The 72,089-nt window shown below is 39.1% G+C and overlaps 2 protein-coding genes across 2 annotated transcripts in view; both read right to left on the minus strand.

Moving 5' to 3' along the window:
• Positions 1–1,148: 1,148 nt before the first annotated feature.
• On the minus strand, positions 1,149–50,303 carry LIX1 (limb and CNS expressed 1). Its single transcript, XM_084880452.1, has 6 exons — positions 49,919–50,303; positions 32,357–32,520; positions 14,666–14,806; positions 12,452–12,547; positions 3,910–3,987; positions 1,149–2,041 (listed from the first exon to the last, which is right to left on the minus strand). Exons 1-6 carry the CDS (start codon positions 49,998–50,000, stop codon positions 1,754–1,756), a joined length of 849 nt encoding a protein of 282 aa, XP_084736578.1. The 5' UTR covers positions 50,001–50,303; the 3' UTR covers positions 1,149–1,753.
• A 9,591-nt stretch (positions 50,304–59,894) lies between these two features.
• The window catches only part of RIOK2 (RIO kinase 2), a 14,308-nt gene continuing 2,113 nt past the window's right edge, over positions 59,895–72,089 (minus strand). Inside the window, exons 3-10 of the mRNA XM_084881778.1 lie at positions 71,746–71,862; positions 69,597–69,772; positions 68,646–68,734; positions 66,206–66,397; positions 64,386–64,478; positions 63,118–63,636; positions 61,041–61,137; positions 59,895–60,230 (exon numbers count right to left, since the gene is read on the minus strand). Of these exons, the coding sequence (XP_084737904.1) occupies positions 60,066–60,230; positions 61,041–61,137; positions 63,118–63,636; positions 64,386–64,478; positions 66,206–66,397; positions 68,646–68,734; positions 69,597–69,772; positions 71,746–71,862 (1,448 nt within the window). The 3' untranslated portion in view covers positions 59,895–60,065. The remainder of the gene's footprint in view (positions 60,231–61,040; positions 61,138–63,117; positions 63,637–64,385; positions 64,479–66,205; positions 66,398–68,645; positions 68,735–69,596; positions 69,773–71,745; positions 71,863–72,089) is intronic.

Genomic DNA, 72,089 nt, shown 5'->3' on the forward strand with positions numbered 1-72,089 from the left:
AGGAATGCAATTTTTGTTAAAACAATAATTTTTAAATAAAATTTATATAATATTATATATTATCACCTTTTCAAAACATTAGTGTAGGGCGGATATGTCGGTAAATTTTCCCCTAGTGTGGGAAATATAATATGTGAAGTTAATTTTTATTAATATGGCTAATTTCAAAATATATTACCAGCATATAGTAATTTTCATGGGGATTTAAGGAGTGCTAAATACTTTTGTATGTATAGATATAAAGCTAAAGTATCATGTTTTTTGTAAGCTTAAAGTAATAACAATAGTTTTAGCTTTCAGGAAAGTTAGTTTGCATTTGTCTAAATAAGAAGAAAAAGAAATTTTATTTAAGATTGAGAAAATAGTTTTCTTTCATTTGAATTATTGGACTCAATGCAAGGTAATCCTTTTCATGTCAGATATGGAAATACCTACCTGTTTAAATTTTTAAATTTGAGTGGCCACCTAAAATTTAGTGTGTATTTGCTTTTGGTTTTCTAACTTGGTTGCCTGATCCAAGCCCTTTTCAAAGAGAAGTGGCAATGTCTCAACCTTCTTTAAAGAAGAGTCCAGCCATTTAAACTTTAAAATGACAATAAATTGAGTGATATTTATCCCCATATGAACGAGTGTGGATTTTTTAAAAATTATCACAAGAGCATTTTAAACCACATTAATTTTTTTTTTTAGTACTTTCACACTACCGTGTTTCCCCGAAAATAAGACATCCTCCGAAAATAAGACCTACTTACAGGTTTCCTTTTGAGTGAAATATAAGGCATCCCCCCGAAAATAAGGCCCCCCCTAAGCTAAACATGAGAGATTTGGTCCACTGATTCTAAAAGAAATGGAGTCACAAGAAATTCACCAGGAAATTCAGGAATTGGATTGTTATGATGATGTTCCAGAAGATGATGACATGATTGTCATTGAATAAATGAGTAAATTCTTGATACTGTAGGATTCACAGTTTATCTGGTTTGTATTGACAACTACCGTACTACCGTACAGTATACAGGTAATAAATTTCCTTTCTTTTCATTTTACGATAAATGTGTACCATATTCTTCTTCGTGGAAAAATAAGACATCCCCTGAAAATAAGACCTAGCACATCTTTGGGAGCAAAAATTAACATAAGACACTGTCTTATTTTCGGGGAAACAGGGTATTACCATTTCAAGATCTTCGATAGTGAGATGTCCAGATAAAAATCCCCCTTGTGGTTTTGGATTATAGCCAGTAGAGTGTACACTCTTTTAGCTTACCAAGTTTAGAAAGAAATCCTGAACTTAGAATATTTAAAAAAAAAAAAAATCCATATTTTTTATTTAATTCCAATCCATGTTTTTTATTTAATGAAAATTGCTATCATGCTTTCTCTCACCCCAGTCCTGGCTGATGTTCTTTGGGGGGATGCTACCCTGACCCATTCTTTGAAACAACATATATAATCTAGCAAGTCACATGTCAACCAGCCCTTAGGTTGGAGCAAGCCCTGGCAAATATTTTTTAAACCACCTGTCTCCATCCTTTTTCTTCTGAGGTAGAACTACTGTGAGTGTGATGAAAAACACTGTATCCTAAAAGGGCCTGACTGCTCTCAGATTCTGTGAAGGGAATGGGTGGAGAGGATTAGTACAGCCTTCAGGTATCAACTATGGGGACTAAAGCCTCTGATAACCTTCTTCAGTCAGCTTCCTGATGTTAGAGTCTGGCCTCAGCCAGCCTCTGGTACTTGGAAGCTGGCCTTGCTAGTGATAGCCACAGAGGGCCGTGAGGCTCAGCTGGTCATCACTGGGTGAGGAAGTGTCAGGGTCGCTGTAGATCTGAGTCAGGGCTAAACTCAGGATTTCTTTCTTCTCTTTGTAAAACCGTAGTTCTTGTCCCGCTTTCCTGGCTTCCTCCAACTCCCTCAGAGCCATTCGTAGCTCTTGAGACAGGATTCCTGGTGACTCCCGCTCCTTCATGATCCAGTCCAGGGCCATGTGGCTGCGCATCTTTTCATCCAGTGAATACTGGGAGTAGTAGGAGATGACTTCCTGGGGGCCAGAGACAAGGTCCTGAGTGTGAGTACAGAACACCAAAGGCACCTGTGTGCGTGGCCTCCCGACGCCTCTTTTCCTCTGCCTCCACCCCTCCTCCTGATCCACGAAGGTCTTACCAGCCACCAGGCCTCTTTGATGTTCACAAACTATAGCCAAGTCCCATGCCATACTTCTGACAGAAAACGAAGGACTAAGCTGGTGCAGAAAGCAAAGTTACTCCAGGTTAAGTCAAAACACTACCACTAGGAAGACTCAATACTATTCACAAAATAGAGGTCTGATCTCGGTAGAAAGTGTGCTGCTGGCATAAGGAAGATGATGGTCTAAATCGCTCACAGAAACGACGGTAATAACTTTTAAAACGTATTATGGAATGTAGGCATTATCATTATTGATATCCTAATGGCACCTTCATGGACATGGTCTCTTACGTCTGTAAACAACTAAAAGTTAGTCACTAACTGCCAGTTCGCGTGTGAAAAATTTGCCAGTGCATTGTAACATCGTGTGCAGGTTCGATGGAGACACTTTAAGAAGATCTCGTGGAGTGAATGCATTGCTTATTTTTATTTTCAGGAACATATGGTATTTATTTATGACCTTAACAAATTAAAAACAATCATGGAAAAGTGTTTATAACGAACCCTGGATATTTCAAAGGCCTTTTGTAAAATCAAAGGAAAAGGAAAAATAACCAAAGCCATTGTCAGCTACTCATTTCTTTTCCATCCTTGACATTTTGAAAGCCAGACTTTCTACGCAAAGAACAACTAAAAGCTCCTGGGGCCACAGTGCATGGTAATGCTTACATCCACCTCATCGTGCTGACTGGTGGAGGCTTTGTTCCTCCTGCAAGTTCCTGTTAGCAAACTCTTAAAAATAAACCCCCATCTTTCAAAGTCTAACGGTGGATAAAGGAAGGATAAATCTTGGAGGATAGGGAGTGAAAACCATTAAGTACACAGGAAGGAGTTTGCATTTGCCTTTAAAAGGGGGGGGGGTGCTTCTCATAGGTAGCAAAGAAATAGTGAGACCCTGTCTCTAAAGATAAAGAAGAAACTTCCAGACCAAAAACGTTGGGGTGATTGGATGCCAGCTTGCCCAGTTTTACAAGCATTTCTGTTGCCCGTTGGGGACTTTTGGTGGCTGTGAGAAAAGTCCTGCTATCGTCAACTTTAGCTCCCCTCACTGCGGAGGTCCCCACGGGGTGCACGCTCAGGTTTCCTTCCGCACTGCAGAGCGGAGGAGGGCGCACACTCTAACAGGAGGGCAGGTACATGGAGTGAATTCCACAATTTGCCTTAGAAGTCAAGTCTGTCTCAATGATCCCTTCCTTTGGCGTCATTCAGTACAAGTATCTAAATCAGTCCTATGCCTAGTCAATGTTCTCAGTATGCATATTTGGTCAGTGCCTGACTCAACTGAACTGTTATATATGTACACACTAGAGGTCTGGCACATAAAATTTATGTGCGGGTATAGTCTCTAGGCCTGGCCTGCGACCAGGGCCATCTTCCCCAGCTTCCCACAGCCGGCCCCACCCCCTGCTGCCACCCACCCCCGGTTTCACATTCACCATCGAGCGATCGGAGCGCCGGCTGAGGAAATAGACCAAAAGGTGATCAGTGAGCCTCACAGTGACTGGTTGAGTGGTCACTCTGCCATTAGGGTCCATTTGCATATTACCCTTTTATTATATAGGATAGTTATGTGTACCTATTCATGTGTCCTCTGCTCTTACTCAATAAACAAAGCACCAAGTTTAACAGGAAGAATTCCAAATAAAGGAAACCTCCTAGAGACATCATGACCATCTGATCTGTCTGTACAGCACGAGGCCATCCTGGGTGGTAAAACCTCACCTGTCGGGAACACTTCGTTTCACGAAGGGCTTTTAGGCTCCCGTTCCAGTGCAGTAGTTGGAAAATGGTCATCAGCTCCTGCAAAACCCAAACACCCTTCATTAGTCTCAAAGCAGAAACGTGAAAAAAGTGCCTCACTGAGAGCTGAGCAGGGCGTGACTCTGACCCCCAACTCTGCCAGGGAAACAGGACACAAAAGAGAGTCAGGACCCTCTGAGGCTTTCAAACACCAGAGTCCAGGCTCCTGGACATTCTTCCTTCCCTTTCCTGCTACATCCATATTTGCACAACAAAATGGCTTAAAAATGTATAAATATCGTTCAACACTAAAAATTATCTAAATTAGGCCAGCGCATCTGAGGATAATTTATAGGCATCGCGATTTTTGAAATTGCCTGAGACTGGAAATATCTCAAATGTTCATTTTTAAATGAATGGCTTAATCGAGTATTGAAGGGCAGCAGAATATGCCACCCGAAATATGAATTTAGGACATGACACCACAAAGTATGCCACTTTGGTACATGGATTATTTTGAGCTGAAGGCACTTAAAAAACAGCAAACGTAGAGAGAGGGTCTCTCTGAGCTCCTCTTACCTGTCTAAGACACATCCTCCAAAAGGTACCTGGTTGTCATAAATCCCCTCCCAGGGCGTTGCACTAACCTGGGAAGGAGGACTCATCACAGAAGAGGAAACTGGAAGTCCACACCACACCCACACAGGCTTTGTCACATTTATTCTTCTAAGTGCCTGTTTATCTTTCTTTAAAGGTACCCACTTTCCCTAAGAAGCCCACATCCCCTTCCTCTTTCCCTATTATGATGGTATTTAATCCTGAATCCTAAAAGGATGTATTCATTTTTCTCAGGTCTTTTTCATGTATACACGGGGCATACATGTCAATAAACATGTTTTTTCTTTTGTTAATCTGTCTTTTATTACAGGAGTCTTAGCTAAGAACTCAGAAGTGTTCAGGGAAAATTGCTTTTCCTCCCCTCCAACACATCCACACCACGGAATGTGGTGCAGTCATAAAGAAAGGATGGGGAGGTTCTTTAGGTCCTAATGTGAAGAATCTCTGTGATGTATTATGTTAAAATAAAATAAAAGCAAAGTGCACAACCAGTATACTGTGTGCTACTAGTTGATAAAAATAGAATAGGAGAGCTCCATAAATACTTGCTTGTAAATGCCTAGAAGAGTTCTGACAAAACACCGAAGAATCAGGTAACATTAGTTGCCCCCTAGGAGAGAACTGGGATGTCTAAGGACAGGAGTGAGAGGGAGAACTTCCTCTGACATCCTTTTGCACCTTTTGAGTTTTCAATCATGTGACAACATTACATATTAAAGAAAAAATTAAATTTAAAAAATCAGGACTAAAAAAATAAATAGAAAACATATAAAAGGCAAACTATAAATACTGTAAAAATACTCCCAAACTTATAAATTCAGTCAAGAAAATTCCTTAAAACATGAATACTACAGTGGAACTGACATTAAAATACACCCACCATGGTGAGGACCTGGGTTGGGAGGTGGGGGTGGCTGGATGGGATCGATGCTTTTAGCAATAAAGATTAAAAAATTATACCCACAGTTTCCAATGGCCAGTGCTGAGCACAGCATTGCACTTTCTATGAGCTTCATCCTTGCCCTGCACCGTTTCAAGGGCAAGCTAAAAGGAATGAACGTGCTGATGATGTTATTTCTCTAATGTGATTAGAGCTGGCAGTCGTCCACTGAAGCTATCTGCATTTCTTTTCTTTTTGGTCAGAGACACATTTATTGTGGATTAAAACCATCAGGAAATAACAACACAATCAAGGAACTTCCTGGTCATGAAAACCTTACATTTAGACAGATGTCCAACTGCCCATTCAAAAAAACTGACTTTCACTGTCTTTACCTCATAATAAAGAAGGTTTCATTATGAAAATCAGGAGGCACAAAGTCATTCTGGGATTTCACACATTATAGGATTATTGGGTAAATTTTAAAGCTATAAGGCAAGCAGAAGAGCAAATAGCACTATTATTATGTTGGAAATTGCCATTAGACTGTAATGTTTTTCAGTTTGGGATCCAGTTTGGGATTTTGTTCTTCTGCACAGTAAGCATCCCCCAGAGACCTCAGTAAAAGCAAACTATCTGTTTTCGTTCATTAAGATCCGACGTGGAAACTAGCAGAATCACTCCTGCCCCAAACACAGAGCCCACCGCCTGCCCAGGGCCCTGGGTCCCGTGCCAAAGAGGCTGCTCCTTTTGTGCCTGCCCGCCTCCGCTTCTCCCTGCCCCCCTCCAGATGTTCACTCTGTCACATCACCATGCTAATTTGGAAAAGTGAGAGTGGTCTGTTCTATAACCACAACCAAGTGTTGCCTAACCTCGTTCACCACTGTGCCTTTTATCAAAGAAACCCAAGCGACTGAGGAAGATGGATTTGTGCAGCTCTTCCCAACTTACCTTCAAATCTACTCACTGATAGTTCACAGCCATACAGACGAACAGGAACAGTCCGTGCACTGATATGAAACAGTCTCTGTGGTGTTACAGGAGGGCTAATATTTACTAATAAGACATTTTGTTTTATGTTTTAACCTAACTCTCCACTTAAATTTTATATTCTATTATTTATGTATATCTTTTATTGAGAGAGAGAGTGAGAAACATCTATTTGTTGTCACTTACTTATGCACTCAATGGTTGATTCTTGTATGTGTTCTGACCAGGGATCAAACCCACAACCTTGGTGTATTGGAACGATGCTTTAACCAAAGCTACTCGGCCAGGTATATGTTTATTTTTTTAAAAAAGAAAATAAATGCCACCTGCGCTCCTCACCCCCAGTCTTCATGTAAAGTTGATAATCCAGAAGATACGCCAACTTTATTCTGTGGCTTCCACTAGCCCTGCTGGCACTGTCCTTACTCTCTGTAGCACAGTTTGCGAAATAACCTATTGCTAACAGGGATCTTATTCCATGTTCTGACAACTGTTGCCTTGATAACACATTCTTCCTCCAAGGCCTACAAGGCTCTCATTTTTATCTATTCACAAACCCCCTTTTCCAATACATTCTTGCCATTCCACATGGCAATCCCCCTAAGACTTTCAAACCCACAAATTCTGCTGCAAACAGAACCAGAGACTTTCTCATGTACCTTGGCAACCCACATCTCTCAAAAACCCTCAGGCTTGAATTGTTTCTGCCTGCAGGACGAGGGTCATCCTCCTCACCTGCTCTGGTTTACCTAAATGTCTGATCCATCACCAAGCATTTTTTTTTTCTCTTCAAGTAACACAAGCTCCTCTTCCTCAAGTGTTGCTCTTGTTTCTAAAGCCCTTCAGGGGAGATGACCTTCTTTCTGCCTTCTTCCACTATGTTCCCATCTAAGTCTTGCCCTCCTCTTAGACATATGAATCTTGCTATCATTATGCACATAGTCCCAATTCTTTATTTCCCCTCATAAGACCCCCCATTATCTTCAGATCTTCCTGAAGCTGCATGAGCCCCAGGAAATCCTGTATGCCTCCGAATGATTCATTCCATCGGAAATCCTGGCATTACTGCACACTGGCTAAGAGAAGGTGGCTCCCTTTTATCACCAGGATTCCTTGCTGCCTGGTCTTCCAGACTTGTTTTCTACCTGTCGAAGGTCTGTCCCTTTAAGGGAAGCCTGTTCAATGAACTTTCTGTCCTGTTCCTCAAAGGATTTTTCCTGGGGCAGTTATCTGTTCTGTAGACTGATCTAGACACCTGGGGAGTCTGGGCATCCTGAGAGATAAACAAGCAGCTGGCCTAAAGGTTGGGTTGGGACTAGGGTTAGGTGAATGAAAGCAAGTTTAAGGTGAGTCATGCAAGTTCAGGGTCTTTTATTTAAAATTCTGTCATTACTAAAAATTTTGATATTTTGTTTGTCATGAATATTTGCACGTGTTGACTTTATGCAACGTTGTGTTATACTACTACCAGTCTTGATTACTGAGTTTTTTGACACTCCTTTAAATGCCTGAAATGAGGGCCTAACTCTTCTCTCACCTAGTCTCACCCTTCTCATGGGTCTGTCTCATGGTCACGGCCAGCTTTGTGAGCTTGTGATCTGTGCAGTCACCTAGGACCTTGAGCTTGGTGTAATGACCCACTGCCTTGAAATTCTTAGTAGTTTTTTTTAACAAAAGGTCCTGCATTTTCATTTTGCCATGGGTCCCATAAATTATGTAGTTAGTCCTGATCAGCAAAGTAAAATTAAAATAAAGTGGGGGGGGGGGGGGAATCAGGCCTTGTGTGTGTGTTTTTTCTCTTCAAGGAAAATTTACAGCTTTCTTGGTTCATTTTGTCATTCATTCCATTTTAACCAACTACAACTGGGCTCTGTCCTCACAGTGCTTCCTGATAGAAACACTGGCCCTTCAGCGGGGAGGGAGGGAGGGGGATGGGGGGAATGCACACTGTTTCTCTCTAGAACTACGTCTGGGAGACTGGCTTGGCTCTGCAATTCATCAGAAATAAGAAAAACAAACACTATAAATGGAGAACTTGAAAAACAGGTGGGCACCATCTCCCCACCCAAGAGAATGGATTTAAAAGGAAATTTGTTTATGAGATGAGGTTTTAAAAAGCAACCTGGAGAATTTAGCAAAGATGTAAATAAACAACTCGTCCTGGGATTGCATTAGGCTGCAGAATAAATATATTAACCGGCGTCAGTCAAAGTCTGCCTCGAACCTGACCTTGACAAGACCCAGTGGCTAGTGCTGTTACCATCCCTCCCCCCCCCACACCAGGCAGTTTTCTCTAAGGCAAGGCTACCTCAACACAGGCATCTAGGCTTCCCTTCCGAGTGAAGGTAAGCAGAAGCCTATCAGGTTTCTCCTGCGCCCTGCCTCCCTGACAGCGCCCCGGGAAAGCCTGCGGGCAGTCAGGAGACACCAGCCTTGTTTTTATTCGGGGCAGTCATCTGTGGGTAAGCACACATCTATTACCCACCAGGGGTACTGACTGCTGGGTCGGCTGTGGTCAGTTCCCATCATGTGCAGAAACAAGCCGATGCATTTAAGCCTGACCACCAAGGAGTGTGCAGGCCCTGCAGGCGATGGAGCTGGTGGGAAAGAAAGGGATGTCTGTGCTCCAGGCCCTCCTCCTGGGTTGCCAGCATCCCTACTGGGGAGAGGGATTTTGGATTTTCCCTGTCCTCACATCTTCCTCTTCCTCCCTCTGTACCCCATCCTGTCTCCAGCCTCCCCTCTGTGAATTTATGAAGCATTTCCAGCACGATTGTAATTATTTCACATAGTTAAATGTCTTACTACATAGACCACACAAGAAACACAGCCTATACCAAGGCAATTGAAGTATTACTGAAAGGTGGTTAGTGTAGCCTTTCATAGTACTTGGATGGAATTTTAATGATTGAAAAAGAAAATCTTGCCTCCCATCTTTGGCAGACTACCTCAATGGCACTCAAAAATCATTCTTGGCACTGAGGGCATGCCACCTGCCTCCTCACCATCCCCAGCCTCCTGCCCTCCCTGCCGCTCCCAGCCCACACCAGGATCAAGAAGCCCGCATCCTCTCTGCCTGCTTCTTCCCTCGATACTCCCACACATGGACATTGACTCAGACACAGACATTTCCAGTGACTCAAGATTACAGGCTGAACTAATACCAACTACTGACCCAGAGTCACCTCCGTCCCTAGACCTCACTGGTGGTGCAGAGTGGACCACTGAGGATTACTTAGAGAACACACAGGTTTGGGAATTGTCTATGACGTGGAATCAAACACCTCCAGCTCTGTGGAGAAGCCACTGAGGAGGCCACAGTGATGTCACTGGTGATTATTTGGAAGAGCCCATCACGCCAGAGAAACCAGCACCTCCACAGAAAGTGACAAGGTCACCTCAACGCTCGTTTAAAATGAGGCAGATTCTCCATTGGCTGTGGCCTTGGCTCTGCTAACCACAACTGTCTGAGAAGATTCTGAGCTTCTGCACAAGCCTGCTATTCCTTTACAGAAGGGTGAATAATTGTACAAGACTAGTGAGCTATAGGGTGTACCCAGCGGTACAGTGCAGGGAACTGTCCACAGGCAGAGGTGGTACCTTCCTTAAACGTGTCCCATTTAATATGGGGTCAATAAATGTTCGTTTAAAATAGAAAAAAATCATTCTTGATTTTCTGAAAATAGATACTAAATCATATACAAGCTACTTAGTACTGAGGCAGGCAACATTCATTCTATATATTTTTTGGTCTGGGTTAAGAAGGAAGAAACTTTTAAAAATAAGGTTCTTTGCTGAAACCTGTTTGGCTCAGTGGATAGAGTGTCGGCCTGCAGACTGCGGGGTCCCGGGTTCGATTCCAGTCCGGGGCATGTGCCTCAGTGGGGGGCGTTCAGGAGGCAGCTGACCGATAATTCTCTCTCATCGATGTTTCTGACTCTCTATCCCCCTCTCTTCCTCTCTGTAAAGAATCAATAAAATATATATTTTTAAAAATAAAAATGAGGTTCTTTGAGAAAGTCACACTTGATAAATGTCATATTATGTAAGTCCCACAAAAATCCCATACAATGGGCATTATAATTCTTATTTTACACATGGAAAGCTGAACCTCACAATAGTTCAGTTCACAGGTGGAAAGTGGTAGAGCCAGCTTCACATACGAGTCTTTAAAAGTTTGTGTTCTCTCTCCTGTGTTATGATCCTCCCTTTATTATTTTTTTCTGTTTGACTTTAGATTGTTACTGGGGGTAAGGGTAGTACCCTTCACAGTCCCACCTTTTTATTCTACAGCAAGGATCCTGAAATGTTCATGCAGGGAAGCTCCCTGACCTCATCTGAAACCTTTAGTTTATATAAAATTGTCAAGGGGATCTACCCAGGAGCCTCAGGCATAAAGAAGTCCTTCTTCAGAAAGTTATATAATAAGATTTGTTAATCTTCATTGAGCATTTACAACATGCCAGGAACTGTTCTGGACTCTTTCTACATGGTTCCATTTAATCTTCATAATGGTACTATGAGGAAATGCCACTGCTATTATGCTCCCTGATTTATATGCAAGTGAGGAAGCAGATTCAGAGGTGAGAAGACCAGCCAGGCTGAAAGGGACCAGCCCCCTCCAAAGCCTGGGCTCAGAACCAATGAGCTGATGTGTGCCTTGGTCTGCTCCACAGGGTAGTCTTTAAAGATACCTGGTCTCTTCCAAACCAAGGAAAGCAGCATCAAAGGTCCATGAGCCCATGGCCATTTAAGGAGAAAACTGGATGAATGAGATCTTCCTAGGACAACTTGAAGAAAGAGTATTTTTGCTTCATCAAACTAGGGACTGATGAGGAAATATTGTTTATTATTTTTTAAATGTGCAGGAAGGACACATCCACTTGGGCAGTGACTATATTATTGTAGTTTGGAAAAGAGCTGAAAGATACCAAAGAAGGTATTTGAAAGTTAGTGACTGCAGGCTGAGCTGTAACACTGCTTTAAATTATTTCATGATGAACATTTTTGTCCATAAAACTTTGAGTGCTTCTTAGGATCTAATCTAAAAGAAAAAAGAAAAAAGAAAAGGAAAGAAAGAAAGAAATACTGGGGGCAAAAACTCTTCATTATGACATTGCATATTGATTCCCACTAGCAATGCATGTATGTAGATATTTAACTGCATTCAAGTTTAGTTTTTTAGAGGGCAAACTCTTCATGTCTAACAAGTGAATTTTCACCTGTCCAGCCCAATATAGGATAATAGTTAAGGTGTGAGCTCAGAAATCAGATGGCTTGGGTCTGATTTTGGCTTTGCTATGTGCTAAGCTCTATGGTACACTTCCTTCAGTGATAATGTGGAGATAATACATACTTATATGCAGATTTTGAAGGTTAAATTATGGCGATATTTGTTAAATGTTTAGCACAGTGCCAGACACAATAAGTATCCAACAAGTGTTAGCTATAGTCCTTATTGTTGTTGTTATTGACATATTATTTAATTTGGAAATAATAGGTAATGTAGTTCCTCAACTCTATTATGGCTGTCTGCAGTGGATGAAAAGGATTATAGCTTGCTAATTTTTTTATTTAATGATAGGAGGTGTCAGATTCCTTTAATAAAAATACTAGAACTGAGGGCAACATTGTTTAATATACATTACAGGCATCTGCATCTTTGACTTCTGAAAATTAAGAACCAAATGGTCACAACCAACACTTCAAACTGCTTATTTTGGTTGAAGGGGGGACATTGTGTTGAAAAGTTGGTAAAATGATATAGTTGTAAATTGGTTGTATTCCCTATCTCTTAGATTTTTTAGTTCCCTTTAAGAAAGCAAAAATTGTGCCTTGTTTGCATGCTTATTTTAACCCACTGAGGCATGGCTAAGATGGAGCTACTATGCTAAGTTCTAAGAGGATTAAATGAAAATGACCAAAACAAATTTAAAAAGTAGACCTGAGAGACAGAGGGTGTTCATGATAAGAGTGGCATTCTCCCAGGCTTTTAGATTGTGTAACAAAATAAATAAGTGACAGGAAGTCAGGCACCTGAAATTCCAGCATGGTCTTCCCCATATTGGACTCCAGCATGTAGTGGTAGGCACCGATGCTGGTGCTGGGGTCGTCAGCGTCGTCCAAGGTGCCCTGGGGAAGGAAGCAGAAAAGGAAAGTATTATGGAAGCTCCCTCCCCTCATTTGGGTGATCACAAATTAATACCATGGCCCTACAGTGATCCTTCTACTGGCCTAACACTTCAGGTATGTATTCCACAACCAAGTCTCCCGTTGATTTGGCATAAAATCCTTAATCTCTCCACGATTCAGAAGGAAGAGGATTTTGTAATCAATTTAAATCTGGCATTCCATTAGATTGTTGATTGGTTATATCCTCACTAAAATAATAATGATTCCAAAACAGAAATTCCTGTGCCTTCGCACAGGATTTTGTTGATAGTGGCATTAATATGAGTGGTTGCCCACTTAGGCTGCCTTCGGGTATTATTGACATCTTAAAATGATGACCTTGTTCTGGTTCCAATGATAACCAGGCAAGATTATGTAACTGACAGGGAAAGAATTCTTCAGTTGTATGGACCATTCATATTTTACTGTCATGGTTCTTTAATGGGAGCTTTTCACAATATGCTGGTGTTCAGCCTGGAGACATGGATCTTGGTTTATATATTTTTTATTTCCGGATCACTTAATCTTCAGCAATCAAAGTGGGTGGGTGATGTGTAGAAATGAAATTCTCCTTCATTGTGGTTAGGGGGAGTAGCAATGAAAAAGCTAACATAAGGTCTGGGGCCTGTCCTTCAATGTCCCCTGGTCTTGGATTCCTGAGAAAGTGGGCAATGACTTTGTGAGGCTGAACATACGACTGCCAACATCAGATAGCAGCAAATTTATAACGTTTGAATGCAATAACATTAACACTGCTGCTGAAATATTTATGTTGGCTTTTTAAATATCCCAGAGGAAATCCATCCAGAAGCCTGCAAATCTTATATATTTTCTTTCCTTAGAAATTTCCATGAAAAAAATGATAAATTACATTTACACTTGAGGGCCCCTCCCTGCTCCTGAGTAAATTCCACACATAGAAATCAAGCATCGTTTTCCTAACTTCTCTTCCTCAGAGGCACTGGAAATGTGCAGAGCAGCAAAACAAAGGCTTCCTTTCATCCTCAGAGCAGATATGGAACAGAGCTCCTGAGGTCTCCAAAGCCAGGTCAGCCGCTCTCTGCCCCTCCTTCTCTCTCCGCTGTGTGATAAAAGTGTTTATGAGGGGAAAGAAGGGAGAAAAAAAGATAACTGCTAGTGTGATAATGTCTCCTTTATCATTAATAGCTTCTCCAGAATGACCGAACCTTTACAATCAGAGTGAGGGAATCGGAGAGTGCAAAGCTCAGGTCGGGTTTATCCATGCTAAAGACAAGCCAGGAGTTGACGAGCTCCTTTGGCAATGCCAACTTCCTGGCCTCGGAGGACATACAGGGCGACAAGTGCCACAGCGGGGACCCAAGGCTTCCTCCATGGCTGATGGTTTGGAGGCATCAAGGATCAGGAGCTCCACATGACTCATGGGGCAAACTGCCTACACCCGGATCGCTGAGAAAACGTCCTAGCTAAATTTCTAAGACAAAGTGTTTTGCTCATAAGCACTTCGTATTTAGTTATTACAAACATTTTCAAAGCCCTCTGAAAGAAGTAATTGATTAAGCATGACAATTCTAACAGTGAACAAATATTGGGCATACAACTCTCCCGATATCTAAGCAGTCAGCGTTTCCATAACACAGACTGCAGCATCCCATGGGGGTTGAAAGGATTGGCACTTTGAAGAACTTCACATCATTTGTAAGATTAGTTAAGTTTAGGGGGAAATGAGCTAGTTTATCTCTAGAGAAAAGCAGTATATAATTGTATGTGGCCTCAGGCCCTCAGACAAATCAATGCTCTTCAAACAGCAAACATTCAAATAAAGAAATCAAGGTGGGTCAAATGATCTACCTTGATTTAAGGCTTGGTTAATCGTGTTCCAAGAAGGTTAAAAAATATTACTGAGATGAAGAATAGGGAGCCAATTCCAATTTTGTGATTTCCAGTGCAAGGGTTCTTTTTGCTGAAAATTAATGATTTAATGGACAAAAATTAAATATGCCCAATTCTTTAAAAATATGCTCACTTTCGCATCTCCCACGATTCAAAGGCCTCGGTATTCTCAGAGTAGCCAGCTCCTCCCTTCCCTGGGGTACTCACGCTGGTGGAGGCCACTGCTTCCTGCACGCTCTCCATAATGAACTCCTTGGTGATCCTTCGAGAGGGCAGCTCGTTGAACAGGGAGTTGATCAGGGCCACTTTGGCTGCATCCCGCCTGGCCTCGGCTCTGCTTAAGCAGCACTAGAGAAAGGGAGGAGAAGAGGAGTCATGGAAGGATTCAGCATGTCACCATGTTGTCCCTGCCTTAGTGGGTCTCTAGACATTTCTATTCATCTATTTACTGTCTGTACTTCTTCCTTCACACCCATTGCTAATCCCCTGAAGATCACACAGATTTTCTCTCAGCCTTAGATTCCATGCAAATGTCTAGGTTGGTCTTCAAATGCTGCTTTTGGTCTTATTTCATAGTCACTGAATGGCTACTACGCACCAGAGGCTTTGTATTCTTTAATAAATAATCACAAAAGTCATAATGGCTACTTTTATGTGCCAGGTAATTATATTCATTATAAGGACCTTTCTCGAACCTTTATTTTGGAGGGGGAAAAATGTAAGGAAAGAAGGAAACTGGGAAATAATTAAGGACAGAGGTTCTGGGGTCAGGCAGTTTGGCTCCAGGCACTTGCTAGCTGAAAGAAAGACCTTGGGAAGTTAGTCCCTCGGTGACTCAAGTTCTGCCATCTGTCAATGGGAATAATAGCAGTCCCTCTGGAATAGGATAGCCTCAATTAGTTAATATAGGTAAAGCAGTGAGACGACCTTACACATGGTAACACTCTATGAGCACATTCCAGTCTTATACTTTTTACCTCCAGGTTAGGACAAAGGGGCTGCTGTCAAAATCTACTGTTTTTGCTTTTCCAGCACTTATCTTTCCACCTTCCCTCTGACAACCGTTCCTTGATTTTCTTGAGGGCCACGCTTTCCACATTGGTTTCCATCCACACAGTTTGGGTCAACATTTGGCCTTCCTGAAGTTAGGGGCCACAGGCAGCCCATGATCAGTAACTCATTTTTTAAAAAAAAAATCATTTCTCCCAAATGTAATATTGCTCTCCTTCCCAGCCTGGCTTTCCTGTGGCTCCACAAGTCTGCTCAATGTATCCTGATTCTTTCCTGTTCTGTCTCTTTCCTTTTCAGCTACAACTCTTATTCCAGTTCTGGCTCAGTGTGGACCTTGGGAGTCCCAAGAGAGATGGAAGTCCTAAGAGAACAGCACTGTCCCCAGAGCCCACCCCTGTTGGAGGACCCCAGAGTGTGGTGGCCTCTCTCCCACAGCTCCTGTGAACTGTCCAAGGTCCTAGACCCTACGCCAAGACTTAGAGGGAAATAAGCCAGAAAGAAAAGCTCAGGCCTAGGTCCTGGTCAACAGGGTGACTGGGCACCTCTGGCTCTGCCACTCAGTGACTGTGAGGCCTGGGATGCCAGAACTTTGGGGCTTATTTCCTAACTGAATAAATGGGGATGGTGGCCTCTTTGATTTTAAGGCTCCTGATACCTAAAATGCACGATTCTCAGCATCAGTAGTGCTCGGTGACTGATGTGAAAGAACAGAGAAAGTACCAAAGGTCCCAGGTCATGCTGCATTTTCACAGCCTCAGTGGCTTGGTAGCACCCCTATGACAAGGACAAGCCCCTGTGGTTGGCTTTCAGCACATTGACCATCCCTGCACTGACCCAGGGACACTCAGAACTCATAAGTGTGTGTCATCTAGAGGCCCAGACTCTCCTCCCCATCTCCCCAAATCCAGACTAGCCTCCTGAGGTCAGGCCCTGTCCCCTGATTTTCTCCTAATGTGTCAGGACCCTAACAAAACAGAATGATTAAAAACAACACAAAGAGGTTTCCAATATCACCTCTACATAAAGAATTAAGCTGAAAGTCTAAAATGTACCCGTATTTTCCGGCGTATAAGACGACTTTTGAACCCGAAAATCGGGGGCAAAAGACCAAAATTGCACAAAAATTACCTGCAGATCTTGACGGCAAAGTAAGTCTTTTCTTTGAAGTGGAGGGTAGTTTTATACAGCAAATATAGGCCTAAACCTATGTTTTAACTGTAAAAATTAGGGGGTCGTCTTATACGCCAGAAAATACGGTATGTGAAAAAACAGGGTTTTTCTCCAAAGAAGACTTTGGGGTAGCTGGAGGCAGTAAACAAAGCCATTCAAGGTTTAGACCTCTCCCAAGGTGAGGCCACCTGTATTAAACCGTGAGGCATGGCTTTGCAGTATGGACTTGACTGGGAATTTATGAGATGTTGAGTTCTAGGTCGGCAGTATCTCACTGAAGCCTGGGTGCCGCCTCTTTTAGGAAGTCTTCCCTGATCACTCCGAAGGTGGGCTGGGAGGACTGCTGTCCATGGGAGGCACTCACACACGGTTACATAATTGTCTGCTAGTACCTGCCCCCCAGACTCCAGGCTGTGAGCACCCTAAGGGCAGAGTCTGTGGCTTAGTCATCTGTAAGTCTCTGGACCTACAGCACAGTTTATTGAATGAATAACTAAATGCTGCCTAGGAAATTTAAACACAAATCACTAATGCACCTAATAAAATGCTCAAGAAATCCTCTTAAAGAGGAGAATTAAAGATACATATTTACTATTTTTAAAAAGTCCCTTTTAAATATACCCTGTGTACTATGCATAATTCAGTAATGTAAAAATATATTAATAGGTGAATTTCAGAGGGATAATTGGACATTAAGTTCAGACACTTTTTGAGATTACCATTTTTGTCTGAGTACAAGATATGTCTATTACTCTTCCGAAAGTCACTTCCTCATTAAAAAGCAGAGCAAGTTTCTGCAAACAGTACCTGACATCTATAGGAGCAGCTCATTTTAATAGGAATTTGCTTTCCAAAATCTATAATATTGCTGTTGGGGTTTCAGAACTTAAGATTCAGACCTGGGCACTCTTAAGAAACTTTATATAACTACCTAAATGATAGCAATTGAAACCATCCTTCCTAGAGAGAGACCCAGTAAACACTATTTAGATAAAAGAAGCTATCTATTTTAAATAAGCCCCACTAAGTACCAGATCAAAGGCACCACATACACTTACAACCAAATGGCACTGCTTCTGAGATCAAAGTGCTGCGGGGCTGAGTGAGGGAAGGAGCCTTTACCCAGAAAGCACGGGAAGGGACTAGGAGACCTCACCAACAGCAGGATTTTAAAGTGGACACATGTCTTTACTTATGTCATTGTTGCAATGTACAGAATCTTCGGCTGAAATGGGGGAGAAAGTGTACCGATTAATAATAAGCACATAAAGCAAGTTCTGAGCCATCAAAGGGCTTCTCCTACAATTGCTCTTTGCATTTCTGAAAGACAAGTACTTCAAAATGTTTATAATGTTAACCAGCCGCTTGCTTCTAAGTTTTGGAGCTACACATCCAAGTCAGTCGAGGCCGCATATTTTCTTTAGGGATCTTTCAACGGGGCCTCTCAAACCTGCAGGACCTGTGCGTGGGCAGGACATGGAGCCAAAAGCAATCTGCTTGGCAAATGGAAATCATGAGTGTGGATTCTGCTGTGAGAACAGGCACACTTAGCGTTACCATCAAACAGTGGGAAGCGCTGCAAGAAAATAAAATATAGTAAGTGACAGAACGTTTTATTGATGTGTCCAAACCGGTCATCAAAGACATCGGCTGGAGAGTGAGCGGAGCATGGGGTTCTTTCAAAGCAACTTCCTGCTGGAATCAGACTTCCCAGATCGTATGGTTGATTCTGCTTTTCAGCCAGACCCCAATCATAAATACAGATTTGTAAACCGTGCCTTCTCCGCTAACCATTCTTACTCGTTAAATAGAGAGAGACAACTTCTGTCCTCTGCACTTTGTGAGAAGTGCAGAGCCGGAATATTTAATAGCCGGGATTTTTACTGAAGTCAGCTGTGGATTTCTCAGGCATGTGGAACCACAGGCTTTTCAAGCGGCTGGCAGCCCCCACTCAGACATTTATCTCGATGCTCAGATGCCTTTCATTTGCTGGTAGATTATAAACCACTGAAATCATTTCAAAGCCTCCTGGCTCTAATCTAAAATTAAAGCAGAACAAGCGCGTCTGCGGCATTGCTGAGGAGAACTCTGTAAGGCGGTGGTAGCCAGCCTCTGAGAGCCCCTCCTCCTCCCCGGGATCTCTGCCTCCTCGCATTCACACCCTCGTGCAGCCCCGCTCACGCTGTGCTCCACCAGTCAGAATATGGCAGAAGATGCAGCATGTCGCTTTTGATATTAAGTTGTAAAAGCTGCAGTGGCTTCTGTCTCAATCACACATCTCTCTCTTGGAGCACTTGCTCTGGGAAAGTCCTACAGAAAGGCACCCGTGGTAAGGAGCCCATGCCTTCTAGAAAAGGATCCCCCAGGCTCCATCAAGCCTCGGATGACTCTAGCTCCCTGACCGCTTGAATGCAGCCTCCAGGGAGACCCAGAGCCAGAGCCACCCCGCTGAACTGCGTCCAGATTCCTGATCCTCAGAAACAGTGTGTGATAAGGTGAGTTTTGAGGCAATTTGTTACCCAGCCGTAGATGACTAATACAAAGGCTGTGCTCACGTCGGGTAATAAGGCATTCTCTAAGCCCGCTCTGATTGGAGAGCACAGTAATAGTAATCCTCATTGCTGAGCTTGGAGGCACTTCATGTTTATTGTCACATTTAGTTATTACCACAATCCTGTGAGGTTGGGTTTGTTGTTATCCTTGTTTTGGGTTTGCAGATGAGGAAACAGAGGTTATATATCCCAATGGCCCTGTCCTACAAGACTGTCCCCACTGCAGACACCAACTGCAAGTCCAGGTTGTCACATGCATTTCTGATCAACCAGCTTTAGCTGAGAGGTTCTTAGAACCCCCCTCCTTCATCATTTGCTAGAATGGCTCACAGACTCAGGAAGACAACTTATTCCACTGGATTGCTGGTTTATTATAAAAGGTATACCCAGAGGGAAACATACACAGGGCAAGGTATGCGGGAAGGGGCGCAATCCTTCCAGCTCTCCAGATGTACACCAACCTAGAAACTTGGTGAATCCCACATGTAGGATTTTTATGGAGGCTTCATAATGTAGGTGTGATTGATTAAATCTTTGGCAGTTGGTGATTAAGACAATTTTAAGCCCCTCCTAGGTCAGAGGGTGCAGCTGAAAGTTCTAACCCTTTAATCACAAGGTTGGTTGCCCTAGTTGCCAGTCCCCACCTTTAGGGGATTTCCAAAAGTCACCTTATTGGCACAAACTCAAGTGTAGTAGAAAGGGATTTTGTAATGAATAACAAAGGGTTTTAGGAGCTCTATGCCAGGAACCAGGATAAAGAACAAATATATATTTCTTATTATAAATCTCAATACCATAATGGTAAAACTACTTCCGCTAACACCAAAAATGCCAATATCTCACAAGGAAATATCTCAAGGAAAGCAGTGTTCAAGCTGGAAAAAAAAAATCCTTTATGACAGTTCTAAATTTAGGCCCTTAAAAAGTATATAAACACTGCCAACTTAACTGAGGTCTCAATTTTCTTTCTCTGCTCAGTAGTTTCTATTTCTTCAATGATAATTTTCCAAAGTGTCCACACTATGCAATGAAAAAGTAATCAACCAAGATTAATTGGGCCATATGCCATCCCAATTGTGGCTAGTCAATTTTTTTAGGATGCACAGATGTTCTTAAGTTGGTTGACATACAATTTTGGTAGTCATGAACATGTCATAAGAATAGAAATACATAATAAGAAATTGGTTTTAGAGTTAATTATTTCTTAAATACTTTAAAATTACTGATGTGTGTTACTATTCATAGAAAAACCTTACAGCTAGACCAACACAATTTATACTCTGAGCAATTAGTTTCCTGGTGGCCCTTATTAGATTAATAATTTCCCCCAGGCTTTGTATTAGAAAATAGATAGGATACATGTGTGGAGTGGCTGTTTCTGAACCCCAAGCACTTACTGTACATACATCCCAACTGTTGTGCTTTCTTTAGGAAAGCAGGTGAAAAGACATTGATATAAGTAACATCTCTCCATTTTAAACATACAACAGACCTTTTAGAATTATTTGTATTTTAAAGACTTTAAGAAAAAATAGGCCAAAGCCGGTTTTGTTCAGTGGATAGAGCATCGGTCTGCTGACTGAAAGGTCCCAGGTTCGATTCCGGTCAAGGGCATGTATATTGGTTGTGGGGGATGTGCCAGAGGCAGCTGATCAATGTTTCTAGCTCTCTGTCCCTCTCCCTTCCTCTCTATAAAAAATCAATAAAATGTATTTTTTTTTAAAAAGAAAAAATAGGTCTGCAAATCCAAAATATATAAAACCAAGGAATCACACTTTAGGAGTGCCTACTGAGGCTAGCCAAGCAGTTGAGAAATGGTCTATGAAGAGCGAAGCTCTTGAACAAGAACAGTCATGTAATTACAAGGGTGACAGATCGTACCTACATGGGAACTCAAAACTGAAGATGTCCTCCCCGGACTCCAGGGCAAATCGGTGTTATATGGGCGGCATTCACTCGGCTCAAGAGCACATGGTTCTGAGCTGGGGCTTTACAGGTGGCCAAACCAAATAAACGGACTCTGTGAGAGGTGAGAATTCTTGCCCCAATCCTTCAGGCTGCAGTGTCTGTCATTCAGGTGGTTGGGAATGGTTTGCTTTTGTGCCTCAGAGTCCAAGTCGCAACAAGTGACCTGACTTGCGGAGTTTGTGTGTATGGCCTGCCAGCTCTGGTCAGTGTCACCAACACCTCCGTTCCATCCTGACAGCAAGCCATCAGCACCAGGAATGCCACAAACCAGGCCCCGCTGCTAATTGTCCCCCTCTCGGTGCTTTAAGACCTGCGTGCCCTCGTCCAAGCACGAGCATTGCATGTGCTCCAATTTATCTAATTGTGGCTACATTAACATTTCCCCCCTTCCAGATGGTGATGTGGAAAAAGGGCAGCGGGTGAAATTAGGTCACTCAAGTCAATATCATGTCTCTTTCTGCATAGGTCATGTTGGGAACAATCCGGAGCTCTGTCAGCAGGGAATGGGGGCTCTTGGCTAGCTGTGGGGGAGGGGAATTGGTCTCAGAGTCCAATTTTCAGAGAAAACCCACCAGTTCCTGTCAACTGAAAGAAATGTTTCATGCACATGGCGGGTCAGAATGTTATTTCTATAATACAAACCACCTGGCCTCCTCCTCATTTACCTCTGCCACACATGCTATTCTACACACATACCTAGACCAAGGGCCCTGGTAACTATTACAAAACCACGTTGTATTTTGCTCCTTGAGGGGTTTTTTTTTTTTGTTTTTTTTTTCCTTTTCCCTTTTTTCTTTTCTTCCTTGTCTTTTTTCAAGTTAAGGTGAAGACAAGATGAATTGATCGGGGCTTAGAGTTTCGGTTTATTTTTATAGTTGCTTTGATGTAGAGGGGCTTGGCTCTGATTGCACGGAGAGGGGTGAAGGGGTGTTGGGAAATGATGGAGTCAGCCTTTCGTCCTCACTCTGCACGTCCTGACACAGTGAGCATCTTCCTAAAACTCACCTGAGGAGCTGGGCGGCTCCGGTGGACAGCCGCAAGCCTTTATTTACCAAGAAGCCCTTTCCCAAGTGTTCCTTTCACCACGCTCTGCCATTCTCTTTGGACACCAAGCACCTTTATTCGTTGTGCTTGTTAAGAAAAGACAGAATAAAGGGCTAAGGGGTAAATATAAGGTTTCCTCTTAAATAATATGCACTCACAGTTTCACGGGCAAGTCATTGCTGTTAGATCTTAGCTGACATATGATTTTCAAATGGGAAGGGGTTAGAGCTAGTATTCTATCTTTGGGTCTCATTCGTTACAAAACAGGATACTTTCCTAAGGAGATTTATACCAGAGACACCTCCTTTAGAAGCGAAGTTTACATTGTATAGCGTGTTGTGCATCTGAGTCAAGTCAACAACTCCAGAGACAGACACAAAAGAGGTCATGGCTGATTTCAAATAGGAACACAGCCTTAGTAAAGGGCAACAGTCTCCATTTTATGGCAGAAACTAACTCACTTCCTAGGGCATGGAATGCTGTAACTAGGCCTTTGTTAATAATTGGTAGAAAGAGAGCATTACAATCTCATTAAGCCTAGTCCATGATTTAATCAAAGTTTCTCTTAGTCCTTCTCCCCTGGGAAAAAATTAATTTTATAAACGTAGCTTACTGTGATTTAAATATTCTTTTACTTCCCTGGACTTTGAGAAGAATCTTTCAATACCTGAAAGTATAAAATATGTGTTTTGTATCTGATAACACAGGTGAAGTGTGCTTGCTGTGGTAGGTAAAAATTAAACACCCTAGTCTTCTTTGAGCCAGTATGAGCCTTTGAAAGGAGTTTTGCCAGGTATCTTCCTAGGCAAAGGCTTTGATTTGAAAAACTAAGTGGCATAAAAATGAAAGGAACTGCCGAAACCGGTTTGGCTCAGTGGATAGAGAGTCAGCCTGCGGACTCAAGGGTCCCAGGTTTGATTCTGGTCAGGGGCATGTGCCTTGGTTGTGGGCACATCCCCAGTAGGGGTTGTGCAAGAGGCCCATCCCCAGTGGGGGGTGTGCAGGAGGCAGCTGATCGATAATGTTTCTGGCTCTCTGCCCCTCTCTCTTCCTCTCTGTGGAAGATCAGTAAAATATATTTTTAAAAAAAAATTAAAGGAACTGGTCTGCTGTGAGGATTCCACGTCACGTCTCCCAGCTGTGCAGTCCTGCTATGCAAACACTGGGCAAAAGCAAACAAACAAGCAACACAATCAATCAACAAGTTGCCTCTGGCAATTTTACACATCTCCATTTCCTGTGGGCCTGGCATTGCACACATGGGCTGAGGACCTGACCCCAGTGTGCAGCACCTGTAATTATTGTTGTGAAGCAATTTTAACAACAAAAGCTTGTGAAAAGATATGGTACCCCAATGAATTAGTGTCCTTCAAATAAACTGGGCTCTCACATCAGTGTTTTAGCCAAGGGACACCTTTTTTATTCAACCATAACTCATGCACATAAATAATCGCATGGTCTACTACAATACCCAAAGGAATTTCTGCTTTTTAGTCCAAATAAGGATAAAATTCATTAATCCAAATCACTCTAGCAGACTGTATGGAAGACCATGTCACTGGCTTGAACATAAAACTTGAATCACAAGCCTTTTAATAAAATTTAAAATAAGATAAAACACTCAGTTAAGTTCCCCTTTTGGTTCTGGAAACAAAACAGCTACTGAAACCATGAGCAGCTTTCCTTCTGAGTGTATAAAGAGGGGAGCCAGAGGTTGATCTGATGGCCCTTATGTTGCTCCTATTGTAAAAAATGGACATTACTGCCAGTTTTCATGGTAATGACATGTGACTGGTAAGGGATTAACTGCCTAGAGAAAAAATGGCATTAAGAAAACGCATCCAAAATGCACAAATTCCTACTTACTGCCTGTAATATTAGAAGATGGCTTCCTTTAAAAAAAAAAAACCCACACAATTAGTATTAACGTGTTTCATTATAACTTTCTAAAAAAAATTATTTATTGTTTAGAAATTTAAAAAAATGAAGCACATATTCATTTTTCTTTTCCTCTACTACAGTAGTTTATGCAGGAATAGGTTAAAGACAGGATTATGGCTGTTTTCTTTCCCTCTCGCTCTCTGTTTTTGGGGGGCTGTGGTGTCAAGACTAACTGAAAATTCTTTAATTAGTCTTCCTGGACACAGCTTCCCTTTTACTTCAATAGGAGGTTTCTTTGAAAGCCAGTGGTCTGTGTCCATCAGAACCTTTGACTGCTTTCCTTTGTACTAGCCAGAAAACGAAAGCACAGTCTGAATACCACTCTTCTTAGAATGAATGAGCATAATCTCTTACAGCTTTCATGAAACTAGAGGGCTTAATCCTGCAATCCAGTCCCATTCTACACTTCAAGTATTTTCAATTACTTGGCACCATTGGAGGTGACGCCCACAGCTCAGTAAGAAGGCTACTGCTGGCATAACGGCTTCTCCATGTCTCAGCACATGGTCTTGGCATTAATAATCCATCGTGAAATGATTTGCAATGCACGAGGGTGACATTTGATTATGTGAAAGGCATTGCAGGAATGAGCATGTAGGCTCTCCCAGGCCAAATGCTGGCAAAAACAGGATGAAATGGTATATGGTGAAAATATCATTTAAGAAGGTTTCTGAACTGACAAAGAAAAGTGCAAAGACATTGCTTTAGGGGAAATATTTTTTCTTTTTTTTCCCTTCCTGGTTTTTTTCTTCTTTTTTCTCAAATCACATTTTGGATGGCCAAATGAGTGAAAGGGCCAGATTTGGCAGTCAATCACCCAAACACAATTTAAAAACATATTTGATTCAGGAAATTCTGGATCTTTTAAAGCAAGGATGTTCATAATTCTCCTGAGAACCTTAAAATATGATGATTTAAACATAAGGAACAGGAGACCTTGAAATAATCAGATCACCAAGACTCCTCCCTGCTCAAAAGTTCAGTTTTTTTTTTCTTTTCATTTTGTTTTCTATTTTTAAAAGACCACAAAGAGGATGTTGACTGTACTTCCTAAGGAAAGACCTATTATTTTGGATAGAAATTCATGAGACAACTTAAAACTTTATAGTTCTCAAAGTAGCAAAAACAAAAACAAGAGCATTAGAATGTCTTACTCTTATGCCTCTAGATCAATTCATTGATCTGTCAAGTGCGTTGCATTCTAGACTAGAGGGCTGGTGCATGAAATTCATGCTTGAGAGGGGGGGTTTCCTCAGCCTGTCCTGCACCCTCTCAAAATCTGGGACTGCTGGCTCCTAATTGCTAGCCTGCCTGCTTGCCTGATCATCTCTAACCACTCTTCCTGCCTGCCTGATTGCCCCTAACTGCTTGCCTGCCTGCCTGCCTGATCACCCCTAACAACTCTGCCTCAGCCCCCACCTCCATGGCTTCATCTAGAACACATGTGTCAAACACAAGGCCCGCGGGCCAAATCCAGCCCACCAGGCCTTGCAATGTGGCCCGCACCGCGCTGTCATCACTGCACTCCGCTGTCAGTTTATGACATTGTCAGTTTATGACTGTTCAGTAAACCATTCGGCCCGCGATTTAGGCTGGATTTTAGATTTTGGCCCCTTCTCTGATTGAGTTCGACACCCCTAATCTAGAAGGACATCCAGAATGATGTCAGGAAGGTCATTCAGCTTTACAGTCTAACTAGCATATTAAACTTTTATTATTATAGTTATAATAAGTGTACTTAATACATATGAACAAGTATAATGCATACCTGGGTGTGAGTAAGGCCAGGTCTTGGTTATTTGTAGTAATGGGTACAGAGTGGAGGGAAAGTTACTAACATATAAATTAAATGCAGAGAGAATTAGAAGGTTTTTTAAAAAAATATTTACCCAAGAATATGATTTTATTGATTTTTAGAGAGAGGAAGGAAGAGCATGCAGAAGAAACAACGATGTGAGAGAAAAACATACATCCATTACTCTCTATACATGTCCTGATCAGTGATCAAAGCCATAAACTGGGCATGTGCCCTGACTGGGAACTGAACCCTCAACCTTTTTAGTGTATAGGACAGTGCTCCAACCAACTGAGCCACCTGGCCAAGGCTAGAATGTTTATTAAGTCAGTACTTCCAAAGTAATACATTTGCAAAACTTCAACCACGGATATGAGCTGACTTTAACATTACTGACTTTTCCTTCTCAGCGCATTGTCTTAAAGAGTTAGGTAAAATATCTTAATTTATATGTTAAACTGTATATGATAGTATATGCTAATTTTGTATATCAATCAATATATAAAAATGGACAAATATAAACTTCATCGATTCTTGGGACTTGTCATTCATTCATTTAGCTATTCATTCAACAAAATTTATTAGGAACTTACTATATACAAAGTACAGTGCTTAGCATCATAGAGATATAAGAATACAGACCCTGTCCCCAAGGCACTTACATTTTGTTATAGAGATGGAATGCACACATAAGTAGCTGTAGCCTAAGGTAAAAACAAACCCATAAAATATTAGAAGAGAAACTGATATAACTGCTTTGGGAAATCAGAGGAAGTAGAGAAATCTAGCAGGGAGTTGAGGGAAAATTCATGAAGAATGTGGCATTTGAGTGGAGTCTGGGAAGTTGGACAGGGTTTGGACATGAAGAGAAGGTGGCAACAGCTCTCACGAGCAGATCACAGTGTGAGTGTGTAAGGGGTCAGAAGAGGTCAAGGCAAGAATGAGGAACTGTTAGAATGAATCACTGAGTGTCAGGAGAGGAATTCAGGGAGATAAGGCTGGAAAAGAATGTTAGGGACAATCATATTGTCTTTATTGACACATTACAAAATTTAGTCTATATTAAGAAGGTAATAGGGAACTATTGAAAAAGTCTTTTTAAAATAAAAACTTTTTAGTTTGAAATAAAATTTGACTTACAGAAGAGTTTCAAAGATAATACAGAGTTCCCAAGATATTTCAATATCATCTAAGTTTTCATGTTTAAAAATATAATTGTTTATGTAGTATTCTTATATTATGTTCCTATAATTGCATCCCTTTTCTCATGTTTAGTATAGTATATGTGTTGGGGTTTCTTCTTATTCAGAAATGCCAAAGATTTATCTTCTTTATTTATCTTTTCAAATAGATAGTTTTTGGTTTTGTTGGCCTGGTTTGTCAGTTTTTGCCCTACTTCATCAACTCTACCAAAGCTACCCTCCATATATATTCAGTTTATATTAAAACAAACACATGGTTATATCAATGCACAAATGTCATCTTACCTAATAATAGACAAACATGTAAATTGACTGTACCTCCACTACACCACCAGCTAATCAGGAGTGATATGCAAATTAACCCAACAAAGATTGAGGTTAACTTGCATACACAGGCGTCATGTGACAGGGGCGGGATGCTTGCATTGTCACCATGGCGACAACACAGTCATTGTGCCCCACTCCTGTCTCTCAGGATCTCTGGGCAGCATGGGAAGGCAGGGCCTGAGTGGAAAGAGTGGCTCCAGGGCCTGAGCGGAAAGGGGCTGGGCCAGAATGAAAAGGCGATGCTGGCAGCCAAGGAAAGGAAAGCCCAGTCTAGCACGAATCTTTGTGCATCGGGCTTCTAGTACCCATCTTTTTTTTTTTTTTTGTCATTTTTTTTTATATAAATATATTTTATTGATTTTTCACAGAAAGGAAGGGAGAGAGAGAGCTAGAAACATCGATGAGAGAGATACATCGACCAGCTGCCTCCTGCACCCCCCCCCCCACTGGGGAATGTGCCTGCAACCAAGGTACATGCCCTTGACCAGAATCGAACCTGGGACCTTTCGGTCCACAGGCCAACAACGCTCTATCCACTGAGCCAAACTGGTTTCGGCTAGTACCCATCTTTTAAGCAGAATGCTGGCCTTCAGTCTTACATAGTCACAGAGCTACCAGTAAGTGATTCTTTTGTCGTAGTTCTGCTTGGAATGTGATCGGCTATTTCAAAATAAAAATCTGTGCTTTTCTTGAACTCAAAGAAAATTGCTTCCATTATTTATTTCTAACTATCTATTTCCGTTTACTCTTTCTAGAACTATTATTAAATTACCTAGAGGCCTGATGCACAAAAATCACGCAAAGGGCTCAGCTCTTGCAGCCCCAGCTGCCTCTGCTAGACCAGCCCTCACAGCTCTGGCTTCAATAGGACAGTTGTTCTGATGGTCGAACTGCTGATTGGTCTAATTAGCCTTTTAGCTTTTTATTATGTAAGATGTTTACCTCCAGATTTATCCCCATATCTTCTGTACTATCTTTTTGAATCTCTTGTCTTGTGCTCTAAGTTCTAGAAACTTACTTTACTATTTACTTATTTTTTTATTTTTTACTAATTTGGCTGTGATCTATGTCCACTCATCTACTTACTCCTCTTTATTTATTATTCTAATTTGGCAGTCATATTTTAAATTTCCTCTTCCCTACTTCTTTTATCATAGACTAGAGGCCCAGTGCATGAAATTTGTACATGAGTAGGGTCCCTAGGCCTGGCCAGCAATGAGGGCTGATTGGGGCCTTCCGGCTGCTGGCCAGGGCCTTCCTTCCTTCCTTCCTTTGTTCCGCACTGCCCTCTGGTGGTCAACGCATGTAACAGTGAGTGGTTGAACTCCCGGAGGGACAATTTGCATATTAGCCTTTTATTATATAGGATATTTTAGGGATAAATATCCTCTCACAATTTTTTTGAGGATACTCATTGTGAAACTTTCTTATGTCCTTCACTACTTGAAATATTTCTGTTCTTTTGTTTGCTTGCCTTGAACTTTTCTCTTATGCTTTTAGCTTTCCTCAAATGTTTGGTGATCTTTAGTCCACTGACATTCATGGATAAAGAAATAGGTTTGTTTAAGTGGCTCTCAAAAGCCCGCTCTATGGTGAGTAGGTCTGTTTCCCAAGGTGGTCTCCCTTGAAACAGGAAGCCTGATGGGAGAGTATTACTTTACTGTTATTTACTTTACTGTGGGCAGGCTTCACCTTAGGACCTTTGATGATGGTACTGCAGGGTCACATGGATTAGGGAATCCCTCTGCAGTGGCTATCTTTCTTTCCCCTCCCCTGCCCTTCATTCTTCTCTAAGTGTCTGGGGTTACATCAGGCTCTATTCTGAGGCTTCTAGACCCACTTTCAAATCATTCTCATCAGGCAATTCACTTTCATTGGTCAGAGGTCAAAATCCATTGGTGGCCATTGCTCAAGGTAGAAGGCAGGACTTCCTGACTAGCTGGGTCAGCAGTTTTTAAATTAGCCTTAAAATTACCTCTTACTACTGCCAGAACACTTTCTGAAACACATTTCAATATACCATTCTCCTGCGCAGAATCCTTGAGTGGTGCTGATTTTACATAGAATAAAACCTGTTGTCCTTTACAAAGCATGAAGATCCCTTATGGTTTGATATGGGTATCTGACCATCATCTCCCACCACCTCCCTGCCACAGACATAGGGAAACTCCCCAAATTCTGCAAGTGCTTGTGGTTTTTGTTGCTCCATGTGTTTGCATTCACCATCCTCTGTGCCAAGGATGTCATCTCTCCTTTACCTACTGGCAAAGACACCCTCAACTGCAGATCTCGGCTTATGATTGCATACCACATAAACCCTTCTTTGGCTTCCCCGTACGTGTCAGGTTTGTGGGTCTATTTATTTAAACTATATTCTCCCACAAAATATGTAAAATAACATAAAACAGATACATGGTAATAGGATAAAATAAGTGAGACGTACTAAGTTCAAAGGAAGATTAGAGGTAGAAATATTAATACTATTAAGTATTACATGACATTAAGTTCTGTCGACTCACAAAACCAAGAGATACACTGAAAAATTGACTCTGGGCTTCCTGCTTGTCTAAGGTAATAGGGAAACTTAAATGTTTATGAGTTTCACATTTCCCACAAACTATATATAAGGCATTTTGCCAGTTACTGCAAATTGAGAGAGAGCTTACTGTACTAAAAAAGCATTTATAAAGGTGACTGGTCAACTGAGATGTTCCTTCCTTTATGCTTTTATTGACCCTCAAATACAATTCTATGTAGTTACTATAATATTCCCTCAAGGTGTGAACCACATATCCTCATTACTTGGCTCGATGCTGGATGCTTCCTAGTCACTCAGTGAGTATTTGCTACACACACTTGATAACCAGATGTTTATTAGGCCAATGTTTTTGTGTGAGTAGGTGTACAACTAGAAATTATCATTTATACCCCTCATAAACATCATAAAGATTTAACCACCTGGAATCTTTATAATAATTATCAAAACAATTGTTGGAATCCTATCTAATAAGGAGAAAATATGCTAATTGACCATCATGCCCTCACAAAGATGGTGGTACCCACAGCCAATAAGGAGGGAATATGCTAATTGACTGCCACACTCTCAAAAATGGTGGTGCCCACAATCACAAGATGGTGGCACCCAGTTCTCTCAGCCCCGCCTGGGCATCAGGTGCACAGCATGGCTGGGCCTGCCTCCAGGTGAGTCTGGCCGCTCTATGCATCTGTCTCCGGAGTCCCTCAGTCCCTTCAGCCCCCCAGTTGCCCAGGGCCAGCCCAAGGTGCAAGCAACATCAGATGGCAGCTATCCAGCCACCCAGAGTCTCCCAAGGCTCAAGTAACCAGGACTGGCTGAGGCTTGTGCTGCAGGCAGTGGCAGCAGCAAAGGTGTGATTGGGGATGTCACCTTCCCCTGATTGCCAGGTTGCCTCTCGCCCCTGAGGTCTCCCAGACTGTGAGAGGAGACAGGCCAGGCTGAGGGATTTCCCGTGCAGTGCATGAATTTTCATTCACCAGGCCTCTAGTACTAAATAAACAAATTGCATGTATATCTCATGACTCCTGACCAATGCTGTCGGTATTGTTCCTCATCTCAAAAGTTGAGGAGATCAAGGAGTTAAATCAACCTCCCAAGGGTTAACAGTTATTTAGAGGTAGAATTTGAACTTAGCACAAGTGCTTGCACCCACCCAGCCTTGTAAATCTTAATCTTTGCTGTTGGTTCATGCTTTGGCATGTAGTAGATTGATTAGTACTTGATTACAAAATTCAGGAAACTGGAAACTATCTACTGGTAGAAAGGTCATGATGGAAGGACTTTACCAAAGTTCCTTTGTTCTTTACGGTATATTCCAAAAATATTTTCTGGGAAAAGGGCAGCAACTATCAGGCAAATAAAATGATGTAAAATTCAATTTCCATAAAGAATTATTAGGGGACACCCTAATGTAAAATATTTCCAGTTTAAAAAATTGAAATATATGACCAATTTATTCATATATATATATATATATATATATATATATATATATATACATATATATATATATATATATATATATATATATATATATATATATAATGGAATATGACAACTTTTTTCATTGCAACCAAGAAAACTTATAATGTTACCATTTTATTAAAGGGCTTACTCTATTTAAACCAGTGATTCCCAAAGTGGTCTATATCGACCCCCAGGGGTCTATGACAACCTGCAAGGGGTCTACGTCAGCGAAAAAAAAATTTGGGGGTCCATGAAATGAAAATGGGGGTCCACGATAGTGGATCTCAACACACACTGATAGTACCTATTTACTTACATCATATTTTCTTATAATATAAAAACATATAAATTATTTATAAAAGTACCTATGAAGTAAAAAATTTATTATATATGTTTATAAAATTGTGTAAGTTGTAGGATAAAAACCTGCACATAATAATATACCAGTATCATCTTGTTACAAGCATACGCGCAGTAAACATTCTTGCCAATTTTTGTCTCAAAGCTTTGCGAACTTGCACCGACTTGTTCAATTCGTCACTCTATAAATATGAATGTGAGAAAAATACGTTCATTCGTTTCCTGAATCTTGAATAGGAAAGTGCTGAGAAAATATTTAAAAAAATATAAACTGGTAGTTTATCATACAAATTATAGTGAATCAGTGTTATTTTGTTTGAGAATGCCGGAGAAAAGTAGGTACATTATTTTTTATTAAATTTTAACACTAAACTTCACTACAGTTAGAAATTTACAAAAAAATCAATATCAGGTAAGTAGGGGGTCTACCCAAAACCGAAAAACATGGCAAGGGGTCTACGGCACAAACAAGTTTGGGAACCTCTGATTTAAACTTTCACTGACCAACACGTGGTTGCTTCTTACCTGAAAGTTGCCAAAACAGCTTCCCCCTGGAAGGGTCACGTAACTCACAAAGGGAGGCCCAGGAGAGGGCAGCGACTCGTACACCACCACACCTTCACTGGGGGATGCAGCCCTCTGCTGCTGCTTGCTTTCCCAAAATTCCTGCAACATTGACACCACGTTCACTGAAAAAGACAAGAGAAAAAAAACAGTTATTCAGAATGGTCATACTCTGGCAAAACATGATTTTATTTGTGGGGTGCTTTTAGTTGTGAAAAAAACAAATACTATTTAACACAAACATATTTATTTCTTCATGAGTATGGGTCAAGTGGCTTGGTGTTCTAATTTTAACAACATTGCAGTATCTTAAATTATCTTTACAACTGAATATTAAATTTAAAAATCTCAGTCTTTCTTCTTCGAAAATTTGCCTCAATAAACTTTTTCCAGACCTATAATTACCCAAGGCCCCTGCTCCCATTTCGTTTAGATTCTTAAACCTGCAAAGTGAAAGCCAAATTTGAAGGTAAAGATGTATGCAATGTAATTTTAACTGGGACTCGCCTATTATAAGGTTTAAGAGGGGAAAAAGGCAGAAAGAAGAAAAGTCTTTCATGCTTCTCCCCACCCAATCTTAAGAATGAAAGGCAATTGTGTAATAAGCAGGAGGCTGGAAAAAGCCATAAGTGAAACTAATAACATGGAGACCTTGTTAAGGACCGCGTCTGTTAGATGACTTCAGAAAACATAGTAATGGCTGGAGCCATGTGTTTTAGATTAAATGACCTGTGATAGCCTGCAGAATTTCCAGATCAAATTAGGTTGGTTTGTTTATCCTGTGCTGCAAATTGAATTGTGGAAATTAACAAGGATAATAGAATTGTAGAACTTACAGGTCATGCAGGCAAAGCTCTGCCTAATGCAGGAATTCCCTGCTCAACACCACTGACAGATGCCTGTGCCTGAACACGTGCAGCGTACCTGGTACTTGGCACACCTTGAGGCAGCCTATTTCAACTGCTAATGGTTCAGACTGTGAAAGGGTCCTTTTGGGACTGAGCTGAAATCTGCTTCTCTGTAAAGTTCATTTCTGGGGCCTCCTAGAAGCTTATCCCCTTATCCACATGAGAACCTACCACATAACTTGAAGGCGGGGTAGGGCGTCTGTTGTTTTTACCTGCCTGCCATTTGAGTCATTCCTCTCTTTGTGGAAATAGCAAAGGTTTTCCTTCAACCATGTCTTCTCCAGGGCTGAGGGTGGGAGTTTGACCAAAGCCACATCATCTACCACCAATAAGTCCAGGAATTTTGTTGGAAATGCTGGAAGACTAGATTCTTCTTTTTTCTCTAGGGTTGGTAGGGTTATAGATAGGAGGAGCTAAGTGTGGTGCTGCCCAAGCAAAGGGAAATCAAGTTGACAAGAAAACCAACAGAGAAGGGCAGAACCAATAGATGGAGAAAGACTAAGTCCTGACAGCAGACTTTGAGCTCCTACACCAACACGTCTGCTTTTCCCTTAAACCATTCTGACCTGGTGTCTCTTACTTGCATATGAAAATATACTAATACAAACAACTTTTGATTTCCTCAAGTTCTAGATTAAATAATTTTTTGTTTTGCTCTGGCCAGCTTTGCTCAATGGTTATATCATTGGCCTGAGAAGGGCTGAGGGTTCAATCCCCAGCAAGGGCACCTAAGTCCATTGCAGGTTCCTCAGCCTCCGTAGGAGTGCATGCAGGAGGCAACTAATCAATATGTCTCTCCCACATCAACGTCTCTCTCTCTCTCTCTCTCTCTCTCTCTCTCTCTCTCTCTCTCTCTCTCTCTCTCTCAGGAGGCAACTAATCAATGTGTCTCTCTCACATCAACGTCTCTCTCTATATATATTTTCTCTCTCTCTCTCTCTCTCTCTCTCTCTCTCTCTCTCTCTCTCTCCCTCTCCCTCTCCCTCTCCCTCTCCCTCTCCCTCTCCCTCTCCCTCTCCCTCTCCCTCTCCCTCTCCCTCTCCCTCTCCCTCTCCCTCTCCCTCTCCCTCTCCCTCTCCCTCTCCTTCTTCTCCCTCCCTTTCACTCTAGAAATCATTGGGGGAAAATATCCTTGGGTGAGAATTTAAAAAATAATACTTTTGCTCTTTAAAGCATTTTTTGTGTAACATAGGGTCTATATGCCCTTTGACATTCTCTGGAATTTCCTGATGTACTTCAAAATGCTGGGCGTGGTTATTTTTGAGCGAGTCAAGAGAGTCACATTGACCTGGAGGCAAAAACATTGCACAAACCCTTTTAAACTGTTTCTAGAGCACTTGACTCCTTTACCTCATCCCTAGATCTCAGATCAGTTTAACAGTATGTAGTCCAGGCAAATTATGGAGACATCTAACTAAGGAATTGAAATCCCCTGTATATTTAAAAACTGCAGTGTTTAGTTTTCTTTCCAGCTTTATTTTAGTATATGAAAATATACTAATACAAACAACTTTTGATTTCCTTAAGTTCTAGATTAAATAATTTTTTGTTTTGCTCTGTTGTTTGCTCTGTTTTGCTATATTGTGCAATATTCAGCTTTTAAGAAGTGGTTTGTATAGAAACTGGGAGAATGGAAGACTATTAAAGGGAATATTTGAATTTAATTATAAAATACAAGTTGAAGTGGTCAAAGTGAGATTGATCACTACAGAGCTTTTCCATTTGTCAAAAATATTTGAAATAATATTTTCTACCAGTTAATGTAATTCAAAATAGATTTAGAACTTTTATTTTCTAAATTGTATATCTTCTGCTCACTCTTTTCCTTCCCTCCCCCCCCCGCCCCCCCCGCCCCCCCAAAAAAAAAGCAATCCACCACACACACAGGATTTTGAACTGGTTGATTTGTGTTTCTACTTGCATTTGACCTCCAGAATTCAGCAGAAATGTCTTAAAGATTGAAGCCTAAAACCAAAGCCCGGGCCCTGTTGCTCTGATAGTCAACAAAGCATATTAACCACTATTTTAAGTAAGTTCATTGTTGAATGATGTTCAGCTGAGAACTAGAGTAGGAAGTTGAAGACTCATGATTATTTAGGTGAAATGAGCACAAGAATGTTGGCACATAGAGCTATGTGCATTAAAGAGTTTGAAGGTATGTATTCAGTAAAATTTCTGCATGAATAAAAGTAGCAGATTTCACATTTTTCATTCTGCAACCTTGGAAGATTTCTTTGATGCTTTTATGTATGTCATCACCTCTGAAGAGTGCAACATATGTCCATGCACACACACAATCCATCTTCCTATTTCTATCTCCTCTGGATGACTACAAAACCATATGAATGGAGTGCAGAGGGAAGAAGTCCAGCTTGCTATTTGGAATTCCAAAGATCCTAATATCAGAGGATATTCTATTTATGAAAAACATGCTCCTCTATTTTTTTGAAGAAGCAACAACAAGGTCCATTGACAATATCAAAGAAAATATGAGCAGAAGGTCAAGTACTGCTAAAGAAAACCATCCTAGTTTGAGAATAGGCCCCACACAGTGTAGAGAACTGCAGTTGCACCTTCAATGCTCCCCAATGATCCTGCCTTCACAGAACAAACTTGGGCTAGCAAGCATGTGATCTCCAAGCCTACATCTGGAGTGGCTCATCTACACAGGTGTCCACTTCCACCTTAATCCACTAAGTCTCAAATGAATTTGTGCTGCTTCTCCTGGGCATTGTTATAGTAGTCAATCTCTTGAACTATTTTTTAGATGTTTTTTTCTTTATGCACTCCTTCTCAGCTGCCATAGGTATGCTGAAGAAACACTCAATATTGGGGTGATTTCTGGCTACTAATTATGAAAATAGCTGAGTTTGGGAATATGTTGAATCTGTGCAACATACAATACAAATGGAAGTATTAACAAAACTGGAGTTACAAGAGAATGTTTGGGAACTGTCAGTGCATATTATGGTTGATAAAGTTATGGAGGTAGGTTCTGTCATTGGAATGAAACACTCAATATTGGGGTGATTTCTGGCTACTAATGAAACACTCAATATTGGGGTAATTTCTGGCTACTAATTATTAAAATTTTCCCATTATAGTCAAGCTGCTAGAAAAATACGTTATAATCTATGTTTTCTTATTTTACATTCATTTTTAACTAACTACAATCTGGCTTTCCTCTAGGTATTTTATTCCACTGAAACTACTCTGGCAAATAGCACCCGTTCCTAATTTTCAGTCCTTATTTACTTGACTTCTAACTGTATTTGACACAACTAATCTATTTCTTGTAGACAATCTCCTGTCTCTAGGCTTTTCTAATAGTAGCCCTCTTGATCTGCTTCTCTCTATCTAATCATTTCTTCTGTCTGTCTAGTGGGTTTCTTTCCTTCTGCCCACCCCTCATGTTGATTTGCATGACAATCTTATCCTTGTTTTGTTTTCTTACTTCTCTCTGCTGTTCTCCTCCAATGACAGGACCTACCTCCATAACTTTATCAACCATAATATGCACTGACAGTTCCCAAACATTCTCTTGTAACTCCAGCTTTGTTAATAAATACTTCCATTTGTATGTTGCACAGATTCAACATATTCCCAAACTCAGCTATTTTCTTTTCCATCAACTCTTCTCTTTCTCCCGAATTACTTACAGTGTGATGTCACCTAAATCAGAAACCTGGCAGAAACCGTCATTTCCTCTCTCTGTCTCTAGCTAATAAATGCCCAAGATTTGTCAATTCCATATCCTGACATCTTCCATCGTCTTCACTTCTCAGTTTATGCTGCCGTTGCTGCATTGGCTCCTAGCTCACCAAGTATATCACAATACCCTTCTGATTCCAATCATCCTCCCACCCAACCCATCCTGTAATTGTTTCCAGGAAAATCTTTCTGAATCTCATAGCTGATCAAATCACTCACAGCTTCTTAAATCCTTCCGTGAGTCCCTCATTACCTACAGGATAAATAACTCCTTGGCAAGACATGGAAAACCTTATGTCTTGATATTCTTTCTCATTCCAAACTTCTCTCTTCAAGTCACCTTCCAGGCTTCCACACTCCCGTGCTTCTTATGTTACTGGAAAGACCCGTATTTCCATTCTCTCCTTGGAATGCCCTCTTTCCAATGTCTGCTGTCTTTTTTACTGGCACTACTCATTTATTTTTTTATTTTTTTGTTTATTTATTTATTGTTTTAAGATTCACCCCCAGCATCAACTCCTAAGAAATAAAACCAAAACCAAAAAAAGTCTCTAATTCTTTGCTACAGAAACTGCAGTCCTCTGAGAAACAGCCTGGATAACACCTGGGAACTTGTTGGAAATGCAGGATCTCTGGTCACACACAGGCCCACTGCATCAGGATCTGCTTTCTTTTCTTTAAAAAAAAAAAAAAAAAAAAAAAAAAAAAAAAAAATATATATATATATATATATATATATATATATATATATATATATATATATATAATTGATTTTTTTACGGAGAGGAAGAGAGAGAGATAGAGAGTTAGAAACATCGATGAGAGAGAATCATCCATCAGCTGCCTCTTGCACACCCCCTACTGGGGATGTGCCCGCAACCAAAGTACATGCCCTTGACCGGAATCGAACCTGGGACTTTTCAGTCCATAGGCCGACGCCCTATCCACTGAGCCAAACCCGTTTCGGCAGGATCTGCTTTCTTAACAAGATTGTCAGGCAACCTGATGCACGATGAAGTTTGAGAAGTCCTGCTGTAGAAAGAAGCCATTATTCTTACCTTCCTTACCATGTACCCATTATATGCCAGGAACATTGCATTTTTTTCATTTAATCCTTACAATGTTCCTTGCAAGTAGGTTTTTATCATCCACAACTTATAGTTACGAAGTTCAAGATGTTCAGGGTACGATCACACAGCTAGCTATTCAATTTTAGACCTAGGATTTTAAACCTATTTCTTGCCTAAGTGTATAATATATACTCTTTGTTTATCCCGAGATACTCCCTAATTATGATGGAATTTAAGTTGTTTTCATGTATAAAGAGACAGTTCTCTTCAGAGGAAGAATCGGATCATTTTTCCCCACAATGTCTGGAACATAGTAGGAGCATTAAAAAATGTTAGCTGAGTATTGGAATGTTGTCAGAGGAATGGAAAATATGCTGCATTTGTGAGGCTGTTGGTAGGGGAAGCATCAGAGGCTCTTCATAAAAATTACTTCACTTTGCTTTTCCCAGGGGCTATTTTTCTGACATTTGTTCTTACAAAGTCAAAGGAAGCAAAAGTTAGTATTTTTTCATATAAGTGCTTTGACATGTTTCCAGCACGGCATTGTCACATTGGATGAGCAGTGGACAGGTATCCTGATGACCAATCTTCAGCCAGCACTTGGCTCTGGTTTAAAGCAATGGTTTAGATACACCCACTGATTATGTGCTCAGAGGGGCCTGTGACTAGGCAAACCATTAGAGCACCGTCTTTCAAGGAAAGATGGCTAAAAGAGAGGCCAGGAGAGAAACAAGAGGAAATGACGAAAGACCGAGGAGGCTGTTGACAGAGGGGCCTTAGCTAAAGTCAAGGTCAAATCTGCGTGATGGTGCCCTCTACCGCAGGGCCAGGAAGCTATAGTCTGGAACACATCATTTTTGGTCAGGCACTATTTCTCCCAAAGCTTAGTAAAGTTCTTTTTAAAAAGTTTCTACTTTGTCTCAATGGACACTAAAGGAAAATGTCATTATTCTAAGAATCTTATATAATTAAAAGCAAATATACGAATTAGACCAAACAGCAGAATGACCATCCAGGTGGACCTTGCGGCCCAGGCTGCAAGGGCCGAGCCCTTTGCACAAATTTTGTGCATCGGGCCTCTAGTAATAGTATAAAAATCCAGTTCCTTTTTGTGAGTAAAACACCAGAGCCTTCTCTCCCAGCCATCATATGCAAGCCAGTAAGAGGGATCTCACTAAGTACCAGAGCTTTCAGAAATTTGAAGTTCCTAGCCTTAAGAACTGTGAGAAATAAATTTCTTTTGCTTAAGCTGCCCAGACTATGGCATTTTGTTACATCAGCCAGAGCTGACTAAGATAAATCTCTTTGGCAGCTTTAAATATTTTGTGTACTGACGCCAAGACAATTTGCAGTTTATAGACTATTTTGTGTGGCTATTTTCTTTTTCACTGTGTTTTGAAATTTCTTCATGACAGATCTCTCAGAGTGGTAATTAGATCCCCAAGCAAGTCTCTCATGAATGATGTTTTCATTTTCCCCTTCCTCAAGCTTTCTTTTTGATGATAAAGTTCAGCACTGAGGGATTCACAGGAGACGTTTGACCAATGAAGATATCCAGCGATGTTAACCCCTTCACCACCTACCCTTTGACTCACTCTAGCAGGAATCTTCCATCAGCTTCAGCAAAGGCTAAATCTATCAAGTGAGACTTGACTGGACGTCCTTCTGGGCAGAAGAATGAAACACCTTGTGATAGTTCAGCCTGTAGAGCAGTTTTCTGGAAATTAACTCACAGCAGACTGTGAGAGTCTAGAGGCCAGGGACTCTGGTTCATTCTTCCCTGGAGCTTCCTTGGTATCCAGCACAGGGCTACTCATGGAGAAGCAGTTCTTAAATTCACTTGGAATCTAAGAAAATTCCACATACCCGAACAGTTTGAGTGCAACTGAATGAACGTATAGAAGTGAAGTCACTATCATTTGTGGAGAGATCAGCACTTCCTTTTGGAATCGCAGGTTTCATGTATAAACCACCATGGTGCCCACACAGCATGGCTGTGGTGGTAGCAGCCATTCCGCAGCTGAAGATGGTGGAATAAGTGCAGAAGGATGAAGCCTGGTCTGAGGAGACAAGTGGTAGCTAGTTGCTTGACAGGTGGTGCTTTACCTTCATAATAAGTAGGGCTTAGAAAAACCCTGAAAGGGGGGTGATGAGTACTCTTGTCTTACAGTGCCCAAATAATATATTCACAATCTAATTAGTGAACAAAATGTTACAATGCTACAATACAGAACAGAGATTGATTTTAAAGTGATATTTAAAACTTAAAAATCGATGATTCAATAATTAAATCAACAGAATGAAAAAAGTAGATGAATTCAGGCTGGAAAAGGTCAGGAAAAATCTGCATAAAAGCGTGGGCCTACTCTGAGCCACCTCAGAGACAGGAGATGGAGACCAGGATGGAGAAGAAGAGAAACTGTGCTCCCAAAGGAGAGAGAGTGGTATTTGACAAAAAAAGAGTAAGGGAACTACTAACGCCCCAGCTGAGGAATTGTATGAGGGAGTGATGAGAAAGGGGGCCATGAGAAGGGGAGTATGATTTAATAAGAGATGGGTAAGGAGACTTAGCTCTTTTTAATGATTGAAAACCAACCCCACTATACCCAAGAGAGAGAGAGAAACAGGAGCAGAGGATGCCTTTTTTTCCCCTTGCTAACATGGCACGCTGCCTGTGGTGGTTCCATCCATGAAGAGGAAGGGCCCAGACACTTAGAGAGAACGTGTGGTTGCTCTTTTGCATCTGGGTTATCCCAAGAAGCATGTTTCTCAGGGAGGAGCTTCATCAGAAAAGGAAATCAATAACTGGCACTCGGAGGGCTTTTATCCTAAAAATACAGCGCTTGCCATTTTCACAGACTGGACTCAATGGAGATGCCAGTAGGGACACATGATGGGTGTTTTCATATGGGAATTCTGCAAATGCAGTGGGTGCAAATGCCCCATGGATTATGGAGTATGTCACAGAAGAGTTCTCAAATAAAGGCACTGGTTCAAACACGATAAAATTCATACTATGTTTTGTCTCTCCACCTTTTATCAACGGGCAAGCAATTTGTTTAGTAGTTAAAATGATGGACCCAGGAGCCAGAATGCCTGAGTTTGATTCCTGTCTCTACCAGTGTCAGGTACCCTAACTGCTCCAGGTTTGTCTGTAAATGCAGTATTTACATCACAGGGTTGCTGTAAGGCTCAAGATGGAAAATGCTCAGAATAGAGTGCTTTAATATAGTAAGCTCCAGAGTGTTAGCTATTATTTGTGGTAAGAGACGGTGAAGGAAGAAATGAAAAGGCCTGCTTATATACTTGCATGGTTAGAAACCCTATCATTAAAACTTCCTAAAAATAGGTGGTAAGTCTGAGAATTCTCTAATTGTATACATTGTGCTATTTAACTTATTTCCAAAATATGTGAAGAGTTCAGAGATCGAAAAGAGGAAGCTCTTTGATATCACTCACCAGTAAAGTCAAAACTTTATTATAGCCAGAAAATGGATGAAATGGTACATGTCTCAAAATTGGAAATATGGATGTTTATCCTAATTTTTTATTTTCTAATGAATGTTAAAGGCAATAGACCTGATCTTAGCAAAAACTGCAGAAAGTATCTAACTTTTATTTTAATTTAATGTTTAATGACTGCTTATGCGTCAAGAAAGTAGAAATATTATATAGTTCGTTGCCCAGTTCAATTACCTAATACAAGTCCTGCATGGAAGACAGTCATTTGTCTGCAAAAAGGAATCATAAAAGTGTGTTATAAATCTATCAGAAATGAAGAACCAATTTTCCTTATGCCTTGTAAGAGAAAAAATCCTAGCTGGGTAAAAATGTACCCTGCCAAAAACAATTAAAGACAAATTGAAAAGGCTACCATTAGGGATACATCATTAAGAGGCTTTCTCGATGACTAACATATTTTCAAATTGATTTTTTGCCTCTAAACAGATGGATTTATGTTCTGTAATATAACCTTCAATTAAATTAGCCTTAGCAGATGATATTTTAAAGTTAATTAGTACTTTCTATGCTTGCAATTTAATCATGTAAAACTTGTTCTTGCCAATGTGATAGTCTAGTTTTGTTGAAAAAAAAAAATAAGGACCCCCAAATCTTCTGGGTAAAGCTCAAGGTACGATGCAATTTGCCATTCGTGCAAAATGGGTTGCAAAATGGGGTACCTTTGCGTTGTGTGCTGGGTGGTGAACCACCAGCCAGCTGTCTAATCATTTATAACCTCCTCAGGCTATGCCAAGTTTTGGCCACACTAACAGAATCTTGCTGACACGGTTCGCATGTTGGGTACGATGTGTCGGAAACTTGGGCCCCTTTTTCTTTTGTGTAGACACTTTCTAAAGGTGGTCACAGCCACACAGCAGTGCTGAGGCAGCGTGGAGTCCTTGTTCCCAGCAGAGAATCTGTCTTTTGGACATGCTCCCCTCAGTGCCCAGCTCCTTCCTTCAGCTGCCAGCTGTCTCTTCTTTTGTTGGCTTTTCTTTTCTTCTCTCCTGGTCCCCATCCTCTACCCGAACACTTTTTCAAGGGAATCATGATCCTTTAGTGTTTTACAAAGTTAAGCAAATTCTCCAAAATATGCAAGAAGTATATCATTCGTTTGGCTTAATTTTCATTTTTAGAATTTAAAGCTGCTGAACTTTGGTGGGAAGAAAATTAAATTAACATTTATTTTTCTGTATCTTTGGAAGTACATGGTGATTAAAAAAAAAAAAAAGGCAGAGGGGAGAGAATATGAAGGGGCAAGAGAGAATTGCAAAGATAAATGAGAATAAACGTCATTAAGTATACCAGAATGAAACTTCAGCAGCAAGCTTGAGTTCCCACATGTGGGGTATATATGCACCATAGGTGAGATGATGTCTTCTATATCACAAAAACTATGTAAAATAGTAGCTTGATGTAATCTATTTAACCAATCAGGAAGACTGTATCTTCTTGTGTTCCACTGGGCACTGATAATGCTCTGTGTTTTAAGAGACTTTGTAGGACTGTTGATTTTAGATTACCAACCAAGGACCAAACAAACAGCAAAAAAACAAAACAAAACAAAACACAACCACATTACTTTGTTGCCCAGTTCTGTAGTTAAAATAGTCAAATCTTTGCAAACGTGGCCTTACACATATAACGTACATCCCTGGGAACAATCATTATAAAATTTAAAAAAAGCTCTTCAATACCCTGCCACAGCTATCTAATGAGGGTTTATGTTCAAGGCGCAGAGTTTGCGCCAAAAGAGGATGGTGAGGGGCCTTTGGTCACTCCCAGTTGAGGGAAGGCAGACCCTGAGGGTATGAGGATTGGCAGCCTACGTCACTGCACCAATGTGGTTGGTACATGGGATGACTCAGGCTGTTCTACCAAGGCCAACCGGAGGCAGTGCTCCGGGGAAGTCGTTGGAGGGCTGTGTTTATTTCAGAACCCCCTCTTACTCCATGCTCCCTCAGTCTCATCTGTCACATTAACCTTGCATGCAATTAGGCCGTGATTAAGGTGTCAGTGGATGAAGAGTTAGAAGGTCTCAGTACAGTTAACTTGCTCATAAAGAACAGCACCTGACAATAGGAAAAATCTAACCCCATCTGTGAGAGAGGAAATCGACCAACCAACCATCAGAACAGGCAGTTGGGCACCTGTTAGGTACTGGTCCCATGGGAGGTACCTTGGGGGTTCCATGCAAGTGCAAGCTATGACTTTGCCCTCCTGAGATTTCCAACTTAGGCGTGGACAAAACATGCCAGTGAGGCTATAGCTCACAGCGCAGAGCCACATGCGAAAAATATCAACTACACAGTACAGGCTGTGAGCGCCAAAGGAGTGGTGACTAAATGATGGGTTCCCACAGCTGCCTAACAGGATGAGATCAAAATAGGGATCAACTGATTATCATCGCACCAGGGAAAAACCCCCAAACCATAACTCAAACAGCATTCCATGGGCACCAGAGAGAGAATGGAGGGAACTACAGAGAGTGTATTACTGCCTATTTTGTCAGTATTAAACTTTCAATAGGATTCTCTTTATTTCTTTGTCTTTTAAAATAAGACGGTTTTAACTACCTTAGACTACTAAACTTACATGAGCATTTCTACATGGAGGAAAAGAAATGAGTCTTTGGGGTTAAATTTTCACTGTGAAGGGTATTAAATAAAGAAGATTCTTTTATGAAAGGCTTCTAAAGTTGTCTTACATTTCTTAAATCAATCTGTAGCACATAATCAGTAAAACCGTATCATTTAAACAGAAAATTCATAACTTAGAAACTCACCCTTGGGCAGCTGTATCCTATTATGGGCTGTAACTTAACACATGAGTTTCAGAAGTTGTTAAAGTTTGAGTTCAGGCTAACAAATCTTAACTGCTAAAAAAAAAAAAAGCCTATGTTAGGAGACAGCAGACCATGAAGAGGCACCTGATTTGATCACCAGATGAATGTCAATCACATTTCATTTTGATTTGTTAAATCTTATTTATCCATTGAGAAATAAATGTACTAGGACAGATATGGCCATTAAGTGCTCAAGAAGCCACTTGGTGTTTTTTTTTTTTTTTTCCATTTAAAAAAATTTTCCTTTGGGGCTGAGACTTTAGGTATTTAAACTCTGCCAAATGTGTATTCACTGAAAAAAAGGGAAGGGTGCTTCTCCCAGGGATATCTGACCTGAAATCTGCATTTTCAAATAAAAATAGTTATTATCTCAGCATGAATTTTTATTTTATTTTATTTTTAAATATATTTTATTGATTTTTCAAAGAGAGGAAGAGAGAGGATAGAGAGTCAGAAACATCAATGAGAGAGTCATCGAACAGCTGCCTCTTGCACACCCCCTACCGGGGATGTGCCCGCAACCGAGGCACATGCCCTTGACCGGAATCGAACCTGGGACCTTTCAGTCCGCAGGCCGATGCTCTATCCACTGAGCCAAACTGGTCTCGGCTCAGCATGAATTTTTAAAGTAACATTGGCATCAGTACTCCAGATGTCCACAGTTCAAATTATTGTCATTAAGTTGTAATTATTTTTCCAAAATGAGCTAGGGAGCAGTGAAGGTTCTTTTAACCATCTTCTTCCAGACACACTTCACAGGGTGAATTCAGTGCACAAGCACCTTCATCCCTTACTTCCTACTCCATTCTATTCTGTGAAATGCAAAAACAAACAAACAAACAAAAAAACAAAACAAAACAAACCCACAAACATGTGCCATTAAATTTATAGATTTTAGATAACTACACTCAAAAGCATAAAATGGAGAAAATACTTGACTCTTGATCTTGCTCTTTCACATTGCACACAGCCAGACTCATGATTACTAAGAGGTTTTTAATAGCTCTATAGTCTGGTCTAAATTTTCCAAAGGGGGGGGAATACTTTTTGAAGTATTCACCTATCTGATATAAATAAGACCATTTATGCCGAAAAATGTTCCCCCAAATGGAAGAGTTAATGCACCTCAAATATGTGAGATATTTCCTTCTAATTGTGCAATGTTCATTAAAGGGCCCATCTTATTTTTTTCCATTAGACACTTTGGGGAAACATGCTGGTGAAATCTTACATGTCACTTTATAAATCAATACTGGAAACAACACATTCTCATGGCTTCAGTGACAACTCAGATAGCTTTTTAACAATCTGCCAGAGAAAGTTTGTCTGATTTTGGCCTTCAGTGAATGCGGTTTCTCTCTACAGGCATGTTTAACATTTACAAATCTTGTATCTTGCCTGAATGGGTAAAATAATAATTCTTGCTGTGAAAAAGCTGTAACTGTCTCCCAACTTAGTATCAGGAAGTGTACCTCCTACAGACGTCAATATAATCTTTCCCCCACTGCAACAGAAAGCCATAAACTTCCAGAACTAATCTAGGATCACTATTAACTCCAGTGGCTCCCGACTGCCTGCACGCCAGGGTGACTCCACCTGCCTCAGCCTCGCCTCCCCCTCCCCCAGTGCATGGTTTTCGTATTGCCTGATCTGCCTTTGGACAAGCTGTTCTTGCTCCTCAAAAATGCCCTTCCCCTTTCACTCTCTGTCATACTGCTCAGATGTGCCTACTAAGTGGGTACACTCTGCACTTCCAGAAGAGTTCATTTCAATCCCTCCTGTTTTCCTAGAAGATATTACCATGACATGGTCATTTAACACCTCTGAGAGGCAATGTCTGGCAGTGACTAAAAGTGAGGAGTTGGAAGAGAGAATTTGAATTCTGGCTCTATCACTTACTAGCTGTGTGACCTTGGGCAAGTCACCTTAACCTTCATGAGCCTCAGTTCCCCCACCCATAAACAACAGTAGTATGCACTACTGTGAAGGATTCATCTTCCTGGTATAGTGTCTGTCATGAGTTCTTGGCATCCTAGCATTATCACAAATGAAGAACGGTCCCAAAGATGGCAGATAGGCATGTTGTGTTCTGGTAATTTGAAGAGTTAACACTCAGTAGGATCTGACAGTGCAGCCACTTTGAAAATCATGTGGTGATTTCCTTTGAGAAAGCATGTGAGGAACTGTCAGTGACAAATAGAACGCTCACACACACTCTGTGAAAAGACCTGGCAGGGGCTGTGTTTAGGATAGCTCACCTTTGGTTGTGACATATGACACGAAAGGAAATGAGATGTTGCAGAAAGCCACAGGTGGAAGACAACAGTGGGATATGCCCTGGTATTTCTGCAAAGATTCTGTCTGGAGGTGTGACCATTCCCAGTGCCTCTTGTCACACAACAGGGACACTCAGGTAGTGGGGAACAGTCAGAGACAGCTTAAATGGGCAATCTTCAAATTGAGAGCCCACCTTTGAAAAAGGTCTTTCCATTATTTTTCATTTGAGATGTAAAATAGGGAAAAGAGAAAAAAATGTTGTTCTATGTTAATGAATAAACTACATAAAGGGAAGAAAATGAAAAACAAGTTTCAGCAGCAGCCAGATGAACACCTTGCCTCAAACAAATGAGGGACTTAATGAATTGCAAAATGCCACTTGGAAGGCCTCCTTGGCTGAGCCATGCATTCAAATTCTATTTATTTAAATGACTGTAACTATCCCCATGGGCTCTGGTCTCAGACCAGAAACTCTGGGTGCTTTTCCTCACCAATGTGCAGAGAAAATTCAATTTACTATTGCTTGTTTTTGTTTTTTTTTTTAAATGAAATCACAAGCCAACTGAGGACAAGAAATTAATAAAGTGATCATTTATATCCCCTCTATGCTGTCTTTCTAAAGGACTAAAGAGAAAAAACTGCCTTGGCATTTATAGAAAAGAAATTTAGAAAAACACTTTTATAGTGTGTGTGTGGTTTTTATTATGCTCCTTTGTTTGACTGTGCTGGGCTTTTAAAATTCTTAGATTGGCTTTTCATGTTGCAGGAAAGTAAGGTAACGATTTTTCTTAAGCAATTGGCGGTGATGTGCTTAAGTGCTTAGCCTTTTTTTTTCTGCAAGGAAGAGCCTGGGCCAGCGTGGGGGGAGAGGAGGCAGGAGGGACCAGGAGAGGAGGCTGCTCAGAACCTGCCATTCAAGGCCGGTGCCCGCTTCCTATAGGCTGCGGGACAAACAGGAGGGTGGTGGCAGCGACTTACAGGTGTGCCAAGGAAAGTGAGTCCGTGTGCTAAACTCTGGCACGCACACGGGAGGCTGCCGAGGCATGGCAAAGGCCCAGGCGGACTTTTGATGTCCTGCCTCAGGAAGTAGTGAGCCTGTTCTTATTTATGCCAGGAGCATGGTGAGTGGCTAGATGTTTTGATGTTATAAAAACCCCTGGTGCAGAAATCTGCCACTTGGCTCCCTTTCCTTTGGTCATTTTTCAGATTAGAAACACCTGAGGGAGAGGGTGGGCAGTGATATCCACACCTTTTAAGCAATGCAGGCAGTTGCAGAGGAGCAGCCCATTCTAGGGTCAGCAGGCAATGCTATCTGATCAAATTTCCATCCTATGTTAATGAATGAAATACATACAATAGGACATTCCTTTGTCTTTCCATATAAAAGAGTTCCTGCAAAGGCCTAGATGACAGAAAGAACATAGTGTACACTTTATTTTAACCCTTCTTCTGTTTTATTCTCTATGCTAAGCTGTAAACAATTTTGGAGGTTAATTCATCTTAAGAAGTGAGCCATGATTTCAGATTAAACTTCTTAAAGTCACAACGAGCTCAATGAAAAATTTCCCCTGTATTTCTTTTTTAAAAAAATATATTTTATTGATTTTTTAAAGAGAGGAAGGGAGAGAGATAGAAAGCTAGAAATGTCGATGAGAGAGAAACATCGACCAGCTGCCTCTTGCACCCCCCCCCCCCCCCCCCCCCCCCACTGGGGATGTGCCCTCAACCAAGGTACATGCCCTTGACCGGAATTGAACCTGGGACCTTTCAGTCCACAGACCGACGCTCTACCACTGGGCCAAACCAGTTTTGGCTCCCCTGTATTTCTTTTTACTGCTTCCACTCTCCAAACCCTCAGCATAAGACCCCCTGGTCTTACACAATTTATCCCAAACTCTGGGCTGGTCAAGAACCCTTTATCCTTCACTCGTTAATTCAGTGCTATTGTATGAGACACACATTCTTTCCTTCTCTTGTCACTTAAAGAAACATACTAAATCTGAATAGACTCCAGGCTAGACTGGGGTAGGGAGTGATTTTATTAGTCCTAACATAGCTATTGACACATGTTTGAATACAATATAAGGAGAAAGAGAGAAAGAAAGAAAGATCTCTTATGTCTTAAAGGGAAAATTAGTTATAATTTAATTTCTGAGAAGAAAAATGTATAGAATAAAATGGCCTAACATTTCTTTTTCTCCATCACATATGAGAAATATAAACTAAAAGGACATCTGGAAACTAACATTATTCAGCAATCAGAAAGTTAAAATCCAAACCATTGAAGTTTTGATGGAGACAAACATAGCAAGATTTACAAAGAAAGCTGTAACCTATTGAAGAAAAAAAAAATCCATATGCATTTTACCTTTTGGGCAGTTCCATAGCAAAGTTCTATTTCAGAAGCTCTTTGTAATATGAAACCCACTGTAGATAAGATACAGGGGGAAGATAGTCTGTTTTGCAGCAGCAGGAAATCAAATTGGTTCCAGAAACAAAGTTACATGACAAATGGGTTAGTAGTACTGCCAGATTTGGAAAGCTTGATTGAATTATTTTTCATAATCATTAAAAGAAGATTTTTATTTAACTTTGCCATAGCTGTTTAGATTTTTTTTTTTTTTTTGGAAGGGAAGGGTGTTGCAGAGGTGGGAAGACATCTAATTTCATTGGCCTTGTAACTAATGTGTTATAATTTGTTATCAAAATTTAAGAGCTCAGTGGTGATTTATTAACTTTTGTTTGCAACAACAACAACAAAAATTCCAGACAAGCACAATACTTGGTTTAACATAACTAATGTATGTTATTAAAGATTAAACAGATTAGCAAGTATATGTTTTTTTTATCATATGTAAATTATTTTTAATTTTAACCTTAGTAGCAGTCTGCTTTATTTTACAAAAGCATCTGGAAAAGTTCATTAAGTCTTAGGCGAGCCTTAGATTTTAGGAGAGACTTCTAAGCCGTTAGCAAGATGTATCACTGACAAAACAGCCCGGCAACTAATACCCCGTAGGTGAAATGAAATGAAATCATTCTTCTGACTGAAGTCAGAAACAAGTTAAACATCACTAGACCACAGCGCACGACTACAGAGATTTAGAAGAAATCACATTTAAATAGGATGTGACTAGATGTTTAGGACTGTTTTCTAAAAAAGAAAAAAAAAAAAAAAAGTAAAAAAAACTTTTTCCCCTTCAGTACTTACAGTCTTTGAAGACTAGAGCTGGGTCTCTGTGAGGCAGGACTTGGGCAATGATGTGTCTCAGGGATTCCAAGGTTCTGTCCATCTTGGGTCTGCCTGTGTGAGCCTGCTGCACTGTGTCCTCATGCCTGGATTCTTGCAGCCCTGGACTGAATTTGTGCAGCTCATTGATGCACAGGATTACCAAAGAATCCCTTTTAACATCTGCCAATCAGACATTTCCCAGACTCTAAAGACCCCTCAGGGGGCCGTCCTCCCAGGCTCACTTATCTTTGTTGTGTGCTGAGCTAATTAGCTCTAAAGGCTGGCTGACAGGCAGGTTTCCATTGCTTCCTTCTGTTAAACACACCCACCTACAGGCTGGCTGGGGAAGCTCCCTGATCGTGGGAACAGCTTTCCTCTCCAACCAGATTTTGCCTGAATGGCTTGCAGCTTTCTGACTTGGGTATTTCTTTTGGTTCCCCCATCTTCAAACGTGCTGTTCTCAGGCATGTAGAGTCAAGAAGGTTATTTCTCAAGGAAGTTTCCTTAGTGACAAAGGAGATTCCAGCTCAAGGCTTCCAGCTCAGAATCAGTATCATCTAAATTCTTACTTGGTAAAGAAATACTATAAAGGTTATGAATGTAGCCAGGCAACAGATTATGCCTCTATCTGAATTCAGGAGCATCTCTTTGGAAACCTAGTTTTTAGTCCCTCTCCTCCACTCTTCCCATCCCCCAGCCCAAATGATAGTCGCTCTAGTCTGTTGGACAGTGGCAAACAAAAACTCACGGACTGACCTTCGGCTTGCCTGGGAACTTTGTTTCCCTATTTGTCCTGCAAGGCAAATCATTCCCAAGATTGACTTTAATGAATTCCGATACCATTCACTTCCTTTCACATTTCATCATAATTCCTTCTATTAGAAATTGCAGGAGAAGCAAAAAAATAAAATATCGTTCAAGAGAATATAGGTAGTTATTAAAAGATCTTAAGAAAACAGATTCTTTTTCTGTTTATACCACTCACAGCATTCATCTTTCCACAGGAGACATAAATATAAGTCATGAGCTGCCAGTGCGATAATAAGGACTTGGACCAGATGTAAAAGAAAGGATTTTAATGGCTATGACCTACCTTAGTTGTTGAAAACTTGTTGAAGACTTCTTTACTTTTATTTAAAATATTTTTCCAGAGTAGACACGAGAGGTTGCTATCCAGTGTTCTTTCCAATTTTCAGATTCCACAATTATGTTGTATTACATGATTAACTGAAACCAGTCTTTTAAAGTCTATAAAAATAAAATGTTTTCCATGTGACCAGCTTCTTCAGCTAGTTGGTAGAAGGGTGGTGGGCTTAATAAAAGAAAACCAAAGGAATGGGCTGTAATAATAATTCTTATTATAATGATTGTCAGTTAGCAAATGCTCACAGTGAGTATATGCCACACCCAGCAGACATGAGGCAGCCCCAGAGTGCACACCTATTATTATAAAAAACTTGAAAGAAGTAGCATTTCGTGTTAAGAAACGTATTAAGAGTGCCAAAGTAAACTTTTCATGGGCTGTACCAAATAGAAAATCAATAGTTTTGCCACCAGTTTATCATTTAAAGGGAAATTGGTTGGTTTGTAGACACACAGCCCCTCCTCCAAACTATTAAACACTGATTGGACACAAAGTACGAATGAATGTAAGTACTTTCAGTGTGATATTCAATTGGAAACAAAAATATTTAAGTTTCCCATTAGGGAAACATGAAAAATATGGAAATCTCAAAGGACTGAGGCTGATAATATAAAAACAAAAGTTAGAAATGATTGATGCTGGGATTTCAATCAGTAAATGGACTTTTTATGGGCTTAAATTTAATCCCAATGTTACATAAAAATATTTGGTTGTGTAGTGTAGTTTTAGAAATAGTAAGATCTAGAATTTTGCTTTTGTTATCTGAATTACTTAGAAGTCATTCAACTTCTCTGGGCTCAGAGTCCATATCTAGAAAATTAGGGGGTTGAGCTGGATGCTCTTTCTCAGATCTAACATTGGTGATTCCATGGTCATATTGCAAATGAGCACAAATATTCTCAAATGTTTTCTAGCTTTCTGGAAAGTCATATATTTATTTCCTAAAAGCTGGACTCGTCTTCAAACAAATCATTCCTATTCCCCCAGTCAACCTCATATCCATGCATCAATATGACAGACACAAATGAATAGTGTGATTTCGGAGATACCGCTAATGCTTATTAAAATGTAAGGCAAGAATTCATTAAATAAACTAATCTTTAACCTCTACAAGATTTTTCTAAAGAAGACAAATTAGAGAACCATAAACCAGTTTGCAAAGATAATCTCACAAAAATATCATGTTCTTTAATGTTATATTTTAAGAAATGAAAAAAAGAATTCTAGGAAGGAAGGTTATACAACATTACAGTCTATTATTATAGTTTCTTTTATCTAATTAGGTCCTTTCATTCAACAATTTTCTGAAACCTTTTTTCTTCCTTGTCTGCCCATAAAGATGTTTCATCTTAAAGGGCCATTGTGAGACAGTCTAGAAAAATTGAGCACTTTCTCACCATTCTCTTTGATGGAAGATCCTGAGAAATCCCTGGGCAATGTGTCTATAGAGTGTACCCCCAAAATTTACACACACATTTTGAATAATTATATTGATTTTATTTTTTAAAATACATTTTTATTGATTTCAAAGAGGAAAGGAGAAGGAGAGAGAGATAGAAACATCAACAATGAGAGAGAATCATTGATTGGCTGCCTCCTGCACACCCCCACTGGGGATCAAGCCTGCAACCCAGGCATGTGCCCTTGACTGGAATTGAACCTGGGACCCTTCAGTCCACAGGCCAATGCTCTATCCACTGAGCCAAACCAGCTAGGGCAAGGCAGTGTTTATTAAAATACATTTCATTGTCAAAATTGAGCTATCAGCTGTTAAAGTGTATTACATTTTTTTTGGGGGGGGGGACATCTGTATTTTGGTACAGATTCTACATATAATTCACATGTTAGATGTCAATGTCAGCCTCAATCTTCTGTAGGAATGTGCCAAAAGCAAAATCAAAGGTACATGGCTACAGTGAGAACCAAATGATGTTTTTACAAATCATGTTAGAGTACTATTCAGAAGTATGAGAAACGGCACCCAACTGACATATTCGGTGATCAAGCTGTCATCCAATGGTGAAAGGGGACGGCTCAGTCCAGCAGCACACTCACCACGCTTCCAGGAAGCACATACCTCTTTGAGAAAGATGAGAAATCAAGGCGGTATGTTTTGTACCATTCCGTGCACAATGTGACAAAAAGTCTATTGAAACATTAATTTTGCTGGTAAAGAAAATGCATTCTTATCATTGCAATGATATTTTTATTGTTAAATAGTTCATTATAAGTACAAAAATTATAAGAAGGCAGGGAGCACTAATTGAAACAACACCCAGAATGTTAGAAAACAATGAATGCACCAAAGAAACATCTTTAGTTAAAAACAGATAGGAACTCCCCCCATCCTCCTTGCCTCCCTACTTGCTAATCCACTCTGCCCTGGAAGAAGAGATCAGGGTAAGTGAAGCAGGAGTGGGGGCCGGTGGGTGAGGCTGGAGTGAGGTTTGTGAGACTCCCGACCCTGAAAGATTTCATCCTAAGGCATGCAGACTCCAAAGAATATTCCTGCAGTAACTGAGCCTGAGCCCATTTATCACTGCTCTCAGGCATCAGGTGACTCAGGGAAGGAGAGGCTGATGATTGAGATTTAGGAAGATTATCTTCCCTGAAATGATTTCTTCACTTACTTGCTAATGCCTTGATTCTTAAAAACTAACAATTTAAGATAAAGTAAGCAAAATGAAAAAAAAAAAAAGATGAATTCATGCAGTTAAATAAATTAATACAGAGACAAGTAGTTTACAAAAGCAATGGGAAATGACTGACAGCAGCTCCTTGCAGATGCCAATGGAAGAATGGGTGGCGGGAACTGGAAGGGCCTAGATGCTGGATTGGCAAAGAAGGTCCAAGTGGGTTGTGAGAATGAAGAAGGGCCATGGAGAAACTGACTTTGCAGAGCTAATGATTAATGGCTGTTCAGTGTCAGTGAGAAAAGACAGCAGAAGAAATGAATGAATGGCTGCTTAGCATCAACTTTGTTTACTCTCAACTGGGAAGGGATCAATGCTAAGTTTGAATCAAGGTATTCTCATAGAGGGTCAGTTAGAAAGGCAACTTCAGATTAGGCAACAAAACAAATTAAAAAACACAGGCAACATAAAAGAACAATCTCACATTTGTTCATTGATATCTCACTATATTTAAGAACACAAATAATTAGAAATTAATATCATCCTGTCTAGAGATTAAAGAATGTACATTTCCTCATTTTTAATAGAAAACTAATAATTAATTAATTTCATCAAATGCTTTCATGAAATAATTTCCCTTCCCCACCAGATAAAACCGTGAGTGAACTGCCCTTTGCCCTCACCAGGGCAGTCAGAGTCAACACCCTTAACCAGAAAGCATCATGAAAACAAGCCCCTCCTTTATCTGAGCCTTCTGTGTAGAAGGGGATCCTAAATAAGTTTCTGTTACCTTGACCTTGTTATGTAAACAATTTCCCAGGTCTGCCACGGTATTTGCTTTCCAAAGAGAAGTAAAATTGATTCTTTAAGGAATACTTTATAGACCAAAGGTATCATTAAGGAAGGCTTAGGTAATTTACAGGTTGACACTTTCAGGATAAACTCAGTTAAAGGTGGAACAATTAGGATGCTTAAATTTACAAGATTGGAGATAATGATACCAAGTCTTTGGGTCATTAGATATATGTTTGGTGAAAATTGATTACCTTAACTATAGCTGGCTGACCTCAGTATAATATGTATTTTTAAAAAGAAAGTTTAAATTTTTGTTTATTTTTGGAGTGGTTTTTGCCAGTGGCCTTTATAATATTTTCTCTTTCATAAAAATTTATCTAATTATTCATTCATCTCCCTCTTCCTGCATTTTCTCACAAACCACCCCCACCCACCCGCCAGATCCTGCTGTCCAGAACAGTAATTTATTTTGATGGGTATTCAGAAAAAAAATATTATACAAGTTGTGGCTATAATGTGATCAGACTGATCATAAAAGAGGTATCTGAACTCTAGCTGAGTCCTTGAGCCACTCCTCAAATAAAAAGAGATGAGATCTGTCTTCAGTAGGGGGCATGCTGAGAAATGACACACACTCAGTTTTACACGAGCTAATCAGAGCTACCTTTTTCCTTCTTTAAAGTCATGTTTCTGAGGGCATGAGTTGTATGAAATGTTTAAATATTTGCAATAATAATGAGCATATTAAAATGAAAATCTAGACTCTGAAAAAAATAATGATATTAGATTAAAACAAACCTAAGGAGAATGTTTATTGGTTTTAAACAAATGACTTAAATAAATCTGAGAGTAGTTGATGGAGATGTTAAGCCCAAGTAAGCCAGTAATTTCACAGCCCCATTTATTTTAGATGAAGCTTCCTGTAAAGACTGCATCAGTGGTATACTCTTAATTCAATTCAGGCTACACTTATGGATATGCTTACATTAAGATAAAAGCCTTGTGCCATCCATTTCACACTGTAAACTATAATTTCCACTCTACTTCCTATGTAGTCACCACCAGAGCACTGCACTTAGCAAGCATCCTGCTGACACAGAAGAAATATGACTTTTCAAAATTTGTTTAAAGGAGGAATAGGAAACTTCAGAGAAAGACCTATTTTTCCACATATTGAAAACTGGAGAAAGACCAAGTTAGAGAATAATATTTTCTTCTGATCTTTTCAAGGTACCTCAATAGCCTAGAGCTCAAAGAAAGAAAACTGCTCCCAGCACTTCTCCTCTCCCACCTCCCCATGAGAAACCAGAAATGTTCCACTCAGGGCTTCCGTTTATTGGGATGGGTTTTCTTGGGCCTGTGGGAAGATAAAAAGGCTTATTATGAGTGAAAACCAGTTTCGCTCAGTGGATAGAAGTTCGATTCTGGTCAAGAGGTCCTGGATTGGATTCTGGTGAAGGGCACGTACCTTGGTTGCAGGCACATCCCCAGTAGGGGGCATGCAAGAGACAGCTGTTCGATGTTTCTCTCTCATTGATGTTTCTAGCTCTCTAGCTCTCTCCCTTCCTCTCTGTAAAAAACTAATGGGCCCCAAAGACCCAAAGCACCTGACTGTGCTGGTTTTCCCACCATTCACTTCCCTGGAACAAATCGATTCCATATTTTCCTCCCACTCATTCCCAACCTTATTTCACTCTATTGACTCTGGGCAAGTAATTTTATATTCAAAGGTATTCTCTCATCTCTAAAATAAAATGGTAGTCAAGAATCTCTATAACTCTAGAAAGACATGATAGGATTATATTCCAGATTGTTTTAACCTAATCCTTAGGCTGACTGGGTGGGAAGCTTTTTAAGACTCTTTCTAGACCCTCCTCCCATCAATCCATTGTCTGACACAGACAGTTTCCTTAGTTCTGCTCCATCTTCCTTTAAAATCAAATCACTGCACTGCTCAAAATTGATGGTAGCTTTTCCCCTGATATATCAAGTTAAAGATAAAAAATGTTTTCATAAATCATCTTTAATTTGGTGCCTTGTAGCACAACACCCATTTCCCAACTACAGCATAACAAGCATACGACATTCACTTCTGTCCTTGCATTTTCTGCATTTCTTTGTCAGTATTCCTATTTAACAAATCCCTCTTGTCCAAAACAACTCACCAAATCACTCTGGCCTTTCACTTACCCTTATAATTTCCTGGGCACTAGATCAATGATAGCAGGCTCTGTGGTGTACCTTGTAATTGCTCTCTTCAGAAGCAGTGGGGTTTTTAGCCAACAGAAATTTTTCGTTAAAAAAATCTGTGTGCTCCCTCTCGATATCACTTTATACAACATCAAACACTTGGAGACCTGATGTATGAATATATATTTTCTTTCTTTAAAAAAAAATATATATTTTATTGATTTTTTTACAAAGAGGAAGGGAGAGGGAAAGAGAGCCAGAAACATCATTGAGAGAGAAGCATCAATAAGCTGTCTCCTGCACACCCCCTACTGGGAATGTGCTCGCAACCAAGGTACATGTCCTTGACCAGAATTGAACCTGGGACCCTTGAGTGTGCAGGCCAATGCTCTATCCAGTGAGCTAAACAGGCTAGGGCCATATATATATTTTTTTAAATGAAGGCCAAACCTTTTTCCAACAGTAAGCAGGTTTGTTTTTTTTTTTTTTTTTTTTTTAATTATTTCAAGTGGTTCCTTTTAAAAAATGGAAGCAAATAATATTGTGACATCCAAGTAACATATTTGTATTGTGAGGCATGTTCCTACTTACAGAATTAAGCTACAATAATGATTCTAAATCCTATATAAAATTTTAATGTAATTATTATTTGCAATATTAAGGTTCAAAAAAGTTGTAATTTTTTAAATATACCATATTAGTCTTTTGCGAGTGCTGTAGGTTTTGGAGTTATTCTCATACTCCTGGTTATTATACTGTTAGCTCATGGCTATTCTGAACTTGACCTCATCCCCAGCCTTATACAGCACTGATGGTTCTAGTACTTCATTAAGCAAATCAAGGTCAAACTAAAATATGATCGGATGTTCTCTAGAGATGTTCTGAGGAGAGGTGAACAATGATGAGCCTTAGCCCACCCTGAGTATTGAATATGACAGAAAATAAATCTATACCTCAGGAAGTGCTCTCCTGACAACCTAAGAACGCATCCCTCTATCCTGTGGGAGTGGTTGATAAGCCTGTAGGGCAGCAAGTTTATCTGCTGAGTTCTTCAATTAGGCAATTGTTTTGCCAAAAATTTACTGAATACTTAACTAAAAGAATGATTATCTCAGCTGTACTACCCTTCTGGTTTGTACCTTTCAAAGATCTTTATGGTTCTGGGGAAAGCCAGCTGCGCGGTAAAGAACAGAGCAATGGCTACCAACACCACAGATCAGCCAAGTATAGACTACATGTCTTGTAGCAAAAGCTTATCTAATAGAAATGGGAAGTAGATGATGCAAAGCTACAAGCAAAGCATATGTGCCTCTTGATAAAAACAAAAAGCAAAACACCAAAAGGATCATAGCTGAAGTATTAGTGACCTTGAAAATAGGAAAGATGCCCTTGGAATCTTCCTTTTGGTAAGTCAGGTGATACATAATGTACATTTAGCAACTAATAAGCAAATGTACATTATGTATCAGGCCCTGTGCTAAGCTTCTTACTGGTGTTTTCACTTAATCTTCATAACCCTAAGAAAGGCATTTTAAATGTCACTTTACAAATCAAAAAGTGAGGTAGGAGGCTACAGACAGTACCTGAGGTTTGAGAAGTGGTAGAACTAGGATTTAAATTCGGAACTCTCAAAAAAAATTTTTTGTTTTGTTAAGAATCACGATACAGCCCTGACCAGTGTGACTCAGTTGGTTGGTTATTGTCCTATGCACCAAAAGGTCACCGGTTTAAACCCTGATTAATTTTAGATTTGTGCATTTGACTAATTTGTACTGTGATCCACAGAAAAATTTTAAGCTATTAAGGGAAAGATCTATGTTTGCCTTCTAAGTCCCTCAAATAGTAGTTTTTTATGTAGTAGGTATCCCAAATTTGACTGAGTCAACTCAGTAAAGCTGATAGGATAGTCATGTGTTTTATTCCCAATTCACTCTGACACTCTGAATGAGAAAATGTATTCCAAAATATATATTGTATGATTCTATTAAGTTGTCAATATAATTTTGTTAAGATGCTTTCAAGTAGACAGATTATAAAAAATACAAATTTAAATTCAAACCTACATACTTTCAAAATTAACTTTCCAAGGAAATGAAATTCGACATTTTCTTGCATTTATATGAAAGTGAACTTATCATTTCTAGCTCTGCAAATAGCCAGTAAAATTAATTTTGAAAAGGTGAAAGTAAATTTGCTGTCCTTATCAATCATGAAAAAAAAAAAAAGTGCTCATATTGCCTCTGGTAGATTATAATCAGATGCACATAATTTAAGGACATCCAGTCTGGTAACTGTGCAGTGACATTGCCATCTAGTGGTCCTTTTGTGCTGCAGGCCCCGTGGGCAGTGCTGAAGGGACTTGAATACAATCAGATACGTATACTTAAGTACCCATCTTCAAGTCTCACTGTATTATAAAGTCTTTGAGGGAGGAACCATGTCTCATGTATTTTCTTTCTTGACTAAAATCAATCAGTATCTGTTAATGTTGAAGTGAAACATGTTTTGGACCCACCCAGCTAAAAATATTAGAAAGAACTGTTTTATTCTTCCTCTTACCTTCCCTGTGCTCTCCATACCCCCAACTCTTCTACTTCTACTCAGGCCTGCAAAAAACTGGCAACTGTAAAAGCTGTAGTGGGATTATTTGAAGTTTCTGTTCCCATGACCACATTACCAATTTAATAGCAGAAAATAAAATTATGCACTATTGACTTATCCTTAATAGTAGAGAATTAAAAAAAAAAGAGGGCAGTGAATTCTTTCAGTGGTTTAAATATAATGCAATCAAGTTAAGCAGAATTTCAGAAAGCTAGCATCATTAAAATTAAGATTCTAATATCCACACTTTAATGAAAGCATATAAAGTGCTTTCTGTGCATTGCTTCATGTGGTCTTCAAAACAACCCTATAATTGTAAATCCAATTTTAATAGTAAGAAAAACTGATAATGGTGAAGGAAAGAGGGAGGGAAATATGGCTTGCCTAAGGTTGTTTCCACTAGTGAGCGGAAGAGCTATGATCTGAAAGTAAGCAACCTACCTATTTTTGGTAGAGGACAAGACAAAATAAACAACAACAACAAAAACACACAACAGAAATGACATTTAGATTTAAAAATATACCCAAATATCCCTATTCAAAATTATTCTGAAAAATAGATTTTAGCAAATGTACCGATCATCAAAATTATTTGGAAAATTGTATTACCATAATTGTTCTTTAGAAAACATGTACTGAATGAGCCAAATTTATACAGGAAAGAGAGTTTATTTATTTATCTATGTTGATCCAAATAAGACTAAAGGTGGCTTAAAAAGGGGTCACAGTAAATTCTTGAAAAATATTTAAGATCTTAAACATATTAATCTCCCCAAAAGCAAGCTGCTTCCAAGCTTGACTTAATATTTTGCATATTTTCTCTCCGTTGCTTGGTAAATATATTTGCTTCTCCTTTCTGCAATCGACGTCTGGCAGCTGATTTTTGCTGTTTTGTCAACTGACGTTTCACCTTCTGTTTCACCAATTCCTGGAAAGATTTCAATAATTAGTATCACTGATGATTAACCATTTTGATAGGAAGTAAACATTCAATAAAAGTGCTAATATTTTTCAAATTTCTGTTAAAAGCATGTATTTTTAAAATTCCAAATACTAACAGTATTATACAAATCAGCAATAAAAAACAAACTGTTACAAAATAAATTACATTCCTAACAAAAATACAGATTATAGTAAAGTCACAATTCTTTGAATAAATTACCGCAGTGCCACCTAGTGTCCATCAGGAAAACGTAAAGAAAGAAAAAAACCCCTCACACCAAAATAATTAAAACTGAGAAGATAAAAACTTGTTCCTCTGCTTTCTAAGTAAAAATAGGCATGTCTTTGCAGTAAAAAATTATGTTTGAAAGCTTTCACTACTGGTAAAAATATATCCAAAATAGATCCTTCATAACTTCCAGTGTAGAAATGAGCTGAGGGCAGCAGTTACCCAGGAAAAGTCTACATACAATTTTGGGGAGATGCTGAATGCTTTCTCATAGTGAGTGACCATAAATCCAAATGATTTCTTATCACTTAGGACACAGGCTGTCAATGACTGCCAAGCCCTCCTTGATCTAAATTTCTATGATCTTATCCTTCAAATTCAAGCTAACTTACATGCTGCCTTTTTCCCGAAAGCTTTGGTCATTCCTATGTTACTGAATTTGTACTTATAATTTTATACTATTAACATGTGAGGCCGAGACTGTCTTGTACATCACGTAACCTTTACATGCAATTTGACTATAGTAGTGACCTAATAAACACTTGTAAACGTTGAATGAATTGTTACCGGAGGAATTGTTGAACAGCTTAAAATACTGCCCACAGAAGAAACACTCAGAGTTCTTGTTCTAGATCGATTAATATCTTCCATATTTTCTTCATCTCTAAAATTAAAACAGTACAATTCATCTAGTTAATTTTTATAGTTAATTATGCTTAACTAATTTATATCATTCCTTACATGATGATAAAACTTAAAGACATAAAATTCCTCAGAAATACCATTACAGTATATTTAACATTTCTGTGAAGGTAAAACTACCCACAATTTAGCCAAATATATTAACTATTTTCATTTTCAGCATTCTGATAGTCACTATCAAAATTTCAAAATGGTAGACTATTTTGGCCATCAAAACTTATTATCACTTAGCCACAATTCATGAATGTTCCCCTCTTCTTTCACTTAACTATACACAAATATGACTCTTACAAACTAAATCCTTAGAAGTGTTTCTTGCTATCTTCCCACACAAAGCAGATGGAAGAGACAGTGCTCTACACTGCTCTGCTAAGGAAAACTGCAATGATAGAAACTGTCTAATTTGTTTTACGCATTGTTCAAAGTTTTAACGTATAAGAAACTCAAATGATATTAATTTTTAAGTCAATATTTTTCAGAAACATGTTATACTTTATTTTGAATAAAAGTTTTCCCCAACATGTGTTTAAAGAGTAAGAACAAATTATTCTGTGCTTAGAAGACTATTTAGGCTATGTAAATTTTCTCCTATTACTCCAAATTCTGAGCCCCTGCAACCTTAATATTAAATTTTACATGTTTATCATTAAAGGGGTAATAATCCTCAGTTTCAATACACAGTTATATGGAAAAAGAACAAAATTCTTGTATTTTGCTTCACAATGAGACTAACAATAAAGGCAGCCTTAGAATGTAAGCCAGAACATGTACTGAGAAATGCCTAATAAATGTACTAATTTAATTTTAATTGTCAAATTACTATTTTGAAATAAATAAAACTATTATTTCATTAAACTATTTATTTGATTCTGGATAAACTATCCCAAATCTAAAAATTAAACTTTAGATGATTTGCTAATCTATGCTGAGACAGATTAATATTTGCAAGGAAAAAGTTCTTGAAAGAAAAAGAACATAACATTACAACATTGTTTTACATGAACAAATAAGAACAGAATATATTAAAATATCACAGAAAATTCACTGTAGCCAAAACCGGTTTGGCTCAGTGGTAGAGCATCGGTCTGTGGACTGAAAGGTCCCAGGTTCGATTCCAGTCAAGGCATGTACTTTGGTTGCGGCACATCCCCGGTAGGAGGTGTGCAGGGGGCAGCTGGTCGATGTTTCTCTCTTATCTATCTCTCTCCCTTCCTCTCTGTAAAAAAATCAATAAAATATATTAAAAAAAAAAAAAAGAAAGAAAATTCACTGTATTTCATTATGAACAGAGTAAAAAAAATTAAAAAAATAAAATAAAATGAAAATACTAGAGGCCTGGTGCACAACTTTGTGCACAGATAGGGTCCCTAAGACTGCCTGGTGATTGGAGCCCATCGGGGCCTGCCAGCCAGGGGGAGGGACTGCAGGAGGTTGGTTGGCTTTGAGAGGTTGGCTGTGGGAGTGCACTATCAGGGGGTAGCTCTTGCATTGAGCACCTGCCCCCTGGTGGTCAGTGTGCATCACAGTAACTGGCTGACGGTAATATTGGTGACTTAGGCATATATATATATATATATATATATATATATATATATATATATATATTCACACACACACACACACACACACACACAAATAACTTATCCATTTAAAACATGATCAGTTGAATGAGATCTGTATTAAGGCTTTGAAAATAATCAGTTTGTACTTCAAGGCAGACTGCTTAAAATTGAATCAATAAGCTGTCTAGCATCAGGTTGATTGTAGAAGATGATAGGAATTTTAACAAAAGGGTTATTTGCTTTCATTTTACACTTAAAGGCCAGCTCAGAATACAATTCTGCCATGCTATTTGAAGAAATACTCATTTACCAGAATCGAGGAAAGTACAGATCTCCAGATTAAAGAAAAAAAAAAAAAATCAATCAACAGAAATCTATACCTGAAAGGCCTGAATTCTTTGTTTAACGATGACAAGGCAATCAGATGAGGGCATTCATCTTCATACTCTTCAGAGCCCGTGGGGCTTCCTCCTTGACCTCTCTTACCATCTTGCCTGGTGTCATTTTCAGTGTTGTTTTTCTCCCCAGAAAAATGAGTTACAGAATTGTTTTCAACAACCTGCCCTTTTACTTCTTCTAAAGCTTGATTGAATTCAGTCATGTCAAAATCATGTGCATCAGCACTTTCCTCCGACACATCGTCTTCCTTTATTTGTTCAAGGTCCCCAGGCAATCTGCCACAGCAGTCACCTGATTCATCGGCAGAGTTTCGTTCCCTTTGATTTTCTGATCTATACACCTTTGCATGTTCTGATACCTCTTCATCAGAAAATGAAAGTTCAGATACTTCCTCTGTTTCAATATCATCTGGACCTACTGGATGAAGGAGTTCATCATCTGCCTGCATTTCCTTTGTGTAGCCGCTGGCAGAAACCTCTACATCAAGAGAGTCCTCCCTCCTAGTAAAAGAAATGTCAAGCATTCAGAGGTGAAAACCTACTTGATATGGAGAAATATTTATTACTCTGAAAAAACTGTAATTCTTAAGTGAGTACTTTAATATTTTCCTTTGCCTGAAATGTAATACTTAAATTACTTAAATATACAAATATAAAAAATATAAGCTGGCTAATATTTACAAATAAAATAATATGACTGTGAAAAGTAATAGATATTAATAGAAAGGTCACAAAAACTTCTGTTGGTTTTTACTGATTTAATAAACGAACTTTCAACAGCACCTGAAGATTTCTTCTTTTAAGTTATGTCAGTCATCCCAAGTGAGAAAACAGTATTTTAACTAAGGGTGTAAAATAAGTGAGAAAAATTGGCTTTCAGAATGTATTTATAATTATAGATAGCTCCAGTTCTGAGTAAAGGAAAAACACAAACTCTGATAAACACTTGGCTTGATTCCTTACAAATGGATTATACACATAACATCCCTACAACGAATAAAAGTTCTTGAATTTATAAGCAACTAGGTGTGTTCTTCCCCCAAATTCAGTAATATTGTCTTAATAGATAAAAACCAGGTAGTTTTTAGATTTTAAGATTCATTTATATATTACACAGCTGACACTCAACAATGATTACAATATGCCAAGCTCACTATTTTACCATATTTTAGATGATTCTGTTAACTTTTAAAACTAAATAAATCAGGTATTAAACAGAGTTCTAGTTTTAAGCAATGAGAAGTACAAACCTGATATCACTAAAGACTGGATAAAGCTCACTTTCATAGCTGAAACGTTTCATGAAGAAATCTCTAATGCATTTAACATCTCTGTCAAAATACCTGCAAAATAAAGAATCAATTTTTATACAGGATTTCATTTTTCCTTATTAGTCAATGACAATATCCTTAGTATTTGTTATGACACTTCTACTCCTTACATGAAAAAGGATGTTACTTAAAAGAAAAATAAAAGAAAAAAACTTGGAAAGTTTGAAGAACTAAAAGTAAAAGCAGAGGAACTAAGAAGAAATAAAAGCTGTCAAAGGCACCTATGGTTAGAAAACTCAAGATTTTCCCATATGCAACATAAGGTTTTCCTATAATGCAATAGGATGAATATGTATCTCAGGAAAGAAGGCCTATAATTTGGAGGCAGCGGGTTTCTTCTGCAGGGGTGGGGAGCATCCAGTCTGAGGGCCATGTGAGGCCCACAAAATCATGTGGTCTGACCAAGATATTAGGGGTGAGTTAATTAAATGTTTGACCGAATATGGCAGGCTAATTTTTAAGTTGATATTTTGTGCTTAACAGAACTCCTTCACTCAATTACTTGTTCATAAAAGTTCAAATTAAATTACAATGCATTCAAGAATAATGCAGCCTTAACTTGGAATGTCATAATCTGTTATACTTCTGTCTCTAATTCTGTGGGTTCCTAGATGTTCCTTTATTGTGACTATGCTGTACCACTTTAATAAGAATGGTAATTTGTCATCATCCAAAGATATATTAACCACTCAAGTGGCAGGCATTAATCTATTAGTATTGTTTTGTTGAGAATATTCTTTGTTTACTTTTAAATGACATTTCTTTCTCTAGAGTAAGTATAGATATTTTCTAATAAAAATCAGGAGGAAGAAGAGCTTTACTGAACACAAACTGGTTTAAGCCCAAACTTTGCTCATATTATGTAAGTGATAACAGTTATCTTTGGGGAAAAGGAGGAGCTTCTCATTTTATAACTTGGAAGGAGAGGATAAAAAAAATACCCTTAATTGAATTATGCTCCACTGCATCATGGAATACAAATAAAGATATTGTCATATTTCACAATTTGGCTGGTTTAAATGGTTAAGCAATGTGAGGAATAAGATTATTATGGTACACAAAGTGGTTCTGCCCTGTGTCAGGGATGAGGTTTTGTGGGAATTCTTTTCTAACAATAAAACAAAGGCTAAAAATGACATGAGAGATATTGGTTTAACAACTGAGTCCAGTCCAAATCCATAACTTTTAGTAAGGCCATCAATATTATTAAGTTATGCCTGGTGAAGCTCTCTTGGAAGCAACCATGGAGAAGGGGAAAGGCAGAGAAGATGGGGTTCCTTCCATGTCCCTACTTTTGTTTAAGTAAACAGACTGGGCTTACTTAAAACTGGGTTTCCACCTAAATGCTGGTTTGAATAAAGGGTTCCATGGCAAAGAAAATTTGAGTTTTGAAAGTCTGTCAGATTTTAAGAGTAATTCAAATTGTTTTAATGGTTTATAAAGCAGGCAGTTTCTTCAGATGTCTAAAATACACATAAGCTAATGAACAGGTTTTAAAAACTGGATCAAAGTGCATTCCCCTTTAAAATAATGAGGAATAAGATTATTTCAGGGGAAATATCTTAATAGTTTGATATCATTTAAGATTAAAAAACCCAGAATTTTAGACCACTAACACCAGCCACTTCCAAGTAGTTATTGACCCAAATGACAGCATTATAAAGTTGGAAATTATAAATAAAAAATTGATCGCATCACAGATAAGCACACCCACATTCACAATCAATTTCAGCATATACCATTCAGCATTGGGATGAGAAGTTGAAACCATTTGTGGAAAATCAATCATGGTGATGTGGTCATCTTTATCCAAAATGAGATTGAATTCATTGAAATCTCCATGAATCAATCCATGATTTGCAAGTTTAACAATTAGTTCCATGGCTTCATCATACACTGATGCAGGATCTTCAACATGGTGTATCTGACATCTGAAAATATTTTAAGTATAATGTGTGTATACATTATTTCCATTATTTGTCTCCCTGTTTATTACCATCAGCATTTAGACACAACAGCTTTCATCTCTTAAAAAAAAAGCCACATCCTGCATAGATTTTTGTGTTTTCTTTTCATAGTCACATCCTTTCTTTGATCTTCTTTACAACCAAACTCCTCTACATGTGCTTTCTCCAAATCTTTTCCCCAGACTCTAACAAACCATTTTTCATCCACCTTGTTCTAATAAAACAGTCCTTGTTAGACTACCAATGACTTCTATGTTGCTAAAACCAATGGCCAATTTTCAATTTTCATCCTTTTTGGTTTTCCGGTTAACGTCTTCCCTCTCCTTGAAACACTTCCTTCCCTTGACTCCTGGTATTCCAACTCTTTGGGCTGTCCTCTGTCCTCCGTCCACACTAATGATTTCTTCTTAGTCTTTTCTGCTAATTCTCCTCCCTCCCCCCTCCCCCCAACTTTAAATTTTGGAGTTCCTCAAAGGTTAATCCTAGAGCCTCTTTTTTTATCTTATATTTCTTACTTAAAATCACTCCGGTGATCTCATTCAGGTTCATGGCTTTAAACACCACTCCCCCTCCCCCCCCACACACACATATTGACTTCAATCTAGATTTCTCCTCTGAACTATTATGTATCTCAAACTTACTATGTCCCAAACTGTAACTCTGATTCTGCTCCATCCTCTAACTTCACACTGTTCTTTTGGTTTTCCAGCTCATAAATGTCAGCTTTATTTCAATTAAGTCATGATTCAGGTCCAAAACTCAGTTATTACCTTTGACTTGCACCTTCCTTCGTATCAATATCTAACCCTAAAAAAATCATGCTGGCTTTTCCTAGAAAACATCTCTAGAATCTGGCCACTTTTCGTCACCTTGACATCTATAACTGATCTAAACTACCTGTCTCTTGACTGGATGATTACAATTGTCTTCTTAATTTGTTCTTATTTTCCTTTCAGTCTAGACTCAATAGAGCAGCCAGTGATCCTATTAACACATTAGTCAGGCCATATCTATTCTCAGTACAAAACCGTCCTAAGGCTTCTTATCTCAATCAAAATTAAAGTCCTTGTGCTAAATATCACTACAATGGAAATCAAATCACAATATATATAAAAGCATCAAATCAATATTAATACTATAATTTATATCATGTGTCAAATATATTTCCATAAAAAAATTAAAAGCCCTTGAAATGACCCACAAATTCTAATGATTTGATCCCCTACTGTCTTTAGGATCTTATCACTTATAATTTCTCCTTTACTCATTTGGCTCCAGCCACAATGACATCAACCTCACCAAGATTCTGGGAATATTTCCACCCCATGGATTATGCCTGGAATCTTCTTAGATATCTTCACGATTCCCCCCCATTTCATTCAAGAGTTTTTTATCAGTGAGACTTTCCCTGAGCACCCATTTAAAATAACCACCTCTTTTACCCATCTCAGTCCTTCTTATCCCCTTACCCTGCTTTATTTTTACCCATAGCTTTTACTACCATCTGATATATACATATGGAGCAAAAGTAGGTTTACAGTTGTGAGTATTCACAAGTTTATTCTTTTTCTTTCAATATTTTTTTTTTTTTTAATTGATTTTAGACATGGGGAGAGAGAAACATTTGTGGGCTGCCTCTTGCATGCCCCCCACTGGGATGGAGCTTGAAACCTGAGCATGTGCATTGACTGGGAATTGAACCCGAGACCCCTTAGTGCATGGGATGATGCTCAACCAACTGAGCCACACCAACCAGGGCACAGAGTTTATTCTTGTATTATTATTTATTATTTATTTTCCATATGAACAACTGTAAACCTATTTTGCCCCACCCTATATTTTCTTACTTAGCTATTTACTATATATTCTCCTTCCATCAGAGTGTAAGCTTTGTGAGGGCAGAGATTTGGTTTACTGTTGAGCCTGAAACAGTGCTTGGCACATACTAAATTATTAATAAACATTTGTTGAATGAATCATAGAGATAGCAAAATACATAGTTAATGAAACTGCATTTTTAATTTACCTCTGAGTCTACTGCTAATATGTTAATTTCTAATCTCCCAAAAATAATATTCTACTTAGTTTTAAAAACAATTTTACTTTTAAAAATTGAACCTTACATTTATTATGACCCACAGTTTCAATAATAATAATAATAATAATAATAATAATAATAACAACAATAACAATAATAATAATATATACTTACAGAGGATAGCCATTTATGAGTTCCATGACCACTGCATGGCGATTATAATCAATTGGCTTTGGAACTGGAAATTTCCTCTCATGCAATGCCTAAAACATAGCAAACAGCATAAACTAATGAAGAGGTCATTAATTTTTAAGGAACAATGAAAGAAATATATCTGCTCACAACCAGAAAAAAAAAATCCAAGCCTTTACAAAATTACGGTTAACACATGATTATTTGTATATGACTTAATCACAGCGCAGAATGAGCTATACTTTAAAAAAAACAATTAAGCCAGTGTACTTAATTCACATTTTCACCAAATACTCATTTATTGAACATTTACTAAATATTTTATACTGTGCTAGGATTACAAATGTGATTGTGAAAAAAATCTCTGCCTTTAGGATATATTCTGTATACTTTTCTAGGTTTTTGCCATTTATTGGAATATGCTTAAAAAATAAAATAAAAATATAGTGTGACTTAGGAAAGACTCTGTCTTGTGACACATTAAGGAATGAAATATTCCAATAGATTAGGCATGTTAGTCTATAGAGCACTGACCTTTTCTTCAGACCAAATATGATATACACATTGTTGTAGTCTGAGTCAAATGTTACTTCAGCCCTGGCTGGTGTGCCCAGTGATTAGCGCATCTGCCCTTGCACTGAAGGGTCGCCAGCAGTACATGGGTTGCTGGCTAGATCCCCGGCTCCAATAGGGGCATGTGCTAGGGGTAGCCAATTGAAGTGTCTCTCTCACATCAATGTTTTTCTCTCTCCCAACCCTCCCTCCCTCCCTCCCTCATACTCTCTAAAAAAAAATCAATGGAAAAACTATCCTTGGATGAGGATTAACAATAACAAAGAAAGTTTTACTTCAGATCATCCATAGATCCATCTTTTCTCCTATGCTTAACTTTTTCTATACTGAAGCTGAAATGAACAATTATTTAAAAAATACCTTCATATAGGCAAATTCTTTCATGGCAGAGAGACGAGATAAATAAAGCCAAGACATATTATGCCTGTGCTTATGGTAATCACGCTTGTTCTTCAGATTTCGAAAGGAGGTTCTTCCCAGTCTGTGAAGCTTTAATGCAAATTGCTGGCCTTCTTCATTTGCAACAATATAAATATCTAGAGCCAAGATTTTAAAAGAACATTATTATACCTTTGTGCTAATAAGTTGAAACAATTCAAATTTTCTAACTTTGTCTGATTTTATATGTGTCAAATTTTATCTTTCCTAAACACCAGAAATACTTACCAGCCAGCAAATTTTTCTTTATTTAATTACAATCCAAAATGATTATGATGACATGTATTTAATATCTACTATATACAAACAAACAAACAGGGATGCAATGTGTCAAAGGATATTGTTTCTAAAGGAGATCAATGCTCAACTCAATTTAGTGGGAAAACATCTAATTTAATTGTTCTTTAGTGTCCCATATGTATAGGAAGTGACTTAATAATATTTTCCTGTTCAAAAACAAGTTCACTTAAACAATTGCTTCAATGAATAATATTCAACTGTCAGCATATAATCCCATAATTAGATGGAGTAGATATTTCCTTAAGTATTCCAACTGTCAAGACAAGTTGTTATTTGTAATATTAAAATGTAGAATATGTCCTAATTATTTATGGGAAACTTTATTACTGTACTTACCAAGAAATAGCCTCTTTCTTACATTGGTGGGATTATAAATTGGTGAAAACATTTTGGAGGGAAATTTGGTAATATCACAGTTTTAAAGAGTACATAATTTTTAAGAATGTGTTTAACATCTAGAACTAGTAAAATCAATTATGGATTGATGGTAGCTCCCAGCAACTATGAGAGACAAATCTGCTCATGTGAAATATCAGGGATGCATGAAATGGAAAAAGATCAAGGTGCAGAATAGCAAGTACTGTCTGCTTTTACCTGATATTAAAAAGATATGTGCCTGTGTACATATGTATGCTTAATACAGTATAGATTTGTATTTATACAAGTTTTTAGAATATTTCAAGAAGGATATGCAGGGTATCAATAAACAATGATAGCTTTGGGAAGTAATAACAAGAGATTAAGACCTGGGTTAGGGACGAGATTGCTTTCTTATTGTACTCTCTTTTGTACTATTTGTCATTTTTTAAGAAAAAAAAAGTTCTTAAAAAAAAGCCATTATTTTTTAAATTGAAAAATATTGGACATAAATTAAGAGAAAGTGTAGCTCAAAAGATATTTCATTTTCTTGTTTTATATATTGTATATACACATACACACTACTTTATTTAGCACTTATATTACTTATTCAATATATACCATAATCTGCATATTAATACAGAAGATATACTACAAACCATCTGAAATATATAGCAACCTCTTTTGGAGTAGGCTTCCTAATAATTCTTTTTCTCTCAACTTTAATTTTCCTTCCTCAGTTCAGATAAACAATATAATTATATAAGATAAACTGTATTGGATAAAAAAAGTGTATAGCCCTGACTGGTTTGGCTCAGTGGATAGAGCGTCAGCCTGCGGACTCAGAAGTCCAGGGTTTGATGCTGATCAGGGGCTTGTACCTTGGTTGCAGGCACGTCCCCAGGGGGCATGTGTGCAGGAGGCAGCTGATTGGTGTTTCTTTCTCATCAATGTTTCTAACTTTCTATCCATCTCTCTTCCTCTCTGTAAAAAATCAATAAAATATATTTAAAAAAAAAGTATATAAAATCATTCCCTGTTCTTCATTTCTACCTGTCTTCCACATAGAAAATATTTATGTATTTTCTATGTGGAAGACAGGTAGAAATGTATTTTAGAATGCTTTTCTATGTTTTATACATACCCAACTTTGCCTTATTGATCATATTACTCTGAAGAAAAAGTTTGTGGTTTTTAGATATTCAGTCATCTAGTACTTCTTTATGTTACATATTTTAGCTATCACAAACATCCAATTTAACAGATTAAGAACAAATAAAGTATTTGCCAAAGATTTCAATTAGAGGAAAACTAATTCTTGGTATACTTAATTTTTAATAATACTTATGACAAAGTAATGATCCACTATACTCAGGGTAAGGAAAATGCATTCAATAGTACTGTTAGTACTTACCTGATTCTTTGCCAACACCCATCTGGTTTCCAACAGACTCAACTACCTGTCTAGAAGAAAGAGTTTTCAAAGCTAGGTAGTCATAGCCCGCATTTGTCAACCGATAGCCCTGGACAGCTAGACAAAAGCAAAGGAGAAAGATCATATTTTAGTTACATTGAACCACTAAGTCACATCAGTTCAAGTCATGAGAATTTAAATATGGGAAATCTTAGCTGGAAAGGATTAGCTATCCAGTTTTACAAGTTTAGCATTTCTTCCTATAATTTGTGTTTCTTCTCTAGAGTTGTGTTACTCAAAGTGTGACCACAGACTGACACCAGTCTATGTTACTAGTCCGTGAC

Source organism: Pipistrellus hanaki (assembly GCF_964339955.1).
Source record: "Pipistrellus hanaki genome assembly, chromosome: 4".
Lineage (NCBI taxonomy): Eukaryota > Metazoa > Chordata > Mammalia > Chiroptera > Vespertilionidae > Pipistrellus > Pipistrellus hanaki.

Excerpts from the sequence above, each read along its gene's own strand:
- LIX1 (XM_084880452.1), bottom strand. The coding sequence starts at position 50,000 with ATGGACAGAACCTTGGAATCCCTGAGACACATCATTGCCCAAGTCCTG. Across the intron at positions 14,807-32,356 it reads GCTGTTTTGGCAACTTTCAG|TGCTGCTTAAGCAGAGCCGA; the intron begins GTAAGAAGCAAC and ends CCCTTTCTCTAG. Across the intron at positions 2,042-3,909 it reads AAACGAAGTGTTCCCGACAG|GAAGTCATCTCCTACTACTC; the intron begins GTGAGGTTTTAC and ends TCTGGCCCCCAG.